We start from the raw sequence: 72089 nt of genomic DNA, 5'->3' as shown, positions 1-72089 counted from the left end.
CTTTTGGGTCAAACGGCCGGCTTAACGCTAGACCACGGAAGAGTTTGACAAATACTAAAACGTACGGCAACTATTACTTGTGCCAATCGCTATTTTATGATGTCCACTGTGCATTTTACAGCTTCCCGAGTTTAACGGTTCCACTGGTACATGCGCTCTTTCTTACTTTCCCGAAAGGCAATAAGGAAGGCGTATCGATTACGAGATGTTACAAAACAGCATATAACGTGTAATCTAATCAATATTACTTTTTACTGAATGCGGTAAGACCATGTCAACTGAAATCTAGTCTCTTCTGCAACTTCATGTAACACTTGCGTGAAAGACATTTGCGCGAAGACACAAACCAAGAAAACAAATATCTTTCGCCCAAGTGTCTTTTCGCACAATAATAATAATAATAAAAACGTTTATTGCTTTTTAAACATAAAAGGAATTACAAGAAACAAAATTACATTATAAGCTTAAAATAACTTATGCTAAAAGAAAAAGCAAATGGAGGTGGCTCAGCATGTGCCGCCAAGGACTACCTGCCCTAGACAGCGCTGGTTTTCAGCCACCACCATTTCTCTTAAGGTGTTGGTCGAGAAAATGGTCACGGGGGCTTCGAAAAAAAAAATGAGTAAAAAAAAATAAATAAACATTTAAACTGACTAAAAAAATAGAAAAAATACACTTTTTCTGCCTGTGTAGTGTAAGTGTGTAGTGTGTGTGTGGTGTGTGTGTGGTGTGTGTGTGTTTTTGTGTTTTGTACTGTATGCTACGTGAAATAATCTCTTAGGGGCAGTAGTTTCCAGTACCCACGGCGAAGATCTTCTGCATCTATCTGTTTCTTAAGTAAGGCAGCTTTATATTTACTTTTGAAACCCTGAATGCTCATTTTTTGTTTCATAGGCGGGGGTAGATCGTTCCATATACTGGCTGCATAGAACTTGAAAGATCCTCTATAACGCGTAGAATTGTGTTTAGGTATTCTAAGTGAGTTTTGCAATACAGATCGCAGGCTCCTCTGTGTGTTGTTTTTAACCCAGGTAAGTTTTTCAAATAGGTACTCCGGTTTTTTATTCCAGATTACTCTGTGTACAGTGCAGGCAAAATGGAGTTCACTGCGAGCCTTCATATTAAGGATACCTTTCTTATTCAAGTAAGGAGTTATATATTCCCTCCATGGCACATTGTAGCAGAAACGAATACAGGCATTTTGTACGCGTTGAATCGCCTTTTCGGTCCGGGTATTAAGTTTGGGTCCGATCACCGCGCTGCAGTAATTAAAAGGAGAAAGGACAAGTACGTCAGCCAAAAGTAATCTCAATTCTTCACGTAAGTACGGTCTAATTTTGTATAATATCTTAAGTTTGAAAAAAGCATTTCTAATTTTACTGTTTACGTGATCTTCGTATTTTTGCTCCCCATCTAGGAGTAAACCCAAATTTCGCGCGGAGTTTACCCTCTGTAAGACGACATTATTGATGGAAATTTCTTCATTGCAATCTACAACTCTTTTTATTTGATTTTTTGTTCCCAAGATCAAGACCTGCGATTTATTAGGATTCAGTACTAAAGAATTTTTATTAGACCAGGTGTAAATATTTTGGAGATCCTCATTAATATTCCTTACAGCATCCCTAGTGTCTTTGCTATCAAAAGAGTAGTACAGCTGTGTGTCGTCCGCATATAAATGGTATTTACACGTTTTTATGCACTGTGGAAGGTCAGCAGTAAAAATTGTGAACAGAACAGGACTCAATATAGAGCCCTGCGGAACTCCTCGTACTATTTTTCCAGGAAACGAGAGTGACTTTTTGCCATCATTTCCGTAAGTAACTACTGTCTGTTCTCTGTTCACTAAAAAAGATTCGAACCACTTACATGCGCCAGTTGAGAAACCGTAATGATTTAGTTTTGCCAATAGAAGCTGTGGATGTAAACAATCAAATGCTCGTGTATAATCCAAGAGAATCAATATGCTACTCAATCCCCCATCTGAAGCCTCCGCGAGATCATCCGTCACTTGGAGTAAGGCTGTTTCAGTTCCGTGCCCTCGACGAAATCCAGACTGGAATTTAGGCACAATATCATTCCTGTCCAAATAGTTTACTACTTGTTTTAACACAACCCTCTCCAGTATTTTTGATAGAACCGGTAAAATTGATATAGGACGCAGGTCTTTCAGTTCATCTGCGGAGTCTTTTTTGGGTATAGGCCTAACTAGTGCTTTTTTCCATTGCGCGGGGAAGGTGTGGGTCTCTATAGATTTATTAATAATTGCTGTTATAACAGAAAGAGTTTTGTGCAGAGTTGACTTAATCATCTTTATGTTCAAACCATCCTGTCCTGACGAGTTTGTTGTAATACTGTTGATAATGTTAAACACTTCTGCTTCTGTTGTTGGCTCTAAGTTAAAGGTATTTTGTTGTTTAGGTTTCCCAATACTAGTCGAGACATCGTTCAAATCGACGTCTTGGCAAGTTGGTAGTGCAAGAAAATAATCACTGATTTTATTCGGATCATTTAAATGGTCAGGTATATTGTCCGCGTGCCTGTTGTTGAGAAGGGTGGTATTCTTTATATTTTTCCATAAAATATTAGGCTTTTTTAGATTATTATTTATGAAAGAATTAAAATATGCTTTTTTTTCATGTTTAATTGCTGTCGTTGTATAGTTCTTTAAACTGCGGTAATAATTTTTAGCCGAGTCCGTTTTGGTTTTGTGAGATTTAACTAAAGCTTCGTCTCTTAAGGTCATCATAAATTTTATTGTATCGGTGATCCATGGTTTATGTTTATCTTTAATAATTATTTTCCGTATAGGTGCATGAAGGTCAAAGAGAGCTAATATATAGTCATTAAAAATAGCGACCATCTCATCGACAGTTTTTCCTTCCATAATAGATTGCCAAGGTATAGAGTCTAGGTCCCTATCAAAAATGGTTGGGATTATATTATGTAAAACTCGTTGATATGTTACTTGTTTAATGAATTTTGGTTTCTTTAGATCGAGATCTACCATAACAGTTGCGTGGTCACTTAGGCAGTTATTGTGTACTACTTTCAGATTTTTGCAGCGTGTCGAATCATCGGTAAGAACTACGTCTAGGGTGGTTTCTGTACTATCGGTTATCCTGGTTGGTTCATTGACTAGTTGGTCAAGGTTATGTTGGTTACAAAAGGAGAGTAATTCTTTGGTTTGTGAGGATTCTGGACGATTAACATTGATATTTAGGTCACTCAATATACAGATGTAGTCACACGGCGACATAATATTTAAAGATTCACTTAGAGAGTCTAAGGCGTCCCCAACACAAATGCTTTCTGGTCTGTAGGCTGTGCCCAGCGCCAGGGTTCCTCCTGGCAGCCGAACCTCAAGCCATAACTGTTCTAACAAGGACTGAGGGTGCTGTCGCACTTTAGTTATTATTCCTTGTCTTACGTAAAAACCAACCCCCCCGCCTGTTCTACCCCTACGAGCTCTATGTATAAACTTGTACCTAGGTATGACAGGCGCAATCGCTTCTTCGCCATCACGGATCCAGGTTTCATTTATAGCTAATATGTCTAACTTGTATTTTAGAATTGTAACTATTAGTTCATCTTGTCCCGTGTTCAGTGATCTTGCATTAAGTAGCCCCACTCTCAAACATTTAACTCTTTTATCATGCATTATAATCGGTAGCTATTTGCATACATTTTATACAAATTAAAGTGTTGACGAATCCGCCAAAAGTGTGTAAATTGTGTAAATGTGTAAGTAGTTTTGTGTGTGAGTATGAAAAAGTGTATATTACTAACTTAAACAGTGCACTATATAGATAATTTTTATAAACAACTAAATGGAAAAAACAAAGATAATTTGAAAAATAAGAATTAAACAAATCAAGAGTCAGCCACAAAACGGAACACAACGCGAACATCAAATTGAAGGAAAAACCCTTTCTAGGTCCTCTTCTGACCGCAGTCTGTGGCGTGGCTTCCCATCTTCTTGGCGAACAAAAACGTTGCCCTCTCGCGTCCAAACATATTTGAATTTGCAGGCACGCGAGCGTTCCCGCGCTTTTTGAAATAGCTGCCGGTTATGTTTGGTAAGTCGCTCGTTGATGTAGCATAGGTGCGCTGAACTTGCCCCCGGCAGGCCCTCGGTTGTGACATTGCGCCGTACCCGTGCAGCACGAAGCAGAGCGTCGCGGGTGGCGCGGCGGGTAAGGCGCACGGCTAGGGGACGAGGGCGGGTCGGGCCGCCGCCCTGTGCTGCGGGGCGCGGAGGGCCAGCCCTTTCCGCGCTTACTACGTCTTTTTCATCGATGTCGACTCCGATCTTCTTTGCGAGCGTAATTACGATGTGGGTGCAGTTCTCATTAGGTGTTTCTGGGCAGCCAGCAATCTCCACGTCGTTCAATAAAAGGGCTTGGTCTCGGTCATGAATTTCCGCTTGAAGCCCAGCTATTGTTTTCTCGAAAGACGTAATGTTTGGGTGCTCATTTGACCGGTTTTCTAATTCATACACTCTGGCTTCCAGCTTCTCGATACGACTGTTTTGCGTTCTAATAGTGTCAGTGAGCTCTGTGATCGCCGCACGCAAGCTGTCCACCTGACTGCAGATCAGGCCATTCATATATTGTTTTAATTCTGTGACCATATCATCCTGCTTCGTATTTTGAGTAGAGGTTTCTGGGCTCGAACAGTCCTGCTCACAGAATGAAGTCTCATGTGTTGGTTTCGAGATTTGCCTACGATGTGTAATATTCATATCTTGTGTGGGTGACGGGGCCGAGTCCTCCATGCTACCACTTGAAGCCGATGTACGAATTGGTGTGTTTATATTACCCGTCTTAGGCTTTTTGCTCATGCATTCCGGGCAACTCCACTGGTCTTTTTTTTTCATTATATTAAACAGCTTGTATGAGACATTTGCACATTCTAAGTCATATGTTGATTTACAAGTCATGCATCGCAAGAATTCCCTTTTGTGCAGCTGTCTTTGGCAGCCCGAGCATTTATTCGGTACACTCATTTTCAATGTTTACCAAAACAGTTCCTTAGTTAGCATGCAGGAGTTAGTTAATGAAGTGACATATAACGCATTCTGTTGACGACTCAAGGTACTAAAATGGCCCTTGTTTTTCCTGACAATCCTCCGTGTAAAGCAGCCTTCTCGTCTTGCAAGAAGCTTCCAATTGTAAACAATAGATGGCGTTGAATGTTCACAGAATGATTTAATTACGGGCACTGAGTCAGTATTGAGGTTATAAATATATTCACTTCCAAAAATAATAAACAGTTCAAGCACTAAATAGATTTCGAATCATCAGTCTGTAGTATATCGTCGGTTTATATGATTATTTCGCATGTCCAGTAAATAACTTGTCGTAATATTTGCACAGATAATCCGGCACAATCAGTCACTAATTTCACTGTTTATACGGCAAAGTCAGACAAAACTCCATGTAATACACAATGTCCGTAGCCCACTGCACTCCAGCACTACTTTAAACTAACGAATAAGTCACTTTATACTAGAAAAATAAATAAATTTTACTCCATCCCATGTTTGTTTACGCGCAGCAGCGCCCCCTGAACGAGATGCAACATTGATTGGGTGGTTAAATTATCACAGGGACATGTGTCGTTGTCAGTAACCTTGAATCTGTGGAGGTATTCTTTATGGTGTCCGTGGTTTGTGAGTAACTGAGTAATAGAGAAGGAGGGTTTGATGTGATATGAACTCGATAAGAGTTTCATACGAAGGGAGCCAGGATTTAGTGTACACGCAATAATCTGGTGTAGAGTAGAGTTTTATCGTTTTGAGTTTGGGTTGACTGCTGTGACTGTAATTAAAATTAATTTAATTGGACCTCTATGATATAATGCTTATCTACCTACTTACTTCGTATGGCAACGTCAAGTTATTTCAGTCCTTGTACAGCAGGTGGAAAAGTTAATCTGCTATCGGGTCGTGACGTAAGTAGGGTAAACTGCCAGTCATTTGACACTTAAGAAAGTTATTAGGCAGTTATTTACTGAATTAAAAATAGCATTTATATTTCAACAACTGAGAGATTCCGACTGATGGAGCTAAAAGGGCGATTTTTTTAAAAGAAATATTCATTGTATTTGAAGGAATATTCATTTTAAGAAAATTCAAGGGTTGTTTTGTCCAATGACTGGCAGCGTCCAATGACTTTCGGTTTACACTACACAACTGAAGATATTGTGGGTACTTTTTACCCAAATATTTACCAATTTGTTTTTTCTCTAAACTCAAAAAGTTTTACCCTCCTTGATATCGTGTGCTAACCACAATCACGTGGCCAATTCCCTCGAGCGAACTTTCCACACAGGAAAAACCCTGCTCTTTACACCCGCAGTTCATTTTCATTTTGGCCGACCGTAAAAACTTCAATTGTTTTACGAATAACAACCAGGCCCCAAAGAGCGGGTCAGTAATAAAACAGATTACAGCGCATACTATTTATATTAGAGTACAAAGATTTGCGGCATTTTTGGTGCTATCTTTGTCTAAGGGTGGCAATTACGTGGCCCCGCTCAGCTTTAACTACGTCTCCGTTGGATGCTGAGGTGTAGAGCGAGAGGGGAGATGCAGCGGATTTGAGAGTCACCGAAGATAGTCATTTTGCTGTATCTTGCGTGCATTAATTACGCCCGTATTCACAAACGATGCTTGCGTAAGTGAAGCAGCAAATCGAACGCACAGGTTGAATGGAGCTCTGTGATTGGTTCGTGTGTCACCCTGTGCGTCAACGCGCACTGTGAGACCTCATAGTAATATTTGTGTATACGGGCATTAGTTCCATCCATTGGCAAGTGACAGGACCTTACGCACTCGCCAGTGGCATCAATTGACCCTATGAGCGAACCAATATTAGCCTTTCTATCTTTGCACTCACCGTTTGACGTTACTGCAGAAGCTTCTAGATTACTTTTGTGAAATCTAACTTATGGTGAAAACCATTACCGTATGGTTCAGTGTTTGATTTAGTCAGTTTTAAACCCCTGTTTCAATACATACATTTAATTTTGTCAATACGTAAAAAGTAGCTTATAAATAACTAGCGGCCGCCCGCGACTTCGTACGCGTCAATCCCGTTTTTCCCGCTAATTCCCGTTCCCGTGGGAATTTCGGGAATTCCTTTCTTAGTGCACCTCTACGGTACCTAAGCTACGTCCCTTCCAAATTTCAAGTGCCTACGTTTAGCCGTTTAGGCTGTGCGTTGATCTGTCAGTCAGTCAGTCAGTTTCTCCTTTTATATATTTAGAAGATGTGATCACTAGACGAATTTTAATAAATGCGCTGTTGTTGCTTATTTCTTATTCTTTGAGCTTGGTTGGCCATGTTGCCGCGACCTATATTCCTTCTGAAGCTCACCGACAATCTTGTCTTATTTAACTTACACCAGCCGGTCAAGAAATTAGTATGCACGCCGTGATAAAATCTTATCGATGATTTTAGACGACAAAATGTTGGTAAAATCGATAAAATGGCGCGATAAAAGCTTATCGCGGCGCGCATCCTAGGCCTAGAATGGTTGTTTACCGCACCTGCTTCTAACTTACACCAAGAACGCCTCGATCGTTATCTTTTCACTAAATTAGACGCAGCCAGAGAAGGGTTGAGTTTATCTCGCCTTTATGTGAACGAATGCGGGTTACATAGGCACATTGTTTATGCGGAAACATCGATATTTGGACCAAAATTTGGCTATTACTAAATTAAACGGGGTTATGAATTTGTCTTCTCTAAGGCAATAAAGTTAGGCTGAAATGGAGGCCGCGTACCGGAAAACGCAGCGTGGGACGTCCACCTACAAGGTGGACCGACGACATCGTAAAGGTAGCGGGGAGGCGCTGGACGCAGGCCGCTACCAATCGATCAACGTGGAAAGCATTGGGGGAGGCCTATGTTCAGCAGTGGACGTCCTGTGGCTAAAATGATGATGATGATGATGATGAAAGTTGGGTTAAGTGCCTTTATCCTGTGATGCGGATTCAGCATGCGTGCGAATCTGGTCCGCATACATGAAAAGAGACTAAGGTGCAGAAAGGTATGAAAACTAGCACATAGGCTTATTTACAGAAATACGGGTCTCTACGTTACACTTATTATATGTTGCACACTAGCGGCCGCCGCCTTTTACCCCCTTAGGGGTGGAGTTTCGTAAATTTCTTTCTTATCGGATGCCTACGTCATAACGTCTACCTGCATGCCAAATTTCAGCCCGATCCGTCCAGTGGTTTGGGCTGTGCGTTGATAGATCACTATGTCAGTCAGTCAGTCCGTTAGTCAGTCAGTCAGTCACCTTTGTTGCAAATTTTACGAGTAGGTACAACAATATAAAGAAAACCATTTCCAATCGATGTCTCATGAAGACTGAAACCATCCGCGTAACACTTTTTTGTCAGAATAAGCGAGGTCGCTCGTTTTAATGGTGTATTTACCCCCGTCAGACTTACCTTCACATATTAATTATGTACTGACTGACTTCGTTTAGATTTCACAGCGGTAATCGGCCACATGACAGCTGACACTCGCATTCCCGTGACGTCACTGTTTATCATCGCATAAGCCAAAATTATTTGACAACGGATTTTAGAGCAAAATGTAACGCAGCAAGGTTGCGATTACATTTGAGGAAACGAAAATTAAGGTTGCTATGTTTTATTTTTAACATTAAGAACAATACCAAATTGATGCAATAAAATATTATGACTATAACTTAATAAGTACCTACATAATGGTTTATTCATATAACGGCAGTTTTACTTAAAATATTAAGTATAGTGGTAAAAGTTAGTGAGAGGAAGTTTGGTACATTTCACACGTAAACTAATAAATAGATTTTGATGAAATTAAAATTTAACATTAAACATTTAATTTATAACGATTTTTACTAACTTAACTTCAGACGGGTGAAGCTGCGAACAAAGGCTAGTAATTTTGGGTTTTATTTCTTCCCACACATTAGGAACTAGGAGTAACAAAAAGCAAAAAGAAACAGCTATATTTATACAGGGACATTCCGTGTAATCTGTATTTATTTTATTTAGCTACTAAACAGAAGTAATGTGGGGTGGGAACGGGGAAAGTGACGGGAATACTTTTACGGGAATACCTCTATTTACAAAAACCTAATGGGTATTAAAGGGAGTGCGGTTTCCCGCTTTATTCCCAATAAAGGAAATGGTATAAAAGTTTCCTTATTTATAAATAACTCGTGGTGTAACAGTCAATACGTCAAACCTTGCGAATTTCCTCACGGATGCGCGACACCCGCAAGTGTCCCTTTTATACAAGTACTCGTAATTTTATTGTAATGTGTTAATGTGTGGACTACGACGCGGGACGTTCGATAAGTGCAAATTTTCAAGGCGAGAGTGAATAGGCACTTCAGGGAAGATATTATTATGTACCTACCACCCTAGACTGCATCTCACTTAACACCAGGTGCGATTGCGGTCAAATACCTGCCTTGTTATGCATTAAAAAAAAACTAGGATACACAAAGGATCACGCATGCGGGGCAATACCGCGTCCGTGATGAAATCCGCACGATTCGTAATTTAACTAGACCAAACACAGAATGTGATGTCTGAGTCACTTTAAACTTAAAACATGAGATTGACTCTAAGACCTACTCAGACTGGGGAGACTTTTTTGTCCTGGGGAGACGTTTATTGCCAACAACACAATACAATTTCAGAATCTTTGCCACATCAGGTTACCAGAAACGATACAAGTAGCTTTAACTGTATGTGACAATACATTATAAATTACAAAACACAAGCATCTCACCTATTTCTATGCACAAACAAGATGGTTTCGTACGAAAATCGCGAAGAAAGTGTAGTGTCCAAACAAAATCTAAAACGCGTTGTCAAAACACATTAAAAATTCAAGCTCCGCGAGACGTGCGGAAATTAAAAACCTTATTTACGAGTTTCCAGTTTAATTCAGTTAAAGCAAACGGAACCGGGATAAATGTTCTTGAATTATTTAACGTCATTTTTGTTGTTTTCGCATAAAATGAAGAAGTTGCGGAATAAATTGTTGAGAACGACCCATTTTTTGTCGAGTTTATGGTGTTAGAGTTGTTTGTAGTTCTGGTGTGTTATTGTGTGATTTGTTTTGCTGACATTCCTTCTCGTTAGGATCTATGAAGCAATTTGTTGTTCTTAATTTTCATTTCCTATTTCGCTTTTCCTAAACTTTGATTTTGCTATATCCTCCTATGAAGAGCATACTTTCCTTTTCACAGTTTGTAATAGTATACCAACCCAATAATTAAAGTTACTTAATGGAAATGGAAAAAAACTATTTTTCCTTGAAAACCTGAGATGAAAATTGACACAACAAAGAAAACAGATAATAATTTTCTCCAATGATCGTTTTCGCTGTAAATTGAAATTGATATTTAACTTTATTATAAAACATGGGCTTGACGTGTTATTTAACAAGCACAAAAGGCTAGTTCTGACAGCTCTATACAGGGTGTCTGGAATTCGACATGCCATAGAAAATTCCCATGTAAGTAGGTACATGAGGTCGTTTGCGAATTATTTGACCTTACTTTACCTAGCTAGACAGATGTAGTTTGGGCACTGACCTCTACACAAGCTAGACAAATGACACCTAATTTTGTGTGCGAATTTGAAGCGCCACTACGAGTGTCCCGAGAACTAATTTTGACGTACTTTATATGGAGTAACCATAGGAGTAAGCAAGAAAGAAAATCATTTAGTTCCATGGACACTCGTACCTCTGCATACAGTAGGTACAGTATGGCCTACAGCGCGGCAGCGCCAAAATGGCGGCAATCAAATAGGCACAAAAATATTAATACAGCAGCCAGTCCAGTGTATATAGAGACCAGTAAGTTTAATACATGAGAATTTCCTATAGCGGGTCCAGTTCCAGTCATCCTGTATACTTAGTCAGCTCGTCAGTTGCCGTGATGAAGTGACGACATTAATGTCGTAACGCCTTCGAATCCCCTGACGTGAAACTGATTGAGGCTCTTACTATGATGACTCGCCCACTGTGCAATAGAGCACACGGAGCAAGGGATTGGCAAAAACTTAGGACAGTGAATTTAGATCGTTATCCCTGTCTTGAAACTTAAGTGATACTAGCTGTGCCAGCGATTTTGTAAGCTTGAAAATAGATTGCATAATATTTACCGCTTTAGCAACATTTTTCTTTACTCTTCCTGCTGTGATGCTAAATAATGTAAAGTAATATTGAAGACTTCCACGATAAATGAGCTATCAAACAAAAAATCATTTTTTTCATATCGGACCAGTAGTTCCTGAGATTAGCGCGCTTAAGCAAACAAACAAACTCTTTAGCTTTATAATACGAGTATTAGCAAGGATGATTTTCATTCTACAGAGCATTAACTATTTAAGATGTAACATCAAGTTAGTGGTAATAGTAAGTTTTATTTTGAAAAGCAAAAAAACGAGCATAAAACTCATAACTTCTAGGTATTGATGAATATTACTTAGCTAAAATTATGTCAGTGATGTTTCAATGGTAATTCCCCTTTACCTTATCAATACAGACCATCATTATATCAGCCTTATGTAGTTCTAATAAGTACGATTTTGCAATAAAACCTAATCAGGGACTTTTTCTCTACAGAGGACACTACTTTTGTACGGGGTTCTTTTTTAGTCCTCTGTGTGCGCTATTCGATAAAGTTTATAACAATAATGTATAAGGATACTTGCTGTGCCCGCGACTTGGTACTTGCGAAAATAGTTTGAATATTTCCCATTATTTGCAACATTTTATTTACTGTTCCGCCCCTATTATGCGTTTTTTCAGTATATTTTTAATAATATAAATTGCCTAATTTAGGAAACCGTACAAGTAAATGCTATCTTTCTAAACATTTGCATAAATTATGTAGGTTAGTCAACACGTTAATAACATTGGCCGAAAAAAAATAGTACGAGGAAAAAAAGCATTTATTTTTTGATGATTTTGGGATTCTCAGTGAGTACTTTTATGTCTATTGAATTTTTGATTTGATTGTACCTTAAAAACATTAGTACAGATCATTGTTTTTTAAAAAAATATATTAATTTACCTAAGACTAGTAAAGTTATTCCATTTTAACTATTATATAAATTAGTCGTAAAGCCTTTAATTATAAAATACGTAACCGTAACTGTCACAACAATATTTTACAAAAATACAGTTACTTAACCTGTAGGCAACTGGCCTCATTAAGGAAGGAAACTATAAATGTTATCTTTCAAACGATTGCATTCATAATTAGTTGGGTTAGGCTACTTATATAAAAACGCAGTTAAAATAAATTAGTGCGTTCTAAACGTTAGTTACAAAAGGCAGACAAAGGAATTAAAATGTTACTTGTAAAATGCATTTGTTTTACGATGATTGTGGGATTGTCAACAGCTTCTTTTGCTGATGATATTAAAAAATGTAAGTAAAAATAAAAAACTTGTTTTTTTTCTTTCTTTAATAAGGTTTTTCTAATTATTTTTTCATGTAGAGCTTAGAGCATAGAGTTTTTGTGCAGCATGTTTTTTTTTTAATTACCTATAATGCTTCGACGTGTATAGACCCAATACACTGAACTGTCCCACCCGTGATATTGACAGGGGGACGCCACCGTCAATACCGGATCGCTGGTACCGATTTTTGCCATTTTGGAAACTATACATATAGTTAAACGATAGTGGCGCCCCCCTGTTAATGAGTTTGGTGGGACACCAAAACCAGTGCGTTGCAAGGATACCTACATCGTCAGCTACTTCTGCATAGAGTCAGCTACTGCTACGTAGAGTCAGCTACTGCTGCATAGAGTCAGCTACAAACGGTACCTTTTCATGATTCATGCTAAAAAAATGGAATATTTTTCAGATTTTAAGGGCACTAACAATGAAATCCCGTGTCTGGTGTACGGTGGCCAATGCCTCGAAGACTGCCCGAGTGGCAGCAGGGAAGTCAGCGGCCGATGTCCGATGCAGGAAGATTTGGGCATAAAATGTTGTATTGGTGGAGAGTCAAAATGTTGTGCTGCTGGAACTGATTCTTAATTTCTTTTTTAAATAAATTTTATATTAATTATATCGGCTTCTGATTTCTCAAAGTAATGTGTAAAGAATAATATAAATATCTTTGACCTACTTTGCATTAACCTTATCCTATCCTATCAAACTCGAAGACCGCGACAACAATTCATCTCTACTGTCTAGGTTCGCGGGTACTTGAAGGGTTAATAAATAAATATTATATTTTGTTGTTATTTGAAATAAAAACCGTCATTTTCTTTATCTCTAAAATACCTCAAGTTACACTTTATATTATGGTAAGTATAGTTAATGGTTGTTGTATTGCTTTGACAAAATTTATTGTTACTAACATGTAGGTATTTAAATTACTTCGTTCTAAGAAAGAGACAAAGATTGATAGGAACGCACGTACAATAGGTACTAAGGATTAGGCTGAAAATAAAACTTAAATACATATAAGAACTGCTATGACATACAAACATACATTGAATGTAAAGGACAGTTAAGTAAGAATGTTTTTTATCGAGACTGACAAATTATTTACCTTTTCTAAAAGGTTAAAAGATAAAAAGTTCAATCAGGTTATCGTTTTGCGACAGTTAACAAGTACCTAATTGGAACTCGTATTAAGGTTTGACTACACTTGTCTTGTTCGGTTAGTAGAGTAGTAAAATTTTTTTTTCACAAATACCGTCACATTTAATACAGAACTGTTTTTATTTCCCTCTCTTGAAATGTACCAAAACTTCCTCAAAATATGCCTACTATTAAGTTTTGATGCCTAATAATCAAAACTTATTTCTAGCTAGGCCAATATTATGCAATTTACACACGAGTACTTAAGTTAAAATCTTTTTGTGTCCATGCTCGTTAGGTACTACCTACTTACCTACATAATTAATAGTCTTTTATTTTGAACTACCTATTCAATTTATTTTAAGGTGGTTTTACCTTAACGACGATCCATTATTTACACCTTGTATCATAAGGTTTATCAAGAAGGTAAACAAGACAGGTCATTCTTTGGTTTAGATAGCGGTCCAGGGATTCCCCTTACAATATTATAAATGTGTCCAGCCTTTAAATAGATAATACTGTATACAAAGTCATCAGTTGGTGAAGGGCCAGTGAGAGTATATTACCTACAATAAATACCTAATAATAAAAATCGTTAATATGTTCGCAAAATTTTTTGCTATATTTCTGGTGCTCGTCGTTGCTGTTACTGTCGAAGCTTGTAAGTATTTATTTCTTCCCTTTGTTTATTAACATTTTTTTAAAGGAATGTTGGATGTTTTTAATTATACATTTTAAACCTAATTTCAAATTTGTAAATTAAAAACATCCAAGATCCAGTGCATGGTAGCAGTCCCGTCAATAAATTTATCACTTTGACTGTTTTTTGCAGTCTAAACTGGTTTTGACCGATTATGAGTTTTGACTGTAACATATCCACCTCAACTATTCTTTAAAGGCCTATTCAAACCAGTGTGCCTACCATGAGTTTACGTTAAGTGTGCTCGCTAGCGACTGCGTAAAAAAATGACATTTAAATGTATGACATATTGTGCAGCGCCCCTAGTGGCTACTTTCAAGAAATAAAATCTTCATAGAATTTTTTGACGTATTCGCTAGCGAGCTCACCTATAGTTCCAAAATACTGGACTGTCCTGTCGATGACATTGACAGTGCGGCGCCACCGTCAATACCGGATCGCTGGTTCAGATTTTTGCCATGTTGGAAACCATATAGTTGAACGATGGTAGCGCCCCCCTGTCATTGAGTTTGGCGGGACAGTTCAGCGTGGGTCATCTATAACGTAAACTCATGGTAGGCACACTGAGCGATACTCGCTGCCGCTGTGGGTAGAGGTACATACCGCGCGGGTTTCGCTCAGGTATTTAGTATCAAGTACCGCGGCAATACCGCTTAGGTCTGAACAGTATTATTACCGCATACCCACTGGGTTTTCTCTGCCGCAGACGGTAGCGAATACCGCTTAGGTCTGAATAAGCCTTTACTCCACCATTTAATTCCACCATAGTGTAAGCTACAGTAAAATTAAATGCAGTTCTTTTTCTTAACCTTCGTTATCTTATGAGTATCTCTACTTCACAAGTTCTTTTGGTAGAATGTTGTAAAGTAGAAAGAGTAAAAAGATCAACAATTCAAATTAATGCATATTTTCAGACAAGATGCACTGCCAAGCACAGGGCTATTGTGTGACAGATAAAAGTGCATGCCCAGGCTTCATCATGGATGACACCACTGGATGCTATGGAAAACTGTGCTGCATTGAAGATTTGTAAATTATCACTTACCTACAGTCAGCGTCAAAATTAAATAGTAGTGACATCTAAGGCCCAGAACAGACGGTGAAACGTAACTGCAACGAAACTGCAACTGCTCGTTACTTTTGAGTTGCATCTAAGTTTCTGCCATAGCGTCCGTTGAGAGACCACACATGACGCGACCAGTTTGAAACTTTCAGTTTCATTCATCAGAATCATCAGAAAGTTTCAGAAAATTGCAGTTGCGTTTCACAGTCTGTTCTGGGCCTAAAGTGGCCAAAAAGACGTGTTGCGAATTTTTTGGCTATCTTGGGTATCACGAACTACATATTTGACGCTGGTCGCTGATTGTACTTCAAATTAATGTAATGTAAGCGATATAATATATCCAATAAAGTCCTTAGAGACAACAACATAATATAATATTGTATAACCAAAATAAATCATTTTTCTATTATCTACCTACGACTACATACGAGTACATGTAGTTGTAGAGATGAATACCTACCTACTTACTGAATTCTATATAAACGAAATTAAATTAAAACATTTGTTTCATTTCTAAGAATACTCCTACTGTTTTGTACAAAGTTATGCAATATAACTAACAGGCACTTATTATTGAAACTCAATTCTACGAAGCATGTATCATCAAGGCAACAATTGACGCGCAACTCGTGACGCTACAGTTAACAGGTTAAATTCTTACTAATATTACAAATGAAAACGTAACTCTGTCAGTCTGTCTATTACTGTTTCACACTTAAATCATAGAGCCAATTTAGATTAGCGTGACGTGACGTGGTGACTAAGATTAGAGAGCGTGGGACGTCCACTCACAAGGTAGACCGATGACATCATAAAGGTAGCAGGTTGGTAGCGGTAAAGGTTGGTAGCGGCCTGCGTCCGTCGACATGCGAATCATTGGGAGAGACTTTTGTTCAGCAGTGGACGTCCTATGCCTGAAATGATGATGGTGATGAATTGAGATTAAATTTTTCTACTTATATACTCCGTGATTATTTAAACCAGGTGTTATACCGGAGCACGCGCGTGATAAATAAAAATAAATAAATCCTTGGACATTTTGCGCCTCTAGTCCCAAACTAAGCAAAGCTTGTACTATGGGCACTAGACAACGAATTAAACATACTTAAAATATTTTTTTGTAAGTAATATTTCTGTGACAGCGACGCCGCGTGCAAAAGCTAGTTTAAAATAAAACATAAAAAACGAGTGAGTAATCTCAAATCGATTCATAAAGGAAATACTTACGATACTTGCAACATAATTGCATAATTATTTGAGACTCTTGGCTTACTTGTGTATAAAAGGGACATGTTTTGTGAATATTCAAGTGTTGCAAACTGCAAGTGAAAGTTGAAGCATACGAAATGACGTCATCGAAGATATTTGGGTTGATTCTGATATTCGCTCTGGCATTTGGTAAGTACATTTTAATGTTAAGTATTTTCCCTATCGATCGAATTTTTTTCTTCAGCAAGGACCACTAAGTACCTATACGTTTTTGACAACAAGACGCATTTAGCTTAGTGCTGTCACTTTTATTCAATTAACAATGCATTACGATATTGTTTACATTTGATGAAATAATCTACATTCATAAACTTTTCTGCTTCATCAGCAATATTACCATTTAACTGGAGAGACTCTTTTGTTAGGAGTGGGTCCATCATTCAGTCACAGGTTCAGGTGGTCAAATGCGACGAAAGCCGAACGATGAAAGGTGTGAGACTGGCCGACTTGATATCCGAGGAACGCTGGTTCAAACCCCGTCACTGTCGCTCAACTATTGTGGTGTACCCATTCGTAACATAAGCATCCGACTACGTCAGAATAAGAGTTATGGGGTTCCTAAATCGTCCGTTCGAATCAGCTGTCACCTGATGTCGTGCCCTGAGTGCCCAGGCAACTGCACTCAGGAGGATTTGATGAGTGCTACTGACAACGCCACTCTTGTGGCGGAGTTTTGGGCTGACACTGTGTAGGTTTGTTGTCGACACGAAAAGAAGAAGAAAAAGACGAAGAAGCTGTCACTTCATTTTGAGATATATCTATTTTTTCAGCCGTCATCAAAGCTGCTGACCCACCCTGCGTAGCCGCGTTGCGCGCGCGTATGGTCGACGGCGAATGTATCGAAGAATGCGGCAAAGGGATCATGGGCATGCGAGGCACCGGGCGATGCCAGTGCTGCCCGCTGCCGGAGGAAGACGGCACTACTACTTATAAATGCTGCTATGTACTCGGATAATAATGGTTTCTAGTTATGAAATTATGACTAAGCCTTATTATAATGCCAAATTCACTAGAAATAGATAAGTAGCGCAATATTTATTAAATTGAAACACTGAAAATTTTAAAAGAATTATGTTTAAGAGCTCAGAGATCAGAGCAGGCGCCCGGTAAGCGAACGTTCGGGGGTTCGATTCGTACCTTACGCGATTCGATAATTAAAAGTTATTAAAAATCTAATATTTCATCATCAGCATCATTTCAGCCACAGGACGTCCACTGCTGAACATAGGCCTCCCCCAATGACTTCCACATCGCACGGCCTACATCCAGCGCCTTCCTGCTACCTTTATCAGGTCGTCGGTCTACCTTGTGGGTGGACGTCCCACGCTGCGTTTTCCGGTACGCGGCCTCCATTCCAGAACCTTGCTGCCCCATCGGCCGTCAGTTCTGCGTACTATGTGCCCTGCCCACCTGTGTATCTAATATTTATTTAAACTGAATTCTTTGCAACTTTATAACTCGTACGTAAATCACAATAAATAAGTATAAACGAGCAGTTTTAATTTATTTTTATTAATTTATAACTTCTCACATACCATATTATCAAGATGGTCATTCATTTCGATTACCTATTACACATAGGCGGAATATTTTTTACACAGCCTTAAATCGCACAAGATCTTCAAAAACTCAAGCAAATACAGGAATAATAGTTACTTTACATGTAGATGTCTCATAAAATGTGTACCAAAATGGTAACCAACATAAAGACTGAATAAATTATTATATTATAATAATTTCCCTATAACAATGTAAAAATACAGGGTAGAAACGATAAGAGATCTCACTCGATTATTTCTAAACCATACAATATATCGAAAAACTGGTTACTGATCCTAAAAGTCCTTCACGAGCTTTTTCAAACGGTATCAATAAATAGGTTACAGAACTGGATCTATCCGAAAATTCAATGTTTCTAGCTTCACCCTGTAGATATCAATTGGGCATACGATATCGGAACTCACAAACAGAATTGTCATTTAACTAGGTACATTACAGTCCCTTTCACACCCATCATTTCCCCCACAGTCCATGGGGTTGTGGGGCTGCATTCATTTGTCAACGCCACATATTAAAACCAAGTTACAAATGTGTGACGTCAAACAGGAGTCGCTTCTCATTCACACACACACACACTATTATGCCAATAAACAGTTATTGGCCATAATAATTATATACAGTCAAACGATTCTGAAACGTCAAGTGGCAAAAATCGGAACTAATAATGTCATGTCATATCTGGGACACTTGAGTGTTGTATAACTATAAAACAACACTATTAGGAGTGGGCACAGTAACACATAATTTTACAGTGTCAATCAATATGACACTTATGACGTCATGTCACAATATTAACAGTGTAACCACACCACTTCACTGCGGTAAATTGGCGATATTCGGTAAAGTTGGCCCTAGCAAATAATTATACACGTAAATAAACCTTTTCTTCACATTCGCCTCATTTTAAGGATTCCGTAGTCCTGACAAGGAACCCTTATTTCTATGAAGTCTTCTGAAGATCCAGCTGGTTCCGATTGTTACTTTAAACCTCACACAGATGTCGCTTCAAAGCATTATACACCTAAACTTGACCATTTTCCTCTAATTCGCCTCATTTTTTCTATGAAGTCGGTGACGCAGCATTTTCTCCTGAAGATGCAGCCAGCATCACGTCGGATGAGTTTTGTAGCGCATGTAGCGTGCTCGTAAATGCAGTGGCCAATCGCTGAGCAATCGATGTTGTGTCCACAATTCTTACATAAACAAGAAAAAGTTTATGTAAGAATGGTATGAGTAACTAGCGGTCGCCCGCGACTTCGTACGCGTGGATCCCGTTCATCTATCTTACGCGGTTTAGAATTTTTCATACAAATGTTTATTCCGGCTAACTCCCGTTCCCGTGGAATTTTGCAATATCCTGTTGTAACTAAGCTTTAAGTTTACTAAGGTACCTGCATGCCAAATTTCAAGCGTCTAACTTAAGCGGCTTAGATTTTTCATACAAAAGGATTTTTCCGCAAATTCCCGTTCTTGTAGGAATTTCAGGAATTCCTTTCTTAGTGCACCTCTACGGTACCTAAACTACGTCCCTTCCAAATTTCAAGTGCCTACGTTTAGCCGTTTAGGCTGTGCGTTGATATGTCAGTGAGTCAGTTTCTTATTTTATATTTAGAAGATCAAAATCAAAAATCAAAATCAAAAGTATTTATTCAGTTTAGACCACAAGTGGCACTTATGAACGTCAAAATTATTATAGAAAATAATAAAAAAGAAAAGTTAGCCCTTATGGGGCACTTTACATGTCTCCTTATCTTTTGGGCCCTACCAGCGCTTCGAGACAAACATATGGCAAGTGCTGAGAAGAAACGCCGGAACAAACTCAGTCACCACTAATTGCCGGGAATTATCTAACGCTAAGAATAACTAAATTCGAGTACATCAAATAATATGTGCAGACTGAACTGACCACGCCAAATACGCGATGGTATGAGTATTATGGCAGAAAAACTCTTAACATACTTTTTCTGATTGGCTGTCCCGAAAATTTAAGGCTGAGACCTTAATTTAACCGTTACATAACCATAACCGGTTTTTGTATGGAGTTAGGTAGTAAAATGGTGTAACCGCACTGCAGCCTAAGGCTGGGTTGCACTACCTAACTTTGACAGTATCTTTAACCGGTTACCGATAACCGGTGTTTTGTATGGAGTTTGACATGAGTTTGACAGACTTCTGACGTTTGTTAAAGTTAAATTATGGTGGTGTGACCCAGCCTTGGGCTTTTGGTTTCTATTATCTGACTAATATCACAGAATACATAATAGTAGCAACAGAAATTGCACTCCTTTGTGTAGGATCAGATGCCGACATTTTAACGGTAATAATAATAATGCAAAATATCCAACGCACATGATGCATTCGAAATCGCACCTTACTACTACGCTCACAAGAGCGCATTTTTTTTGTGTTTAGAATTGATCTACGTCACCGCTCAAGCGTCAGGGTTGTATGAGCAAAGTAAAATAAATAAAAACTTAATTTTAAGAAGCATTTATTGTATTTACGATTNTGCACTCCAGCACTACTTTAAACTAACGAATAAGTCACTTTATACTAGAAAAATAAATAAATTTTACTCCATCCCATGTTTGTTTACGCGCAGCAGCGCCCCCCCTTCTCTCTTTTTTTTATTTTACATAAACAAGCAAAACCTTATTCGTTAGTCATATTTATTTAAATGTTAGCAGCACTGTTTCTTGCACTGTTATGTTGGCAGATTTGACTCTTACAATACCTAGTGCAAGCGAAAACCGACACTAAGGTGACGAACCTTTTCATTCCGCGACTGTACATCTAATTGTCAATTTATATTACTTGTCCTGGTTTAATGAAGGTTGTTTTAAAGATTATTGTATTATACTCCAAGTATTGCATTTATGATTAGATTACGAATGAACCTGTGCCCTTCTGCATACCGAGCCGTCATTACAGCATATAGGCCTGATAGGCTGCGCCTACGCATTTCGAGGACGATCACCTCCATACAGTTAACCTCGTTTAAAACATAAAGGCGGAGTTGTCCTGTTTTTGCTGTATAAGCTTAGGTCATTGGAGAAATGTAAGTTCAAAATTCAGTTTTTTTATTTTACATAAAACTTTTTTGTTTTCGGACCTAACACTATTTTTATAATATTAGGTAATCATAATATTTATAATATTTTCAGGTACGCTCATAATTATTTTACTACCTACCCAAGGAAACAATTGAGTATCGTGTATGTATATCTATCTATCTATTGCGTACAATTTACAAGTAGGCAAAAAAAGTATAAGAACCGTATTTTTAAGCCGACTGTACTCACAAGGTCGTTGCTCTGCACTCTCTACTTCAAGATAGGATAGGAGGATGCAGCATTGCACTGACTCGGCAACTTTTAGAAATTAAATAAGGTAGGTAGCTACTAACAGTGCAAGTGCGAACTAGACTTGAAAACTTTTCTATGGCCGTTACCATATTGTTAAACCAACACTTCTTTTATGAATTTTGCAAATGTTTTACATGCATGACACTTTTATATTATCTTTTAGATTATCTTATTATGTTTTTCATTTATAATTATATTTTCTCCGTTTTCTATATTTTCACCGCCAGAAATAAATACATCCGAATGGACAACAAAATATTTTTCAACTAATTTATGTCCATCGGAAGTTTGTTTCTCATATTTTTAAAACCGAGGCAATAAAATCTGATTAAGATAATTAAACGTTAATATACATCCTACGCGTCGTCGTCGCCATGGATCGAATTGAAATGCGTTTTGTTATGTGCGGATGTGTCATCAACTTTCCCGCCATATTCGCCGCCATGTTTGTCTTATAACGATTTGGGTGAAAGCGATCGGGTTACGTAATTAAGCATAGGTCAATCCTCTTAGTACATAAATCGTCTTAGAATATAAATAAAAGGTGCTTTATGAAACCACTGTGTTGTGAAGAGAATTTGAAACTTTTAATTTGCAGCACTGAAAGCCTAAGCATATTTTTGAATGAACTTTAATCTAAATCTATGTAGGTATAGATGAGGCAACAATAAGCTTACAGATTTTGTTTCAATACTTATTTCAAATGAGTTGACTACTTATATCGTATTCGTGAAAATGCAAAAATGAAAACTAATTTAACGGCACTTGAGATGCTACCTCAATGTAACCTTAGTTAACGTGTTTCTTCCATTACTTACATAAAACTAAAAGGACCCACCCTCCTAGTCTTAAACATTATTATATGACAAATAGCTGCCTAAGTGGTGTCTAAAGCACAAAGTTCCGGCAATAAACCATTTGCCCGCAGTTACGTTTATTCCACTGTAAGTCGTTCTAACACCTAGATAGCGTCTGAAGCCCAATTCTCGGGCAATAAACAATTTGGCCGCAGTTACGTGTGGTGTATCGTAATCGGATGTCCAGCCAAAAGGCGGGTCCTTCACTTTCTTCGCGACTTTCACCGCGGGCGCAGCGTCGCGGCCGCGAGTCCATATGAAGGAATCTATGCGTGAATCGCTCGACTTGTTGTGCGAGAATTTCACGAAAATGACGACAAAGGATGCAGGCAACCAACCAATTGGACTAATCTGGAAATCATAAAACATTCGAGGAGGCATATTTAATTTTATTTATTTTTTATTGATAAAGGTACAGCAAGTACCTACCTGAAATGATGATGGACGATAACATTACGGTTCTAAAGTAGACGATTGAGTCTTTATCGCTAGCTCTTATTACTCCAGAGGCAGATTTAGCGGAATGCTTCGAATTCCTTGCTTAGTGTGTCTTTACCGCAAGCAATAGAATGCAATTATTGTTTGATCAATGTGTATAGAAGACAAGTGAGTAATTAATGATGTTTGCATTCCATACTAATAACACTAATGGAATGTTGAGCTCAATAAACAGTGCATGGGTGTTACACGTAAAATGGTGTAATTTTTTAGATAAAAATTAAAACTTTTTTAGGGTTCCGTAGCCAAAATGGCAAAAACGGAACCCTTATAGTTTCGTCATGTCCGTCTGTCCGTCTGTCCGTCTGTCCGTCTGTCCGTCTGTCCGTCTGTCACAGCCGATTTACNCAGACAAAACTCCATGTAATACACAATGTCCGTAGCCCACTGCACTCCAGCACTACTTTAAACTAACGAATAAGTCACTTTATACTAGAAAAATAAATATAGTAATGTGGTAAGCACACAGTAGTTTAAAAAGGAACAAGAAATACATAATTCGTTGAATATTATTTTGTTGTAAGTCTGGGTGAGACCAGAATACGAGAGACTACTTCCACTCCTTTGCCAACATTTGCCCCACCTGGTAACTAAATTACAAAGGGTCGTGCTTCTGCAGTGGAGACTAAATGACGGTATTTTGAATAATTAAGAGCTAAATTTACAATTCAACTCATAATATTATTTAATGGTAAATTAATCTACATCAAATCAATACATCGACGTTAAACGAATTTTTATTTATGAAGGATTTGAATATGCTGAATAAAACAAATTAAATTTAATGTTTGAGGAAAATGGAAATGAAGAAAAAATATACTCAGTCTTGTTACTATGGTAGGTACGCTAAAGCGACCATAATGTTATGTTTTTTCAAGATTTTAGTCTTTCTTCCGTGTAAAATGTGACTAATGAGTTTGGTGAGAATTAACTAAGTAAATCAGTCGTAGTCGTTTAATACCTACGTTGCTTTACTGAGAGAGAATCATGAAGTTTTCTCTAAAACTGTTACAAATTTATTATTAGCTAAACGACAGGTTATAAGCTAGAGTCCTTTAGCAGATGTATAATGTAGATACGTTGTGGGTACAATTATAATTTAAGTTGCTATGTTGTAATGTTGACACGTCCAACAGTGGATGTCCGACAGTTAATTAATTTGCTATCCACCCTCCTTGTTTCTTAGAAACAATTTCAGAGGTAAGAGTAATACGGCCTCGTTTAATTACTCAACTTTTTTCCAAGCAGTAATTTTACTGCTAAAATACGACATCTTTTTTATAGGATAAACATACTCTTACGTAAATTAATACGAAAGTTACAAAGCTACTGTCAGCAGCCAGAAAATGTACGTACTTACTAGAGCATTTATACGGTACCTATAGTTTTAATCTATTTTTTGGTACTATTTGTTAAGATAGCTAGTACATGCACTGGTTGTTAGCACACTGAATTAACTCAGATGCAGTTGCAGTTTCAAATTCCTCTAAGCAAAAATGACATGAATATGAGCTTTAAGTGTGATTTGTGTTTATTTGTCTTTTAATAGCATAGTTATCGTTATTTATAAAAACATTTTTAGGAGATATATCCAAAGTTTCAAAATCTAAACTTACGCATGGTCCTCCATCCACGTCGGCTGTATCTTCAAGCAGTTGTGGGCTTGGATTTCGTTGTCTCCCGCGGCGATCCAGGGCCACAGGCATTGTGGGCCCTTTTGACCCGGGCCTGTCAACCAGGCCCCGGGCAGCGTGGCCTCGCCTAAGGAGATCTCGGTGACTACGAACCCGTCCGCCGAGTTCACTTGGTGGATTTCTAAGGCATTCGCCCATGATGAGGGCCTACTTTCGAATAGGCCTATCTGTGAATGAAATATTGAAACATTGTTATAAATATGTAACACTTAATCTTTTATTACAAAACTTTAATGAATGATGAATGACGAATAGATGATCGTAATTTAATAATCAACATTAGCCGACTGCTGAAAGAAGTTCTCTTGGAATGTAATTTATTGTTTAAGCCGACAGCTAGATAGTCTGGAATTAACAATGTTACAATTCTAGAGTTTCCACATATTATATGTCGGTATAATAATAATTCTGATTCCATTTTAAAGTTACTCTTCAGACGCCTTCTTAAATCCTTCGTAAATCTTTGGTCATAAGGTGTCTTTGCATGAATACATTAAGTCCCAGAACATTAATTCTGAGGTACTCGTAGCTAGTTGGTCGAATTCAAAGAGTTACCTCCCCTTGATAATTCTTCTGTTGCATAGCTTATTTGGAGACAATTATTCAAGACATTCATGGAATATGATTCACATCCAGCTTTTGTATTTCACCAAACGGTCCTGAATATAGATGTTAGAATCCTCCAAATGTGGTTTGTTGTTCTATATTTGCATTAGTGATTCGAACCAATAACATAAGTAGGTAGGTATTTGATTAAGTTTATTTTCACCACAATAAAATATGTTTTTTTCAGTTTAATTACCAACTACGGGGAAGTTAAATACAGGATGTTACAGCGTTTATATAATTAAGAAAGAATTACGCAAATTACCTACATAAGACGTCAATCTAATGTGCATTCATATATTCAGTGATGATTGAAAATGATTTGATTTTGCAATGTAAAACGTAAAATGAATCTTTCATGCGTTAAGTGGTAACATAGATAATTTTAAATAAGTTGTGAAAATTATAAGAAGAATATTGTAATTAATATAAAGAAAACATGATAGGTATTCGTTTTAAATGAAATGGGAAATTGTTTTTTAAAAGATACGCACGCTAGGACATTCAGGTGTAATTGCTTAAATCGCTATCCAATGTTTCCGATTATATTTATTAAATAAGATTTCCTTGTCGAACAAAGTTGTATGAAATTAATTTGTGCGAGCACTTTTTGTATCGAAGAGTTATATTAGATTTTGATTTATTGGATAATTTTAATAGTATCTATAGTTACTACGAATACTATCGTGTGGTTTGCACTTAAATCTTTCTGTTTTACTTGTCCGTTGGTTAACGCAATACGGAACAGTTTCGTGTTGACTGTACGAACATGATACTACGTACTGATAGCACGTCACGCTAACACTGTTGTGTCTTATGAAGATGTATTAGGTGTTATTTTGCAACTAGGTAGTAAGTGTTATGTTCTGTGGCCTGTACTTTGAATGTTACGTGTCGTAACGCATCGGTCGCAGCACAATGAATGGTGATGCCGCGAATAAAAACTCAATGGACTCTTGTCACGTCCAGCGTTACATAAGCCTGAATAGTGGGCCACACTAAATCTGAATAATTGATGCCAACGAGTAGGTCAGTTAAATGTAACGATGCAGAAAAATTTTTTTCAGAACAAAAAGTAGAGTTTGCCACAAAAAATAGTTTGTCCAAACAGTGGTTCAACTGGCTTGAAGAAAATTGATTTTGGTTATGTAATTTTATGCAGGCACTTAGAATAGAATGCAGTCATGCAGCCTATTTACCTTTTTTATACAAGATTATTTATAGATATGTAGGTTTTGTTTACAAGTACGATTTCAGGTGATAAAAACCTGAAATGATTAAAAGGGTAACTTTGTAAATACCTATTATGCATAATGGTTTAGTTTGTAAAAAACACTTTACAGGTTTCATGTGAATTATTCGTAGTACGTGCATGTGTACCTACTTACTAAATTAAATAAAAACAACTCTACCTATTGACATGACAAAGTACGTCGCAAACTGAACGCTCTGCGTAATCATCAACCGCAAGAAATTGTACCATAATGAGGAAGGCGATATAATTTATTAGATTTGGTCGAGAAATGCGACTTTATCCTGCAATGATGTTGTTAAGAATGGCTCGTGATTGGCTTAACTGCGTGACGTCACGTGGTACAATGACATTATTGTTTTCAATCAGATGATTCGGCGCTGGTGTCAGGGGCGGGAGACCATTGGCATGATCTGTGACCTATAATAAGCCGTGTTGTGCGTCGTTTAGCGAACTGCGTATATGTTTATGATGGATGTAGTGAAAATCATAACGTAATATTTATAGTCTAAAAATGGTGACAATGCAAATAAAAAGGATTAGCTCTGAACGCTCAGTGATATGAATTAGCCTAGTTGCTCCTGTTTTTTTGTTTCAGAGCTTATTTATCATCATCATCATCACCTTAAGTACTTATTTAGTTACCACTGCAGGAGCACGACTCCGGAGCTTATTATAGTCTTACTCTAAAAATATGTATTTAAAGGACTACGAATTAGTTTGAAGCTTTTAAGGTACCCATGACTGTTTCTGATGGAGAGTTTTAGTTCATACAAGTACCTACTTATACTTGTAACTACATAAACAAATAATAAGTAATAAAAAATCAAATAACCTTTGATTCACTTTTTATCGGATTATAAGTTTTCTTTATGCCGACCATTATGCACATACAATGTTGCTATTCTTTTACTGGAACTAATAGGTATAATAATATGATAACGAAGTGTTGATTTTAAAAAGAAACTGTTATCATTATTTTTAATTAGACATAATAATAACGTTATTAAAAAACGCGTCAAGAGATTATCAATTTAATTATAACTTTATAAAGTTAATAGAAAACGCTCAAATTAAAAACATTACATCATCGTGGCATATATCCTGGTCACATTACGAAATTTATGAGCACTAATTAATAAAACTAAAACAAACAGTAAAAAAATAAACAATATTTATTTGAGAAACGTCCTTCCAATGTAAAGGTACCTTCGTTTGCTTAAAATAGCTAAGTATATTATACAAGTACATACCCGGAAAAAACATAAAAAAAATATTGGAATGTCGTTTCTCAAATATTCAATATTAGCTTTTGGAAACCGTTTAAATGTTGTTAATTTACGACAATTACCATAATAAATTACAATGCATTAAGGAATCATTGGGTATTTTTAAACAAACAAACAATATGTTTATAAATAAAATAAAGCTCAAACCATTGCATTGTTAGGATCTACAATCTACATAGAGATTGTATGTAAAACAGCAAGGCCTTATTGTAATGCCCGTGTCCACACAAATGAGCATGTAATACATAGATTAGTTTAATTGCCGTGTCCGAAACGTTGTTTGTAGTAATCTGTTTTGCCGAATCAGGTTGTGGATCCCTGTAATTACGGCGGGCTTTATTAATTAACGTAAAAATCAACAAAATAATAAAAAGGTTTTGATGATGCTTTTGCCCCTTTGAAAAATGTAAATAAAAGCTCTGTGTCAATTAGCTTTTACAAGCTTTGAAAATAAAAACGAAAGTGGGTTCCAAATACCAATACATTCTTTTAAGTATTATAATAATTATTAGAAATTTTTTTTTTCTTTCCTGGAGAGACTTTATAAAAAAGTTGGTCGGCCCAGTACCTACACAACAGTTTTTAATTTTTTTTAACTAAATTCCAAATTGTTATAACATCAATTATTCATTTATTTTGCTATTGTAGATACGAGTAAAATTGCAATGCCCTTGCAGGGCCCATATGTTTACCTTACCTACATACATACATATGATGCAATAAATAAATGAATACCAAATACTAATGATAAATTACTGAGCTGTCGTGGAATAATTAGAAATATATTTAATAGGCCTAGATTAGAAAATTTCTAGAAGGTGACGATGATCACTATAGCACAAAAAGTACCTACTTATAACCTAAGCTTTATTTAAACTTTTCTCTTCATCGTCCACTTCGGACGGAAGATACCTACGCTACAAAGTACCTAGTACAAGATTTGCTTAGTTTGGGACTAGAGGCGCAGTGTAAAATGTCCAAGGATATTAATTTATTAAAGTACGATCTCTAGTTTTTTTTAACCAGTCGCTGATCAGATATCTCCTCGAGGTCGTCGGTTCATTGAGCATGTATGTCCTACACTACTTTTGCCGTGATCTCTATTCAAGAACCCGATTGATCCACCTTTTGTCGGTTTTGCGTCTGATAAGGTCGACTCTCTGCCACTTTAGATTGCTACATTTAAAGTATTTTTTAAAGGTTGCTACTAAGTTAGAGTTGTCGTTAAATTATAAGTTCTTGCAACTCACAAAGGCGAGCGAGCTTTACTTGTGTGTGTACGTGTACATGCACATAACGATAGTGTAATGTCTGTCAAAACTTTTGAAAAACGAACAGTAGCGAGCCACCACACATGTAAAGCTCACTCGCCTTCGTGAATTGCAACAACTTATATCTGCTAACCCCTCCAAAATATATGCTTGTGTTAGGAGATGGTTTGCCAACAAGCGTTCCTCGATTTCAGAATCTGCCAGTCCGCTGCCGTTTCACTTAGTAACCAGTTATCGTCGTTATCTCTATTATTTCTATTATTAACTCCTTTATTTACCTGTCTAGGAACGTTAGAACAGCCATTGAAGTCCCAGTTAAGCTCCAATGCGTCGAGCAGCCTTCGCCCCGCGTTTTGTCGGATCTCGGGGGAGTGCACTGTGAGCCAAACACGACCGCACGTTGAGTTCTCTAGGGCCTGCTTCTCCGCTGTTGGGGAAATTTAAGACAGTTTGAACAGGCGGATTAACTTGGGCTATGTCTACATTTTAAGTTCCATGCTGTAAATCAGAATAGTTAAGTAAGGTAGAAAATCTCTAACCTACCTTTACAGCTAAAGAACATACAGACAATAGAATCCCGTTAACCTCATTTTATTACCAAAATAATTTAATTTATAAGAATTCTAAATAGTAAATTAAAATTATTTAGGACTTTTCCTCTAGGGTTATCCACCACCAGAATCATGATTATCGATGTGTTGATAGGAAATGTACTGAATTAATAACGTTTTAGGCGTCCTATTTTTTCCTTCCTTTTCAATGGTTGTTTAGTACTTGTTACCGTAATCAAATAAAAATTGATACTCGTACTTATGTTTTCATTATAGAATGTTAAGTGCTACCATCCACCAAATTATAGGTGCAATATTGCTAAGTCTAGAGGACACATTTTAAGTGTAACTGGAAGTCATAAAAATAACAATAAATTATAAAAATAAAATTACATCGCTAATGATAATTACGAACCAATTTTATATCTTCCACGTGTTATTGAAATTGTCTACATTAACATAAACAAATATTGAACATTATTACCAATTTTATTGCATTTTTATGACAATGCTTACACTTAAGAATTTCTAGACTTAGCATAACATGGAAATGTATTTACACGTAATGTGCCACCATCGACCGGTTTCGTGCATCTGACACGTGCACGTACGTACATACACGTTTGAGTGTGCGTATGATTCGGCTCGATTTTAGCGTGGTGTCCGATGGGGGCACGCTGTATGGGACCATTGACACTGAAATGTAATGAAATATGAATATTTATGTAGCATGGGATATTTCGTGGGTAGATGACCGTCTTACAGACATCCAACTGTAAATTGATACTGCTTTGTTCCGAGAAATACCTATCATCCAAGTTTAACCGAATGTAAGAAGGAAAAACCTACTATAGTTACAGAGCTTTACCACTTAGTTTGGTCGCAAATATCACCCTTGTGATTCTTCTGACGTAGCGAAACGATAACGATCTTGAATCGAATCAAAATGTTACCTACTAAGAAGAAATACCCCTAGACTAGGAATACAGGGATTAGAAGTAAGAAGGTGATATTATATAATATGTTTTGTAAATTTACTATTTGTTGCAAATACAGTCTTCCTTTTTTTCAGACTAAGATGGTAGTGGCCTGTGGAAATGATGATGGCAATGACACTGAAAATGTAATTAATTTTGAACACCGTTAAAATGAAAATGTGTGCGATGATGCTGAAACGCAACTGGTATGCGTTTTCGTTATTACGCGTAAAACAAATAACACAAGAATGTTTCATTGAAACTAAAATTATATTACTTAGTTTGCGAGCAACTTCTATTAATATCAATTTACTGCTTTGATCTCGCCTGTTTCTACAGATTTGTACAATTAATTACAAATCTTGATTAGTTATTGAAAAGTGAAGCTGGTTACTTTTCAATTAATCGATTCTACTATTTATATAGCATTTGATTAAGTAAAAGTAAACATTGCAATTTAAAGTATTATGAAGATGAATCCTTTACTCGTTGTAATTACTTGATTACTTTATAAAAGTATTTTATAACATAATGCCACTCGTACACTATTTATGCTGAAAATATTTTGTCAAACAAACAAAATATTTTGAGACGATTTAGTTGTTTTTTGTGTCATTACTTCGACGACTTCGGTAATTAAGTATGTGACAATAGTGTATAATATTTGTTTTCTCAAAATATTATTTAAACCAGTTTTTTTATCTAAGTAATAACTTTATTCTTCATGATCCTGTAAAGTTTTAGGTTTATTCAAGGATCATTCTTTGAATATGTAGTACTTATTTATTATTCTGTGGTATTATACGCGTACTTCAAATTGCTTTGTCTAAACGTGCATGTAATTGCTCACTTTTCTTCTCGTGCCCACGACAAGGGCTGATCAGTCCGCCATCACAGTAAATAAGTAATTAGAATTACACACGCAACGTGTTGCACAATCAGTACCTACACCTTCCGCGTTCGCCATGGCCGATGCTGCAACTAATATGTGGATATTATCTGCATGCACTTTCACACTTGACGATATCTTCCTGAACTACAGAAATATTTCCGATTCCGTTGTGATTAAGTGATTTTGATAACTACTTAGTGACGCGATTGAGTTATTAGTTCGACCTGCTTAGTTCTTTGTTTACTTTTTTTCTGCACAATTTCATCAGATACTTTTCAGCAGCATAGGTAAAAAGGTACCTTAAGACAAATTTAAATAATTTTCTCCTTAGAATACAAACATTTATTTATGGCTTGGGATCCAGTCAAAGCTTGACTCTATGATTTAGGTACACTTTCATACTTTCATGAATGCCAAATAACTTAGGTACAAAAACCTGTAAGGCGTAATTTAGGTACCCAGCAATCCAGACATAAATCAGAGCAAGTATTGAGTAATATTTATACGACTACCTTTTGAGAGTTTTGGGGTTCATTCCTATTTATTACCCCTAATTCCTACTATCTAATTACCCCTATTACCTAATTAGTCACCAATTATGACATCTCAGTTAGCTATACCAAAAAGTATCAAAAAGTAGGTTACCGGCGCTATCTTTTAAATTATTGTTATTTCGATACTTTTGGTCACATTTGCCTTGAAACTGCCGTATCTTGATAAAGTTACGAAAGAGTTACTCTTGAATGAAAATATCTTCAATATCGTTAACTACAATGTCAATGATATTGATGTTTAGGCAAACAAAGTAGGTACCTACATTTAAAATATTTTAGCGATACGATGTGATAACGTCAACGTCGTAATTTAAATATTTGGGTTTGCGCGAAAGGTAATAATTATTATCGTAATTTAATTAACTTATTTTTCTTGCAAAGTTATTCTTCTTACAACAGTTGTGTCATAACAAAGTCGCTAGTGAATGGCTTGCATAAAAAATACTTACGACAAGTGAAGACTCTACATACTAATTAAACAATATATTATACATAACATTAAAAGTAGATACGCTGCATCCGCAGGATACAAGAGTTACAAATGACAATTTCAGAGAAAAAGTAGTTTCTTTGTATAAAAATATTTTAAGATCAATATCTTAAGGCTTGTTCTCAGTGGGCCTGAGTATTACATTTGATCTACTCTGTTTACGTTTATTTTCACAATCACATGTTGGTGTCATCATCAGGTACCTACCTAATTAAACACACATGTATTTTTTTTCCGATGTAGAAATCACTGTGAAAATTCACGGGTATTGTTTCTCATGGTCCCTCCATTTGCGTGCTTCCTGGATCGTTTTCGCTGAATAACCTAAGGTAAATACCGGTTGTCACCATCGTCGGTGTTTTTACGAATTTCCTTCTGTTTGTTTTTAAATTCGCAGTTAAATTAAATTGTAACGTTCACTTACAAAATTATCAATGGAAACAAATGCAAATTACACTGAAGATAAATTTTAATGTCATATTTTGTAAACAAAAAAAATCAACTCACGCGCAATGGACGCCCCGAGAACGGTGGCGGCGAGCAACACCACAGCGTACCACGACACGGCCATCTCGCACCGTGGCTCTCGCACCACTAATCCTCGATCATATTCGGCGTTCTTTCGCCACTGCATTGATTGCTGCGCAGGCGACCGCGCACATCGGGCGATCCCTAATCTACATTCGCAACGATCTCTATCACACTTCGGATCAAATTTACTTGCCGATGTATTGACGCGTCAAGGTATACCATTCGCGATTTTGCACCGTGGGTGTACACTGTTAGTAGTAGCATTAATAGTAGTGCGGGCTTCCGCCAGCTCCCACATTTCCGATGGAGAGTCGCGTGCGTCGCCGCGATAATCGCCGCGTTTGGCAGCACGTGCAGACCCCCGGATGTCAGTTATCAGCTCTTAAAACTCCTTTTGAAATCGGCTTTTATTTGTTGAGAGGGAGATCCATTCACGCCCAGACTGACTGATCATCAGCCCGGTGCATTAACATTGGCACATGAACTGACCCTACATACTTACATGCAATACTTTTTGGAATATCTTTTGTTAGCATACAGTATCTGCTCTACCTAAGAACCTACGTAATGATTATTGATTTTCTTTATAAGATTTATTAGAATCGATATCCTACCTTATATTGATAACTTATCAAATAAGCGTATTGTAATTAGTCCCACCTGTAATTCGATGTTTTAATAAGACAGTGAATTTCTGATATTGTGACGTCAGAAGTAATGATAGGCAATTAATTGATTAAAAACAAAATACGCAATGAACGGTGCTTTGAAATTAATCTTTGACGTTAATCTCGTGAATTCCGCCAAAACAAGCATAAAAAGTATAAAGTTTGGATAAACAATTCACACAACATTTTTCTTTGTTATCTTTTGTCACATTTAATATATTTTTGCAATTAATATACCTAATAGAAATCATCAGTTAAGAGAAAGGAGTAAAGTTTAAAAGTTATTGTAAGAACATAATTTATCCACTTCCTGCTGCCTTCTTCTACTTGTTTAGATATGATTATATGAAAATTTCTGATTAGTTTTCTCGATCTTTGACAAAAGGAAAACTGCAGGAAATGTGGTTAGGTAAGTACACATTGTGATCAAGGAGGTGAATGATATTGATAAAACTGTATAACAAAAGAACTATATGTAATAAGTTACTACAATAGGCAACCAACATTAATAAAACATCAGCTCAACCAAAAAGTTTGATCTAAAGTTTCTCTAAAAATGAGGTTAGTAATCCAGCTGTCAAAAATCATTATTGGGTCTCCTTTTCGAACTCCAAAAAGTTTTCAATGAGGGCCGATTGTTTTTCCATCCTGTACTCCGTTTCGGTGGAGGAGGCGATAGAGGGCGCTCGACTCGGATTCCTCAAAACTGGCTTCTGAAGCTGGAAGAAGTTCAGCGACCACTTCAGTTCCTTTATTATGACTTCCTTGTGGCTCACCTGTGACATAAAGTTGGAAGTGCTCTAGAAAATGCGAAGTTTTTGAGACATTTCGGGTACTCGTAGATGCATAGAGCAAATCAGGTTTTGTTAAGAGTTTCGAGTTATAGTTCAAGAAGATTGTTATGGGTGTCTTTTACTTTACGAGTATCGCTGTGTATTTTATGTAGTAAATTCAGAAAGCTACTACTCCATTGTTTTTTTACTAAGCAATGAATTTCTATCCGATTCCCACTGTTATTTAGATTTTAATGGAAGGTTAGAAAGCATTCGTGGTCGAATATGGGACAATATTATTTGATCCTCTAAAAACTAATTGATCTTTTTTGTATGTGCACTTTTAAAAATAAATGATGTATTTTATTATATTTTATCTTTATATTAATTATTGGGTCTATATTAGTTGATCTACGGATAAATTATGAATGATCTTCATTTAAGGTAACATAATATTTATGTTTAACATACTCTTTTAATATTTGGTAAACAAAAATAATATTTGATCCTCTTTTTTAGTTATTGATCTTTAATTTTGTTGATTTGATGATTTTTATATCAAGTTTGCCTTTTAATATTGATCACCTAATAAATACATTTCGATCAATGTATAACTTAACTTTAAAATATATTTGATCTAACTAAAAATATTATTGGTTAATATTTTTAATTAAAAATATTTTTTAATTTCCGCGGTAGGTACTTTGTGGTTGAGTGACAATCGTCCGTCATTGGNCACACACACACACACACACACACACACACACAGTATACCTACTATGATACTTAGTTAAAACAAATCATTTATTTATTTTCAAGCCTTAACTCCTAACGTAAACTTTCATTAATTTCCAGGAGGCGAATGACACTGACGAGGTAGAAGGGTCACTTGGAATGGAGAACCTAATGGGTGCTTTTTTGGTGCTTATCGTAGGAATGGTGTTCTGTCTGTTTGTCACCGCGCTCGAATTCTTGAACGAAGTCCGGAACATCGTTGTTCGTGAACAGGTTCGTTGGGAATGTAGCCTATTTTTTAAAAATGCCAAATTAATGGTTCTATAGAGCCGGACTACTAATTAATTTCTGGTAAGCGTAGGTTCGATCTCCACACAATGCAACTATTTGTGCGTAATGCGGGTACATAATAATATCTATGTAATTAAAAAAAAGATTTGAATATGTTCCTATCTATTTTCCGTGCAAAATGTCCAAGATATTCGACGGCATGTATTTAAATGATCTTTTTAAATTAGCAAAAACGGCAAATAAAAAAATCTAAATGGTCATCTATTTTAATGATTGATCCTCTTTCTTTGAGACATAAAATAAATGAAATCGATCGATATTTTAATCTCTTTTGAACTACGCAAAGGTACAGTACCTCTAGTAGGAAAAACTTTCGAGTTCGTTTCGTTGCGTATTCAAAGTGTCATCGAAAAATTTTGTATGAAAAATTAAACAGCGCCCCCTAGGGCGGCTATAATATAGGGGGCGCTGTTTAATTTTTCATACAAAATTTTTCGATGACACTTTGAATACGCAACGAAACGAACTCGAAAGTTTTTCCTACTAGAGGTACTGTACCTTTGCGTAGTTCAAAAGAGATTAAAATATCGATCGATTTCATTTATTTTATGTCTCAAAGAAAGAGGATCAATCATTAAAATAGATGACCATTTAGATTTTTTTATTTGCCGTTTTTGCTAATTTAAAAAGATCATTTAAATACATGCCGTCGAATATCTTGGACATTTTGCACGGAAAATAGATAGGAACATATTCAAATCTTTTTTTTAATTACATAGATATTATTATGTACCCGCATTACGCACAAATAGTTGCATTGTGTGGAGATCGAACCTACGCTTACCAGAAATTAATTAGTAGTCCGGCTCTATAGAACCATTAATTTGGCATTTTTAAAAAATAGGCTACATTCCCAACGAACCTGTTCACGAACAACGATGTTCCGGACTTCGTTCAAGAATTCGAGCGCGGTGACAAACAGACAGAACACCATTCCTACGATAAGCACCAAAAAAGCACCCATTAGGTTCTCCATTCCAAGTGACCCTTCTACCTCGTCAGTGTCATTCGCCTCCTGGAAATTAATGAAAGTTTACGTTAGGAGTTAAGGCTTGAAAATAAATAAATGATTTGTTTTAACTAAGTATCATAGTAGGTATACTGTGTGTGTGTGTGTGTGTGTGTGTGTGTGTGTGTGTGTGTGTGTGTGTGTGTGTGTGTGTGTGTGTGTGTGTGTGTGTGTGTGTGTGTGTGTGTGTGTGTGTGTGTGTGTGTGTGTGTGTGTGTGTGTGTGTGTGTGTGTGTGTGTGTGTGTGTGTGTGTGTGTGTGTGTGTGTGTGTGTGTGTGTGTGTGTGTGTGTGTGTGTGTGTGTGTGTGTGTGTGTGTGTGTGTGTGTGTGTGTGTGTGTGTGTGTGTGTGTGTGTGTGTGTGTGTGTGTGTGTGTGTGTGTGTGTGTGTGTGTGTGTGTGTGTGTGTGTGTGTGTGTGTGTGTGTGTGTGTGTGTGTGTGTGTGTGTGTGTGTGTGTGTGTGTGTGTGTGTGTGTGTGTGTGTGTGTGTGTGTGTGTGTGTGTGTGTGTGTGTGTGTGTGTGTGTGTGTGTGTGTGTGTGTGTGTGTGTGTGTGTGTGTGTGTGTGTGTGTGTGTGTGTGTGTGTGTGTGTGTGTGTGTGTGTGTGTGTGTGTGTGTGTGTGTGTGTGTGTGTGTGTGTGTGTGTGTGTGTGTGTGTGCTACTGGCAATAGGAGGACTTTATAGGAGGGCTATAAGTATTTACAAGATTTTATCAAACTTGCAATAAAAATGTTCGGATTAAATCTTGCATTGTAGAGGCAACAGAATTTCAAAGCAGATGCTCAACTTATTGAGCTGAAATTTTCGATACACTCTTGTTTAAAAAGACTGTTTTAGTTTTGTCAACTACATATCAAACCACACACTCACGGGACATTTCATAGCTCCATCCCTTTCGTTCCACCATTTTGTTTTTATTTCATCTATAAGTGTTAGCTCTTTTAGTCTTAAAATAGCTCTGTTGATGTGACTTCGAAAAGGAGAATCTGAAATAAAAGAAGGGAAAAGTAACTGAATATGAAAAGAAAAGCGAGTTATTTATATTTGCAGTAAGTACCTACTGTTTTATGTAACTACAGTAGCCACAGGTCTGTCTAGCACAAATCCAGCATTAAGTATTTATTTGTAGTTATGCCGACATTTAACCACTACCCTAGCAACACATGCTGAGTGGGTGCCATTTTTGGTTCAGTTACCAAAATTTTTCTCTCTTTCTTTCTTTGTTTTGGTATCATTGGTCTATCTGAATTTCCCGTAAGCAGTTACATAGCTGAGTATGGATCTATTTTTGTTTCTCACAGTTCTGTATAATTATTTCTGTACTTACCTACTTGTATCTGTGTAAATAATCATAAAAATAAATAAAAAATCTTAAAACTTACTTGCCGGCATTGCTATGCCGTAATCTTTTGAATCCAATTCACCGCCCACTTTTGTGAGGTCGCAGTTCCTTTTCAACTTGTACTCGATACTGGTGGACTCCATGAAGAAGGCGTACCGATTCTTCCCTTTGACCACTCTCTTCACTCCTTCGTCGTTACTTGCAACCAACACGGGATTCGTCATCATTTTCTCGTACATTTTTTTGAACATTTTATCTTTTGACGTCTAAAAAGATATAACGTGCATTAGAGACAAAGATTTATCGCCGCATAAGCAAATTCAAAGTCTTGTTTGTTGTCATTCAGCGCTCGTGTGAGTTCGTATGCAAAAACGTAAAAAAAGGCTATTTTGAAAGGTTTGGGTCCATCCCAGGCACGAATCTTATTTATCCTAGTCCAATAAAACCCCGAACCCGCAACATTTAGACCAGGCATACGGCTAGGCAACGTAGTCGTGCAGGAGGATACAAGGAAGAGGGGCAGCCACAGTAGGTAACACAGAGTCGTTCAGGTGAGTGCCAGGAAGAGGTGCAGCAACCGCAGTTAAGGCACGGCTGGGACGAACAAGGATAGGCGCATCCAGCTCGTAAGCCTTGATAGGGTTACACTGGTTGAGGCGGTCCTTTTCAAGACTTGGAAGCCTGCGGGTAACGAGCCATTGGACGTGGAGAGGGTCATTAATTATACACATATTTTCTACTTTGCCGAACATTTGCACGAGAACGGTTTGTTCAAAACATATGAATTTGGTCTTATTTAATGCAGGATTAAATGCCCTTCAACCGTCAGGAAGACCACTTTTCGATAGGGTAAGTCCTTTACGCGGTATAACCGGAAAACCGAAAAAGCGCCCCTTTCGGGGGCCCCCACCATTTAAGCACAACTCAGTCGAAGTCGAAAACCCAGGAGAGTCTTTATGGGCAACTAATGAAGCCATTAAAACACTAAAATCTTTAGTACGAATTATTTCCGATTTAATTCATTTTTGTGTTTAATTTTACTTGTATAATTCCAGTTTGAATTGAAATAGCTTTTTTGTAAAAAAAAGTGCTTACTGCGTACTTTTAGAAATAGGATAGTAAATATTCGAGTTCTAATCATATTTTTTACTGCAAACTACTTTCATATAAACAGATGAGACAGGTAGGTTTTATGCGTTGCTCTGATGTGAAATATAATAGTAACTCAGATCGTAAATAACTATACATAATTATTAATACCTTGAAAAATTCGAGCGTAGATCCACCTTGCATAGCACCATATAAGATTTTGTTTTGCTTGAACAGATCTTCGACGCTGTTGATAGGCTCGTCTTCCAGAGCTGACGTCATGGAAGCCGACAGCTGGGCAATGTACGTCTGGCAGACGATCATGGCGAAAAACCACCACATACTACAAACCCAGCGCGATCCAAAAGCTCTGAAAATTATACAGTGTGAGTCACGTTAAAGTGTACATATGAAAATAGATGAAACTAGACCTATTTTTATCGACAAAAAAGAGGTCAAAATTTTTTTGAGATTTTTTTTTAATTTTTTATAGAATATTTTTTCTTCCAATTACTTATTGTAAAGAAAACGTAATAACTTTTAAACTAAGAGGTATATCCTGATAAAATAAAAACAGTAATAATGCTAAATAACAAGCGATACTAAAAAAATACATAAAATACACAAAAAAGGGCAACAAATAATAAAAAATGGTACTTTTTAAAAAAAAACTGCTTTTGAATTCGTGTTTTTTTGGTTATTTGATCAATATCTCCAAAAAATGCCCCTATAACCGGTGGTTTTTATTACTTTTTATTATTCTCTATCGTATTACCTTCGTAAAACCTAAAATCGCATGTCTCTATCCCTATCACAACGTTTGCAATGATCGTTTGAACTAAGCCTCTCCGGGCGCGCCATTCAACGCTTCGTTAACAACGAAACTGAAAATGGCTCTAGATTTGTAATTTTGATAAAGACAAGTTAGATTGCAAATAAAAACAAAAGATTTCGAAGTAAAATAAGCATTTAAGTTAAAATTAAAATTTTCCTTACCTGTAGCGGAGAATAATGTTGTTGCAGGCCTTTGTTCAAACGATCATAGCAAATGTTGTGATAGGGATAGAGACATGGTATTTTTGGTTTTACAAAGATAATATGATAGAGAATAATAAAAAGTAATAAAAACCACCTGTTATAGGGGCATTTTTTGGAGAAATTTATCAAATAACCAAAAAAACACGAATTTCAAAGCAGATTTTTTTCAAAAAGTATCAATTTTTATTATTTGTTGGCCTTTTTTGTGTATTTTATGTATTTTTTTAGTATCGCCTGTTATTTAGCATTATTACTGTTTTTATTTTATCAGGATATACCGCTTAGTTTAAAAGTTATTACGTTTTCTTTACAATAAGTAATTGGAAGAAAAAATATTCTATAAAAAATTAAAAAAAAATCTCAAAAATTTTTTGACCTCTTTTTTGTCGATAAAAATAGGTCTAGTTTCATCTATTTTCATATGTACACTTTAACGTGACTCACACTGTATTACTTTTTTTATTTACTTTGTTATTGTCTATTAGCTATTAGTAACACTATATTTTTCGCTCGCTAGCGTTAAATTCGGGGTAACGGGTTTTCGGGTAAAGTTTGGACCGCTGTTTCATCGCCATAAGAATTTTGGAAGATCCATTTTCGCGGTTCGGGCTGTGTGTTAATAAATAGATCAGCCAGGGTTAGAATAGAATATTATATTAATAAGATTGGGTTTCAGTTAATAAGAAACACCGAGCGTGACAGGTGACTTGCATTCGGGATTTGGGTGTTCTATAAAACTGCTTTATTAGACTACAAGCCCATGAAAGAATGGTGCCGGCAATATACTCGTTGCTTTATGACGCGACGCAACGTGAAGATGAATTTGCCTCGAGCACTCTACAAGGCACTATAATCTAAAAGATTAGATTGCATACCTATAGTAGCAAGTAATTTCTGTTATAACCTATATTCCATCATCATCATTGTCATCATCATCATCATCAGGTTTATTTGGTCTTCACTACAGGAGCACCAGATATAAATGGAAGATACTTAAACTTACTTCGGTAAAATATCACAACCTTGAGTCATGATAGATCCCATTGTCAACCACGCACAGTTTTTAAAGTTCCAAATGTTTTCCAGCTCCTCTGGGTCTTTATCGCACGGCTGAGGGTTTTCCCAATCAGCTGGAGATATTCTGATAAGAAAAATAATTAATAAAGTAATAAACAATCTTAATTAAAGATATTAAAGGCATTATTATCTTATCTAACAGTCAAGTCACCTGGCAGAAATAAATAATATCACAGAAACAACGCAGTAAGCTGTAGCCGTGTAGATCCACACTTCGAAGGTGTATGGATTGAGGAATGAGAACAATTCTAGTTCTGCTTCTTTTTTCTGCGTGAAAAGTATACTGATACCAAGGGACATGAATGGCACTGAAAAGTCTACCACTTTCTTCCGCTCCTCAGTTATTGTTATGTCGCACACTGCGAGGTCTGCCACCTACAGACAAACAACATTTTGTTTATTGAATTTCGTGGCTGAAAACAACGAACAAAAGACACAATCCAAAGTTTGTGACCAAAAAGTTGTTCAACATTATCAAATTAATGAAAAATAGACTTATTTAACTATAGGTCAATTTACTTACATTGTCCAACAAGTCTCCAATCATACCAGTCCATTTCTTAGATATTTCGTCAATTGTTCCCGCTTTTTTGTCCCCTCCATCCATAAACTCGAAAGTGTAGTTAAACTTTTCTTCTCGGAGCAGTCGGAAGATCTCCTTGATCAGATCTACTGAGAATCCTTGGTACTGTAGGCCATCGTCATCATCGCAGGCTTCCCCTTCACACGGATCTTTGTCCCAGAACCATGGTTTGGCTTTTGTGGATATTACCTAATTAATAAAAACTCCGTTCGATTAGGTACTCTACAGGATGTCCCACAAATGGTACGCTAGATTGACACTTCCAAATACCTTCAGTTAAAGTTGTATATTTAACAGTATTTCTAATGTCAGGTTGGTGGGCTATTTTTTGGCACAGTCTGTATTATTATGTCATGAACTGCTTAAAATAATTTATAAATTAATCAGTGCTCAATATCTAACTTACAATAAAATGCTTGCTGCTCTGCTGCCTGCCAAGGCCTTCCACATCCGGCCTATCTTCTTGAATCTCGGTGACGTTGGTAGAAGACCATGTGCCGATGGTTTCCATTTTAGAAACGTGTATTTCATTGACATACAACGTGTAATTGAACCTTCTGCCTTTTTCGTCGAATGCTATGTTGCCTGTGACGCCGTATGAAGGTGTCTGCAACGGGTTGAAAAAAAATATGATAAGGACTTTTCATAAAAAAGAAACACATTCATTAATTGCTTCTAAACTTAAACTTGGTCTCTGAATCCGAAAGTCACGTGTGAAAAATGTTGTCAGCCGATTTTGGTGTTATGCAGCGACAATTAAAATGCAGCGACATTTAAAATGTTGCCTTTTAAATTCTATTACCGTAAGTATAGCATTTTGGAAGAGTGCACCGTATCGCCAGGGCTGAGCGTCGGCGTCACAAATGTGAGCCCTCGGCCTGAAGTATGTGATCTCATCTTTTATTGTTTTCAGCGACTTTAGCAGGTGATTTGCTATGTCGCTCATTATCAAGGCCTCGGTCTGCAAACATAAAGTAAAACATAATTTGCTTTCTACCATCCATTAAGAGCTCATGCATTTCTCTGGTGACTCTCACCATAATGTAGCTTAACATCACACAGAATTTGTAATCAATGGTATATTAGCATTGTCCTAGGTAGGCTGTGATTAGTAGCTTTTTATCATCGAATAATTGTTTTTCCATCTTCATAATATCGTAATATTAGCTCATTTAATTGATTAATGTAATCAAGATTGATACGTAGTTCTGTGACAAGCGCTGATATCAATAAAAATATTATTTCTGTTTCAAAATATATTTTGTGAATAATAATGATGAAGCAAGTAATTACAAGACAAACCAAATATTCTAAGCAGCTATTCAAGTATTTAAAAGTTTTCGGCAGCAAATGGTCTAATTAATAAGCACTAGTTTATTGAAAATTTCTACACATTAAAAAAATGCTTTGAAGCTTACGACTTATCAGAGTCATAAAAATAGTTCTATGACTACGCCGGACCGTACCGTTTCACAGGTTCGGAATAGCTCTAGCGTTTGACGCGTTGTTCTCGCCTACATGACTCTTAAGGGTCTCAGTTTTGGTTGTATCTTGTTTGTTAAGTTTACTAACAGTGAAGTCGGTGACCGGCGGCGGCGGCGTCATCTGCTTGGTGATCCACTTGCCGACCATGGGCGCCAGCGCGTGTTGAGCGTCCTTCAGCTTGTCGTACTCCGTGATGCTGATCCACGTGATGTTGGAGTGGAAGTGGGTCAGCTGTTCAGCCACGATGTAGGCCTCCATTGTCACTAGGATGTAGTGCTGTAATAAGATTATTTTGGCCATTAGCAAACACCACAAGTCCAAAAACTCTTAACTACAGTCTCTTTCAAGGACATCTCTAAAAAAACTGTTCAAGTATAAATCTTATAAGGAACTGTAAGGATACTAATAGTATTTATTTTGAAACGTAATTTATGTACATAGTAAATACCTAGATGGAAACAATTAATGAAGGTTTAGTTGAATAATATTTACCTGGTAATAGTTGACCATTTTTAAATCACGAGCTTGATTCATGTAGTCTAAAATACGGCTTGCATCGCAATCTATCATAATGCGATTTAGCTGATATTTAGATAATTCTTTGAAAACCTGAAAAGAAAATCACAGGTAGGTAGAAAATCTTTAGGCGTATTTAAATTAAGTATTTTGGTGAAATATATTTCTTACATCACGATTATGAGTCTCAACGTTCAGTTTTCGTATGACTACAGGAAAATGTGTCGTATGTTCAGCAAGAATCTTTTGTATTCTTGTCAGTCCTAAAAAAATGTGATTGAATTCAGTTAATGTGAGCTATAAAATATTTTGTACAAAAAATACTAAAGGAGAACTTTGCACCTCTTGATCACTTAACCATTCTATTTCAATGAAATTGAAATATTATTAAAAGATCAAGAACATAAGTCTTATGCGCCTAATGATTAGAATTGAAGTAAAACAAAGCAACTACTCGTATTTCTAATGTAAAACAATAGGGACGCACCATTTTCATCTTCATAAAGAACTGCAAAGCTTTGCCAGTTGTAATATTTCAACAAGGCTGCGTACGCCAACGAAATCTCATCCGAATCAGGATAGAAGTTAATAGTCAGCTTCTTATAGCTGATTTCTTCTTCGCTTTCACTATCTTCTTCCCCTTCTTCTTCTTCATTGAGTTCCAGGTCAGGGTCCAACGGTTGCCAAGTGGCTTGGATATGAGGGATGTTGGCGAGGGCGCATTGGTCGCGAACAATCCCGTCCCATTTGGGGTCCTGGGGACCGACGACTGCTATCGGTCGCAGGTTTCTGTTGGAGCACACTGAATCACACGATGAGGACAGTGAATGAGAAGGTTGATTTTGTAATAATTTGTGAATCCTTGTTTAAAGAATTTGACAAGCAGATAATAATGGGCGGCAAATAGGTATGTATTAATTTATAGGATAGGTTAATTTAATGTTTTAAGAATTGTTAATTGTTTAGCTGTTAATTTAAATGATTAGAATTGGTTATATTGATATTTGTAGAACAAAATAAAAAAATGTACACATACCTACCAGATAAGTATGTAGTAGACAGGGATTAAAAATACATAGTACTAAATACTTAGGGTTTTTCTTATTTTATAGTAGGTACCTATAGTAGTCACAGTCGCAATAAATGTGACTGAAATACAGTCTATCTAGACTAGATTTTTGCTCTAGATTCTACAGCAAAAAAATTGGAATGTGTGACTGTCATTTTGGTTATTCGTAGAGTTCAATTTTAATACTTACGCTCATTCCAAACGGAGAGACTGTCTTTGCTAGAAGGCAGGACTAAGGCCGGGCTGAGGTGGAGCGTGTCAAGACCGCTGCCCTGCATAGACTCGTTGAAGGCTAGCATCTGTGTTTGCGCATCCGACGTGAAAATGCCCGCTGTATTGAAATAAAATCGATTTTAGGAAGTTCGATTTGTTTATTTTTAAACGACTTCAAAAATGGAGGAGGTTCTATGTTAAGACGTATGTATTTTTTTTCTATGTATGTTCACCGATTACTCCGTCAATTGTGGACCGATTTTCATTGAAAGAATGATTATTTACTGGTCAATCGTCATAAGTATTTGCTTGTTGTTTAAAATGCATAAATCGACAGGGTGGGGAAAATGTGGAGTTAATTATGAGTTCAAATCAAGCATTGGAATTTAAGCAAGCGGAATTTCTTCCCGAAAAATATACAGCTTTTCCATCCTTCAATTTATATTGAATTGCAGGTAAGTAAGTAAATGTTCATTAGAAATTAGACAGAAAAAATAGAACCAGTAAGAAAAGGATTTTTAATAAGATTGGATGTCTATCCAAACGAACGAACAAAACGAGAAAAACAAAAGAACGTCTGTTCTTTTCCAAGAAAATACTTAAATCTATCATGTTCAGATCACTGGTCTGAGTATTTTCTTTTCCCCACCACACCCCTACAGCCTTTATACCTAACCTTTTTCTAAATAATCTGTAATTCAAATACGTATAAAAATATGAATTTTTGAAGAAGAATGTAAGAATTCTCTCTCTACATTTTAGGCACTCTGAATAACATACCTATTTGGTACGATATATCCTTGTGCTCCGTACGAATGATCTGAGGTGTGCATAGTGGGATAGCGAAGACTAAAAGGAGCCACAGTAACCACATAATTTCACTTATAATATTCACTGAGCATTTTAAATCACGTGTTATTTCACTAAACTCGTTGTTGCCGTTCGTAAGCGCACTAAAGTCTGGTTAGCCAGTCGCCCAAACAAAATTAAACGTTTACGGAATTAGAAATCAGTGGAGTTGGCATTTCGTTTTTTTCAGTGAATTAAAGTGAATGAATTTTCAGTCGAAGGTCTTTAACTGTTTGGTGCGCTTTTTTGGCAGCTTTATGAGTACCTATTGAAGCCAATTAATGAATTAATGTGTGTAGAAACAATCATCGTTAAAATTAAAGAGTTTGTTTAGGTGACAATGTAATAATGAGCATTCTTCAGATGCTTTCTATAAATACAAATCAAAACAAAGAGTGAAGTATGTTCAGACTTCCTGCCGTCCTTGTTACAGTGATTTTTTCTATTTTCTTAATGACTTGATAACGAATCAGCTGCGATCACTGCGCGACATTCTAATGTGCTCAAATGTTCTTACATCTTTAATATTATTTTACATATTGTGCAAACTAACTGAATTTTTTCGCACATTACCGTTATTTCTGATTCACGCCCATTCATATCCAAACTATTTCCGAGTTAAATAAAACCACCCAATGTTGAAATACCGTCTGAAAGCCATCGCGTCGCTCCAAACGACGAGACGTGACCTAAAACTGTTTTCCAAAAATACACCAGACTGTGTGGAGGCGGCCTCCGAGCCGCATGTCCACATGCAAATGGTTCAAAATGACAATAAACTCGTTACTCGCCATCACAATATTGTCCTTGAACCTGTTAAGGGTAGACGCTGTCTCCATTGCTAGTTTTCCAATAGGTATGTCTTTTTTGTTAATATAACTGATTTTCTCATCTTTATCGAGTCCTTCAGTTAAAAACTATGAATATGTGTCATTTATTTACTTTGTGAGTTTCAGTTTTAACCCCTCAACTCAAACATTTTCTGAAGATCATTATTTTTGTTTGTTTGTAGGTGGATTGTTTAACAGCCAAACTGCGTCAAGCTCGCATGTAGCTTTTGGGAACATCGCAGCCATAGGCGGGCGGAAGTCCTACCATGGGCGGGCGTTGGTTTCTGATGCTGATGACAGCTACTCAACCGCCCTGAACTGTAAGTTACTTTATCCAGTCTTATTAAGTCCCTCTCTGTTAGTATGGCGACTTGTCAACTCTGCTGGTGCTATGCAAAAAAAAAAACTTGTTTACTAAAGTATTAAATAATGCTTTTTTGTTTTTTTTTATCCACAACGAGGAAGCTCTTGGCTTGTATCTCACCTGATGGTAAGTCATGATTTTTTCTATTGCGCTGGCTGTAACAAACCTGTGGTCATACTGCAGACATTATGACCCGCTCTCCGAACATACGTACAGTAGAATCTCGATTATCCGGACTTCGATTATCCGGAAATCCGATTATCCGAATTCATTCTTCACGGTTTCTAATTACCGATTCAGCATCTAGAGTCTAGACCCATAAAAACCGAAGGCGCCGCCACCGTAACATGATACGGACGTCTTTTTATTTCATTGTTAAAAGAAATGGATGACCAATGGTCTAAAACTTAGATTTTTAGACTCTAAAACGATGAATTGAAAACCCTTTCTATTGTAAAAAGTTAATTATTGTTTGATTTTACTTTGAAATCGATTATCCGGAACACCCCTGGTTTTAATTGATCCGGATAATCGGAATTCTACTGTATCATAAAATATCTTCTTAATCCTTGGAAAATAATTTAATAGACTTCAAGGCAAGGGTGCATCTTAGTTTACGTTACTTTGATATACTGCAGCAGCAGATACTAAGGCGTTGTTGAAAGTAATAAATTGAGCTTTTTGTTTTAATTCCAGTATGCTCGTTTACCTCGGACAGCAAAGGAATAGTAGCACTGATCGATGCGAGACCAACCTACGGAATATGTGATATTACTTGTCTCCTGTGCAATCGACTCAACGTAAGTTCTAACGGTTATTAAATAATCTACTGTGCCCGCGAAAACTCATTTTGACAATATTTTTCATTGTTGCTCTGCTCCTATTACTCGTAGCGTGATGGTATATAGCCTATAGCCTTCCTCGATAAATTGGCTATCTAATACTGAAAGAATTTTTCAAATCGGACTAGTAGTTCCTGAGATTAGCGCGTTCAAGTAAACAAACAAACAAACTCTTCAGCTTTATAATAGTAGTATAGATTCGAGAGAGTCTTATTACTGAAATTATATTAAAACAGTTTAACTATAATAAACAATCCCTCTTCAACTGCTTGACGACTTAACACATTAGTTAGATCATTCATAATAACGCACTGTTCTTACATTTCAGATAACCCATCTGGCCTTAGGGTGGCAACCTACTACGTCGCTCCTTGAAGACCCTTTCACGTTATTATACCATCCTCCCCCGGAATTGGTTTCCAAAGCTTACGCCACCCTTATCAAGCATTTACAATGGGATAAATTCACAATACTGTACGAGGAAGAAAGCAGTAAGTGCTTATTGCTATGCTATTCCGTTTAATAATTCATTATCCGTTTGCTCATTTGCCTTTTATCTCATAAATAAAAAATATGGAAAACCGGTTTTAATTTTGACAGATTATAATTTGGCCTGATAGGACTTTTTAATGCGGATGGCAAACCCTCCGTGCGAAAATATACAGGGTGTTTGGTAAATGGGTATATGAGCCGACACTAGCTCATGTTAACATGGGCATATAAATGGTATGGTGAAGTCAGAAAATTGATATCTTCATTTTAATTATTTTAATTTTCATACAAATCGGATTTTATAAAATTTATTTTGTATGAAAATTTAAAAAAATAAAATGATGATATCAAATTTCTGACTCTCGGCTGCTCAGGACTTCAGATTTAGATTGGATAAGGGTTATTCCGGAAGTACAAATTCGACACGGACCATGTTTTTCTAAATTATTACAAGAAAATAGGTGCTTTCCTTTTTTACCCTATTAAAATTAAGCTTATTGAGATACTTTTTAAAGGTTTTATTATTTCACTGATATGATTTTTTAATATAAAATAATACCAAAATAAATACTTTCAGGTTTCATTCGATTACAAGAGATAATAGACACATGGCCTCAAGATCGGGAGCCCATTTTATTTAGAAAATTGGATCCTGACGGCGATAATAAAGAAATGTTCAAACATATCTTCAAGGTGGCACATATGAGTTACCACGTAATAGACTGCGACGTGAAAAACGTCATTAAATATATGAATGAGATCGTACAAGTTGAGAACTCTACTCAGTTCATGGTAAGCGTTTTTATTTGGTTTGATATTAGGTAAATGTATTAATATATACTAGTATATACTAGTCTATACTAATATTATAAATGCGAAAGTAACTCTGTCTGTCTGTCCGTTTGTCTGTCTGTCTGTCTTGCTTTCACACCTAAACCACTGAACCGATTTTGATGAAAATTGGCATAGTGATAGTTTAAAGCGACACAGACAGACAGAGTTACTTTCAAATTTATAATATTAGTAGGGAGTTAGACTAGTCTTGTAAATTCGTAGTAGGTATGTACAGTCAAAGAAAATTCTGTGGTTATAGATTTATTTCTCACTAGGGGCGAATATTAGTATGATGAGCATGGATATTTACCTATTTTCATAGTTTATGACGTTTAAAGTATACTAGCGGCCGTCCGTCGTACGGGTGGACAGCGTTTTACTCCCATAGGGGTGGAGTTTCGTAAAATCCGTTCTAAGCGGATATTTACAGCTTTTACGGAACCTGCCAAATTTCAAGTTTGTAGGTTTCTGAGATTTCGTGATTAATCAGTGAGTGGTATTTCGCTTCTTGTTATAATACTTACTATAGATTTCGTATCGATTTATAAACGTGTCATGACATCTGTTTTGATTGAGGCGAAGTTTGTGTTAACTATTTATACATATTCTGTTGAAGTCTGTTGAACATAAAATATCATTATGATAACTTTATCATAATGATATTAATAGCAACTTTGCTAATGGCTGGATGCAGGCCGCCACCAAACAGCCATTGTGGAAATCATCGGTGGTGGGGAGGCCTATGCTCAGCAGTGGACGCCCTATGGCTGAAATGATGATGATGAAAGTTGTTAATGATCGTTTCAGAGCTTTATAATGACGAACCTAGACACCTACTCGATGAATTTAAAAGATATTCCGGAGCTGTTGGCCAACGTTTCCACTATGCACTTGACTACGGCCAATCCTGACAAATGGACAGATTTGGGACTGAACATAGGAAACGTAAGTTGCTTTAGTAGAAAATACGACATCTTGGCGCAAAATCCCTTCGAAATTGTGTTTGGTTTGCATCTCTAGTAGATAAAGCAAACTTAAAAAATTAAAATGAAATATTATACCTAGGTACATATTTTATGCTTGATCAGCAAAATATTTGTTGCATATTTGGATGTGGTTACCTACGAGTTTAGTTTTTCTTTGCAATTATCCAAAAATCTTACTTTATTTATATAAATGTATTCAATTTCAAAATCGTATTAGGTAACTGGTTGTTGTGGGTTCCTTTTCAGGAAAAAAAACATACATATTCCAAGTTTTTATATAAGCAAGTAAGATGAAGACTTTTTGAATGATTTTTTTATGAAGATGTCTTTTTTTCAGTTAGAAACAGCATTGGTGGTCGATGCGTTATCCCATATCGAGAAGACTATTAAAAGTATGCAAGAGGAGCAAGTAGGATTCAGCAAAATGGAATTAGACGAACCACCTGATCTTTGCTTTAGGGAATCCAAATCAAAATATGAAGAAGAGGTGTGGCCTTCAGGCGCTAATCTCATAGAAGCCTTGAAAAAGGTAATAAATAATATTAATAACTTACAAACATCTGGGATAGCTTGTTATAACTTCTGAAAAAAAAAAACAATCTAAGGTTAAGTTGAAGACTGATGATGATGATGATCTAGGTAAGATAGAGTCAAAGTGCTCTGTATCTTCTGTTTAAAGTTGGGTTTAAGTGATATTTCTTGGAACCCTGTATGTATTGTTTTTCTTTTTTTTTTTGTTTGTTTCATTGGCAGTTGCTCAATAACATACTGGCAACGAATAATTTGGCAAAAATAATAAAATACAAATCATTTTTCAGACTAAAATTGACGGGTTCACGGGAAATGTGGAGTTCGACGAAGACGGTAAAAGGATAAACTTCAAGTTGTACTATTCCAAACTGAATCTAGACAGCGAGTTCTTTTACGTCGGAGACTGGGAGTCCAACACCGATGTCATTACTGAACTGAACACTTTCTCGGATCGCTCGCAGTCAAGAAAGTCGAATAAAATAAGGGTGAGTAGTAAGTATTGTGGTGAGTATTGACTACGATATTTTCATCAATCAACTGTACAACCCAGCCGAGTAAACTCGCACTCACTCGCACACCTTTCCGCGTTCACCACGTTCGTACCAGAGCATCGATGTGCGTCACGGCTGCCAAGTGCGCGGTTAAGGCTTGGTATTTCTGCTAAAGTAGGTATTTCGCGCTGTCAAAATCTGCGCGCGCAATACTTCGCCGAAGACAGCGCGCCAAAGAGCTCTCGCGGCTACACAGTATAGAAATACGCAGTTTAGAAATACGTAGTTGGTTAGGTTAGGTTGACTTCCTTCCGTTCAAGCGTCACACTCACAGCACTTTATAATACAAATCATATCCAAGTGATACAAATTAAAACAACTTTCAAAATTTTTGGGAATATATTTTAGAATCGAATAAATATAGAATATAACTGCCAAAGTAAACACGGTTCAAAGAGGCGTGGCGTCACCCGAACTTCCGGAAGTTCCGCGCCGGCTAAAAGAATTTCAAGATTATGTCACCCGACCTATCGGTAGATCCTCGGGAGCTTGAGCGATTGGAAAAACATTTTATGATCAGTTACTCGTAGTAGCGATTATTTAGAGCTTGGATAATAAATTATAGTTGTTGCAATTCACAAAGCTTTGCATGTGGTTAATTACATTAATCAGTACACGCATCAATTTTGTTCAGTCTTTTTGTTTATTAATAAATAAAAATATCATACTAAAATTGCATACATATTTGTTTGTATTGGTCTGGGTGTTTTCTTTCCATAATTTATGTATAACGTATGTACGGGGCTCTGTATCGAAAATCACTATGAGCAATAAGCATCACACACGGTTACCTGGAGTGCATTACCGCAGCAAAAAGCTTGCCATCTTAAATGAACGGTATAATATCGAGGTTTCGTCAGTACAGTTGCGAACAAAGGTGTTTGTGTAGTGTAGTTGAGTTGAGAGGTCAGATTATTGAAATAATAAAACGAACATTTTATTTTTTAAATACATTTTAAAAATAATTTACATTACAGATAACAATGAGAGGATGACATTGCAAGGTGGTGCCAGTCCAGTCTTAAATCCGTTGATATATGCTGCATCTGCCATGTTTTTGGCTAAAAGATTCTTCTATCTTGCAGTTTAGACTTTTATTACAGACCTCAGACAGTATTTTTGGAAAACTTTTACGCATGGTGGAGGAAGGGACGCTCTAGAGACTCAAGTCTAGAAGGAGTCACATGAACTCCAAGTTTTAAATCCGTTGACATCTGCTGCATCTGCCATCTTTTTGGCTAGAAGATTCTTCTATCTTACAGCTTAGACCTTTAGCTACAGACCTTAGACAGTATTTTTTATTATTTATTTGTGTCAGTGTGCTCTTCTAAAGAGTGTAAGACGATTGTATGTAGGTACTATTAAAATGTAAGGACAATGACCAAAAGTGGTCCAAATGTCCACCACTAATGAGACCTATATTGGCTTATAGTCCATTAAATAGAGATTAACTTTTAGTATGGGACGAAAAAAAAATTAGCTGTCAGTAAAAAGTTATGACTGTTTGAAAAATTGTAGTAGTTTACGCGCTAATCTCAGGAACTACTGGTCCGATTTGAAAAATTCTTTTTGTTATGGATAGCCCATTTATCAAGGATGGTTTTAGGATAAATAACATCACCCCACAACCAATAGGAGCGGAGCAGTAAAGACAAATGTTGTAAAAATGGGAAATATTATTCAAACTATTTTCACGCGTACAAAGTCGTAGGCATAGCTGGTATAATATTTAATAAAATTCATCTATAACCCCGCGTCGCATGCGACTTGACATAACATGCGTAGATTAGTCCAAAATGTGCAATGGATAGAATGATATCAAGAACATTTTTCGGATGAAAAGGTAAAAAACAGACTTTTCATTCAGTCATAACTTTTTACTGACAGCATATTTTTGATTGCGTTTTGGTTATAATTAATCAGTATTTAGTAGACTATTTAACTACATAGGTCTCGTTAGTGGTGGACATTTGGACCACACTCCATACATTTTTGGTCATTGTCCTTTTAACTCATTGGTTTTGTCTCGTATTTGAGGAATGTACTATGTATCATGAGTAGAGTCTTCGTTTAAAAGGATGCGAACGATTTAAATTTCAATAGGTAGACAAAATTGATAATTTTTAATTATCAAAAATTTAAGCTTTCTCCAGTAACACTGATATTATTATACTGTGACTCATCAAAGTCATCATTGTCAAAAATATTGACAAATCGCGAACTGTCACGGCCAAAAAACTGACACGCGTCCGTCCTCCGTAAGCGCCACCGCGCGACTGATTGAGATTGTCCAAGCCGTCATGGACGATTTTTTCCACATTTTTTAACATAGTAACTAAATAAGACGCAATATAAAAATTTCATCCGTTAAAAGCCCTCAAGATATTTCTGAACTTTAGTTTAGTAAAAGATTTAGAATCTCAAATCGCTTATTTTAAAAATAAAACCATAAATAGAAAACAAATAGAGGTAACTTTGGGAATTTATTCTATCGAGTCAACTTCATCAAATCGTGTTTCCATCCGTTAATAGCCCTAGTAAATATCCTCAACTATGCCCAATAAAAATCTTAGAATTTAATTTTACTGTTTAGTACCTCAAAAATGAAAAATGAAAACCTCATTTTCGCCATTTTCTCTGCTACCCGGCCTTCGGGTTGTAATAAACGGCAAGCAATATTGCAAAGGGGATATTTAAATACACACCTGAATTTCAGATAGCTACGAAAGTGACAAGGCCTTACTTTGAATTTGCGAAAACCAACGATAGCTCAGAAGTCACATATCGTGGGTATGCTGTTGATTTGATTAAAGCTGTATTCGAGATCATTAATAGGGAGAACAACCTCAACTGGGAGTATGAGTTCTATGCTGTCGAGAAAACTGGTAACCCTATACCGGGATCTAAGAAATGGGACGGATTACTCGGAGACATAATGGAACATGTAAGTACGTTTAAAAACAATATTAAATTGATGAGTATTTATTTCATTTAGGATATAAATACGGCGGATTATCCCAGAGGTCACGAGAACACCATGTTTTGCATATTTTGTATTAGCTCGAGTGTTTTCTATCAGTCTAAAGTTTTATAAAAAATGATTATTTATTTCAGAAAGCAGAACTCGCGATTTCCGATTTGAGTATAACGTCTGATAGGAACGAAGTGGTGGATTTTTCAATACCATTTATGAGTTTGGGCATAAGCATGCTGTTCAGAGAACCGGAGGCCATAGAACCGGATATGTTCTCCTTTCTGCAGCCTTTGGCTTTAGACGTATGGCTGTATCTAGCTACTACGTACATTATAGTTTCTTTTATACTTCTAATTTGTGCTCGGTAAGTATGCTTTTTATTTGAGGCCTTTGGGAACAAATAGTACAGACATATTTGGGTGGGTCTATTTTTATTTGCTTTGGGGAATATTGCTTTTAAATGTCTATAGCACTTCGAGGTATTTATAAAGTTTTTCGATTGTACCTAGCTGTTATTTTAATGTTTCCAGAATGAGTCAAGACGACTGGGTTAATCCTCACCCATGCAACCAGAACCCGGACAACCTACAAAACATTTGGAGTTTGTATAATTGCATGTGGCTTACTATGGGTTCCATTATGACTCAAGGTTGTGATATTTTGCCGAGGTAAGTCGGAGTTTTATTGAAATTTTAACACATTTCGCAAGGATTATGTGGATTATATTGTCTTACGATCTCGAGGTCTCGAGTCACCATTGTCATCTTCTGGAAAAGTTTCGTGATACTCGATGCACACTCGAATTAAATTTTATATATATATATTTTATATCTTTATTACTTCATAACAGACTAAAGAGTGTCCAATTCTAATTATGTAAAAACTTAAAAGCTTAGCTATATTATTTAATTTAACATGGAAAGTCCACGGAATTTATGAAAATGTTCGTTCAATGCTCCGATTGTTGTTGTGCTAACGGCGTTCAAAAATGTGCTTGTTTAAGATTCATTTCACAGTGTGTACAAAAGTAAATGCAATAAGTTATGGAATATTAATAAAGCAAGCAATGTTCCAGGGCGTTCGGTTCGCGATGGGTGACAGGCGTGTGGTGGTTCTTCGCCATGATCATAACTGCGTCGTACACGGCCAACATGTCCACCTTCCTCAGTAACAGCCGTCGCAGCAACGACATTGCTGACGTCAAGGCCCTCGCCGACCAGAAGGACATCGCCTATGGTGCAATGTATGGTGGAGCTACATATGAATTCTTTAGGGTAAGCAATGTGATATTAGTGGGAAAGAGGTGGAAGTAGCGGGATAATCCATCCCGTTCCCATCTTAGCTAGAATGTAAAGTTTTAATCAGATATAAATACGAGGAGTTTAAAGATAGACTAACGCTAGCTAAGCTCATGAAATTGTCTGTGTAGAAAAATGAATACCTACCTTATTACGTCATAGCTTTTCATAATAAATATCTTCCAGGTCTTCTAATTCCATATCGTTTAGTTGATTGAAAAATTGTATGCTCGTAGCTTTACAAAAATCGTGCCTTGTCGTGCGTTGATGATAATGTACCGAACCCTTTGCGCGCAGATATGAAATTAAAATAAATAAACTATAAAGACTAGAAGTACTAGAATTGACGTAATGTTGGGATACTATGGTCCCTAAACTAAGTAAGGACCCCAAATACCAATTGCACTTGTCCGATTTCTTTTCTAGACATCCAACGATACAGTATTCCATAAGATCTGGACTGTGATGAGCTCGGCAAAACCCACTGTGTTCATGGATAACAACGATGAGGGCAAGGACCGCGTGCTGAGAAGCAAGGGCAAGTACGTGTTCTTCATGGAGTCCACCGCCCTGGAGTACTTCACCGCCAGGATCTGCGAGCTGAAGATGGTCGGCAATAATCTCGACTCTAAAGAGTATGGCATCGCTATGCCTAAAAGTAAGTACGATCTAACACTGGTAAGAGTCTTACATCCGTATTCGGACGCCCAGCGTTGAATAGAGCTCTGTGATTAGTTTGTGTGTGTCATTCCGCCACTCAAGTATTGTCTATGAATAGGTTTTTGGGATCATGTGCGACCACGCGCACAATGAGTAATGTTTGTGAATACGGATGTTATGCATGCATGTTAGCATTCTTTGAAAAAATAATCCATTTATATTAGCAAATAAAAGTTTAAATTTTGACTAATAAAAACTCTTCATTCCAGATTACCCATTCAAATCTTGGATAGATCACGCTATTTTGTCGTTGCAAGAATCTGGGAAACTTACTGAATTTAAAAAAAAATGGTGGGAGGTTGAGGATAATACTGCCCATTGCGAGGTAATAATACAAAATACAGTGTCTTTGTATCATCTTGTAAATAGTTCAATTAACACACATGAGGTTGACAGCCGATATGTCATGGTAAAGTGCCAGGGGGGTGAACTATCATCATCATCAAATCTCCATTACAGGATGTTGACCCTCTCTAACTAACAGAGGCAAATGAAGGATTTGGGCAAGCTAATATTCGTACTTAGCTATAAATAAATAATAAGTGTGAGGTAAATTAGCTGCGGATTTGTAAGGCAACTTGCGACTGTTGCCATACTTGCCTAGATGTTTTCGATGATAAAAATCGCCTAGAATGTTCACGTTTGTTATCGTAATTTCAGCTGCAAAAAGAAAATGAAGAAGATGACAGTGGTTCCCTGCAGATGAAAAATACGAGTGGTATTTTCTTGGTGTTGGGCTTTGGAGGAATATTGGGACTGCTGGTGGCCATTGTTGACTTCCTTCTGCATGCTAAAGAAATCTGTGTAAAAGAAAAGGTAAGTTAAGACTTCATTAAGTATTACACCACCGGACATAGTTCGTGAGTTGGATAACAAAGTTAGCGGACTTTGGATCGATTTAGGGATTCGTGATTTATTTGTACAGATTTCGCTAACTGTAGGTATACAACTTATTTTTATTTTTGAATTATAGCGATTAACAATGCGTTATAAGCTACAGCATTTTAATACTATAATACCTACTTGTAATATCTACGATTTCTTTTAAATACAAGTAACCTGAAATGAATTCCCCGCAACTGATATAGGCAGTAATCCCTCCTTGAACATTATTTCCATTCAACAGCATATCAGTAGCTATCGGTTAGTTTAAAAAAAAACTTACAAATTATGTTGCTGTAAATAAAACATTTCATCGTAACATACGTTAAAAATCTGCGTATTTTTATCTTTTTTGTTTTGATAAGGGCAGCAAAAATAGAGCGTATCAACGCGAGCGAGGGCGAGCCCTCGGGCTACGTGAAATTGTGCATATTCTGAAATTGTTCTGGCTCTGATGCTCTGAATAATATTTTTTATATTTACTGAAATGTCAATAAAACTGCTGAGTATCAAGAATATGTCTTATTTAGCGCACTATATTATGTTAACATACTTCCTATATCACATCAAGTACAAGTGCCTATACAGGGTGACTTTGAAATCGTTGGCATCTACTCATGATACATAGTGCATTCCCCAAATATGAGACAAATCCAATGAGATTTTTTTCATTATTTTTACCATGTATTTGAATTAGTGTGCTCTTAAAATGAGTTTAAAACTATCGTTCATTCAACAGCACATCAGCCTATACCTACATTTTGTTGCAAAATAACGTCATGTATCGAAATAAGATGCCACAGTATAAATAAGTACTGTCTGTACAAGATTTTAAATATTGAAATTTTAGCTCCTTGGATTTGTCTCATATTTGGGGAATGTGCTATGTAGAGTCTTATTTTAAAAGGATGCCAACGATTTGAAAGTCATCCTGTAGATACAGCCTTTGACGTCATAGATACAGCATACAGATCCGTTCTAAGCTAATCCTATCCAGCGTGCAGCGTTCCTATTTCACGGGTATTGCGAGCACAGAGCGCCGGGAAATGTTTTCACGATTGCTAAGAGAGCAATATCCTAGTTCAGTACACTCTGTTTACGGGACTAATTCCACCTCTTGTTCCCATCACTACTTCTGTTTTTATAGCCAGGATCTACAGTTCTATGAAATCCTGCCAGTGAACTTTGAGTAGGTACTAGGTAGGTAGTCATAAGTAAGGAATTATCATTTACTAGCTTTCCGCCCGCGGCTTCGCCCGCGTGGAATTTTGTCTGTCACAGAAAAACTTTATCGCGCGCGTCCCTGTTTCAAAAACCGGGATAAAAACTATCCTATGTTCTTTTCCGGGACTCAAACTATCTCTATGCCAAATTTCATCAAAATCGGTTGCGAGGTTTAAGCGGGAAAGCGTAACAGACAGACAGACAGACAGACAGACAGACAGACAGACAGACAGACAGACAGACAGAGTTACTTTCGCATTTATAATATTAGTTGGGATGTGCTAGTAAATTAACACATTTTATGCGCTTTCAAAACGCGACTCTCCCATAGGTTTTTCATGGCAATGAGGATTATGATATCACCAGTTCGCGAATTCAAATGACTTCTTTTCATTTATTTCAAAAGGAAACCTATTCGGGTTTGAAAATTATAAATAACTTGAAAAAATCTAACTGCCTAAGGCGGGAATCGAACCCACAACCTTTAGCTGGCGACTGCTCTTCAGGATTTGCGGACAAGGATTATGCGTTATTTATAAGAATTTGTGCTTAGGATCATTGTTTAATGGTGTCATCTACCCAAATGCTCATATCAATTTGCAGGTGACGTTCAAGGAAGCGGTGATGAGCGAGTGGCGGGCATCGTTGGACCCGCGCGCGTTGCACAAGCTGGCCGCACCGCCGCGCTCCGCACCCCCCTCCACCGCCAGCCCCTCGCCGCAACGCGAACGCTCGCAGTCGAGAGCAGTCTCCGTGCTTAGAGCCGCCTCGTCCTTCATCAACTTCGACGAGATATACTAGTTAGCATTTAGTTTGAAAGATCTCCAACAGATGGCGCTATACTGTTGTAACATTTAGTTCTAACGTCAAACAACAGGTGGCGCTGTCCCGTTTTATATCGCGGTGTCTTAAGAATGGTCGGTATACATCAGATGGAAAATTTAGTTTATTTCTAAGCTTGAGAGAATCTGATAAATTGGATTTATTTTATATGGTTTAATAGCGGCCATATTGACAATGTAAATACTAAATATAAATATTAACACTTTATACTGTTAGTTTCATTCTTACCTATTCTTTACAAAAATTAGGTAGGTACAATCACAATGATTGTAGGTAATTGAACTACAAAAGATATCATGGTGTTAAAATTGTTGTGCCAACTGTACCTAAATGTACCTTCAACAATTTGAAATTTGGAAAATTTAAGTAGGTACCATATAAATGTAATTAAATATTAATTACATTACAATATTCTGTACATGTACAAATAAAAAGAAATTGTGTGTAGCGCAACTCGAGGATGGCCGAACCAATGCAGCAAATTATTTTTTCAAATAGGTATTCGTCGAAGCCCTAGGAAGGTTCTGATGACAAAAATTAAGAAAGGACAATGTTCGTTCTCCATACATTGTTCGCCTAAGAACCAACAATTTTGACATATTACTACCCGAAAGCGAAATAATACGATTCTGTGTGTAAGAACAATGATTCCTGATGGACACTTGCCATAAAATTAATGATTAAGAATATTAAATCACAGCGATTTTATAATATGTCGTTTATGACAACATGGCGTCTAATGTATTGTGTGAATGTATGAACACCGATTCGCAAAAAATGTTTTGTATTTTCGACACGCCGAGTCGCAGCCAAATAGTATAAAATAATAGNCTACTCAGCTCGCCGTTTCCCTAGCAAATTGTTTTGAGGCCCTATTTTCCATATTTAGTAAGTTTAAAAAACTGAATCAACAAGTTTGAACTATAAATCCACAGATTAGAGAGTATGTATAAATCGGTTTTCTGCTTTTTTGTTCAATGATGACATTGACTGACAGTAGTGACATTAACCATTTCACACGTTTCATTACATTCAATACACATATTGAAAGATTTAAAGTTGAACCTTTAAAACTTTATATTTTGTGATACTACATTTTACTTATACAATAATACGTGTTAAATTATAAAAATAAACGGATTTTGTATTTTAATTTCACTAAATAAAGGCAATTATCATAAGGAAGTTAGAGCGTTTTTAAAAACGCCGAAACGGAACGTAACATATTGTCTATGCTACATTCGATTGGATAGTTCGAATGATAATAATTCTATTGGTGCTGAGAATACGAGTTTGTGGAAACAATCGAACTTTTCAGTAGAACGGACAAGTTCGTATACGAATTATCACACGGAAAAATATCTATTGCATGAGAATCGTGTCCCTGAACCATGTCTACAAGCTGTTTTCGAGTATTTATGAATCGTCTAACTCGCCGACTCGACGCCTTCCAGCCTCCTGATCAAGCTGGTTACCAGGCTGGCTAGCAGGCTTTAGTGTCTTAGATCACATACATACGCTGCGGCAGATTATACAGAAGATCGAGGAGTATAATCAGCCACTTTGCCTGGCGTTTGTGGATTATGAGACAGCCTTCGATTCGATTGAAACCTGGGCAGTTGTTTACGCCGTTTATGTCCTGCTTCTTGTAATTGTGCACATAAAAATTCATCATATGAACTCGGAATACTTTAAGAATCAATTCCTTCTCCATCAATAGTGTATTTCACTTGTATAGCTTCCTAAAAGTATTAAAATACAGTTTGAAACACCGCCTAAGTTTGAAAAAAAAAATTGTAAACACCGCTTAAGTAAATGGAGATATTTTCTATTATCATTTCCTTATATATTAATACGCGTAAATAATTAAAAAATACATTATTATATAGCTTACCTCTTAATCTTCTATTAAAACTTCTTTCATAGACCTTTTCGCGATAAAACTCACTTAAAAATATAAAAATTTCGGAGCGCGAAGGAACTTTACGAGAAATGTATGGCAGACTAACGACTTGAGCGGTGTTGCGAGGCAAACCGACTTGCGCGGTGTCACTAAAATTCAAATTACGGCTTCTTATTGGCTGAAATCTATAACATGTGACCAATGGTTAGACGCGCGATGAGCAGATCTATCCAATGGCATTAAAATGTCAAAACCGCCAAAAATCGACTTAGGCGGTGTTGTTAGCTAAGGGACGATATGCTTTGTTCGACTATAATTATGTCATTGACAAATTAACTCATCATATTCCAAGCGGTCACATAAGACCTCGTAACAATTTGATTTACATTGTGTCTTAGCGGGGCTGGAAGGGCTATTCCATTCCATCAAATATCCATTATCATTCTACCCTCAGTTCGCTGCCGCCGGTGTATTTTTTTAACTTTATTTCTAAGAGTAAGGTGGCTTGAATATAGCACCTTTACAGATTACAACTGCCGGTACATTTTCTTAGCATTTTAACTCTACCTGGGTCGAAACACTAATGTGGGGCCACAAGGCTAAGAAGGAATAACATTATACAAATTTTCTATAACGTATAGTAGGTAATTTACGTAATCTTTGTTGACACAGCTAAAAGTACTTTGTATTTGATGTAATGCAAAACTTTTAGTTTAGGAAATGTCTCTACAACGTATTCAATGCATTTTGCATTATATGCGACACCGTACGGCGCGTTACGCGACTGAAAGTTTGGAACTTCCTCTTTTATAGGACATCTGAGCAGTGCACAATGTTCTAGTCTAAAATTTTAAACTTTCGCGTTCTATTATAGTTAAAATAGAGAAACTGGGGTCTCAATGCGACATTTTATATGAGTTACATTAGTACTCACAGCTTGAAGTTTCGGCGGTGTTGCTACAGCCGTAGCGTAGTCACAAGTATACTAGAGATGCTGTAGATCCTGGCTACACAGGAGTTGCGGTGGGAAAGAGAGGTGGGAATAGTCCCGTAAGCACTCACGGGTTGAGTGACCCATCCCTACTAATATTATAAATGCGAAAGTAACTCTAAATGTGTCTGTGTAGCTTTCACGCCTAAACCACTGAAACGATTTTGATGTAGGGTGATTGCTATAGTAATTAGCCTATACATAGTTATTGGCATAAATTGGATTGTTAATAAGTAAGGGACAAAAATATTTACTACATTGGACTGCGTATTGCTCAGAGAAAATATTTGTCTCTTTTCCTCTTAATAACTTCCATTAGGCTTGTTTCTTTTCATTTTAGGCAAGTTGGCCAATAACTATGTATTGGCTAATTATAGCGATCACTCTACCTGGAATTACGCAAATAAAGAAATTTGATTTGATTTGATGAAATTTGGCATGGAGATAGTTTGAGTCGCGGTAACGGACATAGGATAGTTTTTATTATTTTAAATGTTCTAGTCTGCTAACACTAGCTTCTTTTCTCCATTTCACCAAATACTTATCAGTATGCATTCGTTACAGTGCACGGGCATTTTATGGCGAATCGTAAACGTTATCGCAGATGGCGGCCAATAATGGAATGGTATTATCGTAAATGCTTCTGATGTATTGGTGTCTTATGAATACATAATGGATAAAAGTATTTAAATACTATTTACGATTCGACTACAACAACATCTTCGAACAAAACTGAACTTTTCTTCTTTTTACTTTATTTAACCTTTTCAGCGCCACGTCAAATACAAAAGCCATCACTCTGATGACGCCACGCTTGATAAATTATGACATCAATACAGTGTGAGTCACGTTAAAGTGTACATATGAAAATAGATGAAACTAGACCTATTTTTATCGACAAAAAAGAGGTCAAAAAATTTTTGAGATTTTTTTTTAATTTTTTATAGAATTTTTTTTCTTCCAAGTACTTATTGTAAAGAAAACATAATAACTTTTAAACTAAGCGGTATATCTTGATACAATAAAAACAGTAACAATGCTAAATAACAGGCAATACTAAAAAAATACATAAAATACACAAAAAAGGCCAACAAATAATAAAAAAATATACTTTTTGAAAAAAATCCGCTTAAAAATTCGTGTTTTTTTGGTTATTTGATAAATTTCTCCAAAAAATGCCCCTATAACCGGTAGTTTTTATTACTTTGTATTATTCTCTATCATATTACCTTCGTAAAACGATAAATCGCATGTCTCTATCCCTATCACAACGTTTGCAATGATCGTTTGAACTAAGCCTCTCCGGGCGCGCCATTCAACGCTTCGTTAACAACAAAACTGAAAATGGCTCTAGATTTGTAATTTTGATAAAGACAACTTAGATTTCAAATAAAAACAAAAGATTTCGAAGTAAAATAAGCATTTTAGTTAAAATTAAAATTGTCTCTACCTGTAGCGGAGAATAATGTTGTGGCAGACCTTTGTTCAAACGATCATAGCAAATGTTGTGATAGGGACAGAGACATGCGATTTTTGGTTTTACAAAGATAATACGATAGAAAATAATACAAAGTAATAAAAACCACCGGTTATAGGGGCATTTTTTGGAGAAATTTATAAAATAACCAAAAAAACACGAATTTTTAAGCAGATTTTTTTCAAAAAGTATCATTTTTTATTATTTGTTGGCATTTTTTGTGTATTTTATGTATGTTTTTAGTATCGCCTGTTATTTAGCATTATTACTGTTTTTATTTTATCAGGATATACCGCTTAGTTTAAAAGTTATTACGTTTTCTTTACAATAAGTAATTTGAAGAAAAAAAAATCTATAAAAAATTAAAAAAAAATCTCAAAAATTTTTTGACCTCTTTTTTGTCGATAAAATTAGGTCTAGTTTCATCTATTTTCATATGTACACTTTAACGTGACTCACACTGTATAATCATTGTATTCAATATTATTCAGTTTACATAATACTCAATTAGCTTATTACTGATATCATTTTTAAGGCGGATAATCCGTCGTTGGCGGTCAACCTGACGTACGCTACGCATGTATCCGTCATTGGCGTTGTAAAGGTTAAAACTGCACTCTCCCATTTGTCTTAAGATGTCAATATCTCACGCAATAAGTAGGCACATTAAATTTTATCGTTTCAGCTTCAGTATTATTACGAATTGCCGGTTTTGAATAATTTAAGACAATAAAATGTATCCAAATCTTCAGAGGTTGCTGTTTGGATCCTATTCGCTTAACAGGGTAAAGGTACGTGTTTACGGCATCTTTTACATAAAATCAAAATATTCACACAACTTTAGCAGCAGGACTGGATCTTAATAGTGTGATTCTCAATCCCATTTTTCTGTATTGGCAACAAATATGATTTCCGATTGCAGCCAACGTTGCTCAGATCAGAAATACTTTTTACTACAGCATACTATAAATAATCACAGATAATTCTAAGCACAATAATGTCTTCGACAGCTTTTTGCTAGCCGTTGAAGCAAACAATTTATGCAAGCCATCGGCCCGTAGGAATGTAATTTGTATTCGCGGTGCGCAGCGCGCATTACAATCATGGTGGATTCCACGGTTAGCAACGATAATCATCTCGGATGTAATTGTGTTGTCACTTCCTTTCTCCTCTAATGTGCGACGCAATCAGGTTAATTCTGTGTGCAATGTTCTTAATATACCGGGAAGAAATAAATAAAGTAATTGTCTACTGTCCTAGCTTTTGCCTGCAGTTATTTTGTTACATTACAGGGTGTTTACAGGAGGTTAGACAAACTTCGTGGGTGTATAGGTAAGGTCATTTTAAGAATACATGTTCGCCCATTTGACCCTAAGTGGGCTACTTTTTTTTTAATTGATTTTTTTTTCCGAAAGACCTAATCCGAGGTTTTTCAAGGCGAGAGTGAATAAGCGCTTACAGGGCATATGTATCATCCCAGATAGCATTTCACTTAATATCTGGTGCGATTACGGTCAAATACCTGCCTTGTTCTGCATAAAAAAGCCGCCCAAGTGTATTTTTCATTCGTTTATCTATACTTATAATAAATCTGTATAGAGGTCAATTCTGTACATGAAATATATTTTCAAAATAACTATCAGGGGATGATTAGTGATCGATACTGATGCCAAAAATGCAATCAGTAAAATTTTTGTCTGTCTGTCTGTCTGTCTGTATGTTCCTTATAGAAACAAAAACTACTTGACGGATTTAAACGAAACTTGGTAAAATTATTCTTCATACTCCTGGGCAGGTTATAGTATACTTATGAATTCCCACGGGAACGGGAATTACTTAGCGGGAAAATCCTTTTGTATGAAAAATCTAAACCGCTTAAGTTAGACGCTTGAAATTTGGCATGCAGGTATCTTAGTAAACTTAAAGATTAGTTACAACAGGATATTGCAAAATTCCTACGGGAACGGGAGTTAGCGGGAAAAAACATTTGTATGAAAAAATCTAAACCGCGTAAGATAGATGAAGGGGGTAAAACGGGATCCACGCGTACGAAGTCGCGGGCGGCCGCTAGTTTAAACATAAGAGTCCGTGACTCTAACTCGGTTGAAAACTTAGCGTCATGAACTTTGACTACGTGGGTCACTCACAACATATTTTATGCTAAGCGAGGTCCCATTGCAATGGGAATCTCTCTATTGCGACAAGGCACTTACATCTTGCACTGCTCAGTCACTTTTTCTTTTTGTTGGTCTTTTTTATGTAGGTAACTTTTTGTCTTTATGCAATGTGCATTGTAATAAATATTTTTTTCTTTCTATTTTTCAATGTTTTTAGAGAGTAATCCATCTTTTCGACGCCAACTAGCATCATGGCTACTAAGTTTTGATGGTTTTGATGGATGATTTTGAGAATCAGAAAACAATCTCTACTAGCGTTCACATTTTATCGTCTGTCAGTATTATTATAGCATGAGTGAAGGTTTGAAGTCGTAAAAAGTATATTAAACATTTTGCAATGTTGCACAACGTGCGGCTGTAGACGTCCGTTGATGAAACTTTTAACGACGTGGCCGCCTCTTGTAAGAGAATGGTTTGATGTAATAAAACGAATACCCGACTGCCTAGAACATTGCTATGTTTTCAAGCGTTTATATGGAAGGGAAATAATTTTTAATTTTCATTGCCAGTCTGTGTAATTGTTCCCGTTTTAGAAAAGCTTCATTCGAAAAGGAAATGAGTATGTAATCATGAAGTCCGAAATCTTCGGTGAGCACTCTCCGGATCAAAAAAAGATATAAATGGTAGTATAATTATGTAAATACAATGTCTTTACAAACAGAGCCTTGCATAAACATCATCATAACTTTCTATCGATGTATGTGACGTGTATCGACATAGCAATGCTATAGTGTGGAAAACCTTAAATAAATAATTTCATTTCAAATCAACGTTATTGCCATACTATGGGTGTGAAACGTGGAAGGTCACCAAGGTTATCTCGCACCAGCTGCAGGTCTTTATCAACCGCTGCCTTCGCCGAATTCTCGGCATATACTGGCCCAGAAAAAATCTCCAACGTCGAGCTATTGGAACGCTGCCACGAAATTCCGATCGACCAGCAGATCAAGCACCGCAGGTGGAACTGGATTGGCCACACTCTCCGAACTGACCCTGATCACATCCCTAAGCAGGCTCTGGATTGGAATCCCCAAGGAAAACGCAAATGTGGTCGACCCAGGCAAACTTGGCGGCGCACTGTAGCAGACGAGGCGAAGAAGATCGGCAAGACCTGGAGCGAAATCAAGCGAGGAGCTCAAGACCGAACGAGATGGAGGACTGTTGTGGACGCCCTCTGCCCCATCTAGGGGACATAGGACCATAAGTCAAGTAAGTCATGTGACGTGTATCGACATAGCAATGCTATAGTGTGGAAAACCTTAAATAAATAATTTCATTTCAAATCAACGTTATTGCCATTACATACTTATAGACTGGCAGAGAATGCCACCCGGCATTAAGTCCGCCACTGTAATACACAATTAAGTCCAAAAGTTTCAATAAAAATAACTCTCATAAATTCAACTCCTAGTTTTTTTAGCACACATACTTGCTTATGTACAGTACATAGGCTTTTTGCACACAAAGCAATCCATAATCCATATTTCTGGATGATCCGATATTTGACGTCGAGATTGAGTGTCGTATTAACAGTTTAACCTGCTAGCGTGTAAGAGGGCTTAGTTTCGGCCAGACCTTGGGATTGAAGGGCTTCCCGTCCTTTGCCGGGCATCGCTAACTAACATTGTAATCAAACGGTCTGGTGTCAGTCACGCTGTAGACTTCATTGCTATTAAATTACAGATCTACGAGTATATCTATAAAAGCGAAAGATCACTGACTCACTCACCACGAAATCTCAGAAACTACAAGAGTTAGGAGTCTCAAATTTTGCATGGGCTTTTAGAACGTAGGTGCTCACTGAGACTAGATTTTGCAAAATTCAACTCTTATGGGGCTAAAACGGAGGCGAAGTATCAGGCGGTTGCTAGTATCTAAAATGGGTTAGCAGTCGCTGTTTATGCATCATTTCCACTGCTGCATTTAATTTAATTTTCATGAATGTATATGGTACATGGGACCAGCGACTTGAAAATAAATTTCACGATACTAAATTGTATAGGGCAGAACAGATCAGTTCAGCATCACATCAGCTTAAAGACGGCCCCTAAGGTCAACTAGATACACTCGTAGAATTTTAGTAGGTAGCATAAATAAAATATTTTTGAGAGTGAATTGGGATTAAGAGCGATGTTTTGTCTGTAGGATTTAATTTGTTTTGTCATGATGTCGTATTATTTTCTTATCTCGTACATTATTTAAATAAATAAGCATAATTTGGTGCCTATTGTCAGCCAAACGTCAAACTCATTAAATCACTAAAACAGCACTAAACCAAATACGGCCGCAAGCAGACGTCAGTATGCGCGTGCGCACTTTAACCAAAATATTGCACTATTCTTTATCTCCCATATTATTTAAATAAATAAGCATAAATTGCTACCTATTGTTGGTTAGTCAAACGTAAAACTCATTAAGGCCGAGTTACATGCACCATCTTACTTCAACAGTAACTACATATAGAAATATTATTGACATTTGTTAAAGTACGATAGAGCAACCCAGCCTAAGTGACACAGACGATGCTTGCTTAATTGAAGCAGCAAATCGAGCGCACAGCGTTGAATAGAGCTCTGTGATTGGTTCATGTGTCGCACGTCGAGGCGCACTGTGAGACCTCATAGTAATATTTGTGAATACGGGCGTTAAACAGCACTTAACCAAATACAGGCGTAAGCAGACGTCAAAGGCGCGTGCGCACACCGCATTGTCTCGGCCTTTGTGAGACGAAACATGTTGTTATGTCAATACACGCGTTTAGACCAGTTTCGGTGTAATAACAGGTTTGTGTGGAATTGTACAACTAGAGGTCGATTTAAAAAGGTTTATTTGTAAAAATAAAAGTACCTACGTATTTGATTTGGTCTTGTTTATGCATGAGGATTAGCCGCTTAACGTTATAATAAGACCAAATAGAATGCCAGGGATTATTAAGATATATTATGTCTTACGTAACTCCAGTACCTACAGCAAAGCTTTATTGTTAATCGGTGTTATTTTATTTTATGAACTAAACATTTTTTTCTTTCTTTAAGCTTAATTTTTCTATCAAACCTGGACTTCGTATGTCCCAAATAAATCCACATTTTTTTAAAATAACTATCCTTGGACATTTTTACACTACGCTTCTAGTCCTAAACTAAGCAAAGCTTGTACTATGGGCTCTAGACAACGGAAATAAACATACTTCAATACTTTTTTTTGTAAATACATACATATTATTATTATACTACATAGCAACACCCATATACCTATTTATTTACTGCATTTTCTTTTATTTTAGCTGTCACGTGCCGTCACGGTTTTTACGGCGATTCCACTCCTACGGCATAATATACCGTACTTATACGCCATCTGGTAGTCAACGTACTCCCACTATTATCCATAATTTTTTATTGTTACTACAAGTAGTTCAAGTTAATTTTGTCCCGCAGTGAGTAGATTAGAAGATTATACGCGGTTAACGGTTATTGCAATGTTTCTTCTCCCTTCGTAATTCACGTAATATTTAGTTTTAGTTTTTTTATGGGACCAGATGTTAACGAACAAACGGATCATGTGATGGTAAATTATTAAAGCCGCCCATAGACACCCGCAGTCCCGGCGAGTTACAGGTGCGTTGCCGGTCTTCGAGAACACTGTAATCCGGGCTTTTTCAAGGAATATGCACTAACAGATCAGATGTACCATCCTAGACTGCATCCCACTTAACACCATGTGCGATTGCAGTCAAATACCAGTGCATAAAAAGTATGAGACGCTCTCTTCTTGGAAGTTTGTAGGTCGTATCGTTATTGTTTCTACAGTCAGTAGGTTAAAATGTATATTTTTGTTTCAAAATAGCATCTATCAAAACCACTTAAGGACGCCACACAGCATTAAGTATGCGGTGTGTGTCTTAGGGCCCTCGCCCACGGCGACTTTTTGTAGCGATGCAGTCGCGCTGCTGTAGCGCGTTAGTAGCGCGTTGGCATCATTTCTATAGTGCGTTGCAAATGCGACTAACGCGCGTTAGTAGCGATGCTGTCGCCGTGGGTGAGGGTCCTAAGACACACACCGTTTAGCGCTATGTGGCGTCGTTCGTACTCTAGGTCAATATGGCCAAAAAGCTCTAAACTTAAAAGACAAATATAGTCCTCAAATACAAGCGTGCCATAATCAGTACACCCCGTCCGGCGTAATGCGGGCCGCAGATTAGGACCCTCATTAGGGTCCTCACTTTAACAAGGGTTCTGTACCTCCGTGACACTTTAACACTTTTTACCGAAATATTTTCGGCCTGCGCTATCCTTTTATCAGCGGACCCTTATTTACCGATGTCTGTACGCGTGGTCAAAGTAGTGGTCAGATACATTTCTTTGGCAGATTGGCTGTATTTCTGTTATTTACAAAGTCATGTTCTTGACACGTTTGTTATCGCAGGCTAGATAGTCCGTCACAAGCCATCCCAGCTTTTACATTGTCGGTAGGGCGCTACTATCAACATTGGGTAGTTAGTTTTTATTTTTTTCCACTTGACGTTTCAGAATCGTAGGACTATTATCCTACTTATAATATTATAAATGCGAAAGTTTGGATGTCTGGATGTTTGTTACTCTTTCACGCAAAAACTACTGAACGGATTTTGATGAAACTTTACAGTATTATTGTTTATAACCCAGAACATATAGGCTATAATTTTTGACGATCTGTGACAAACTAAATTTCACGCGAGTGAAACCGCGGGCAAAAGCTAGTAGACTATAACAGTCAATACGATAATCTGGCAAAGCACACTTCAGTGTTGTCCAACTATACTTTGAATACATACATAGTCTAAACTTTCAACTTTGTATTTCTGACTTATGTTTGATAGTTGACTGTTCTGTGTAATTGACATTTCGAGAGGACACGTCAGGATAGCGACACGTGCGCGCGCTCACATAAAATGGTCAATAAAATTAATATTAAAATTCGAAATACCACACCTGACCTATTACCATACTATTTGGTTGGAAGCTCTACAACAGGCATTTTATCTACCTGCTTAAACTTCTTATGAATAACAAATGCCCAAGCATTTGCCCAGTACTTCGCTTGAGTTTAATAATTATGTAGAGAGATGAATAATTTGTCCATTGATTCACTATGTTTTTTTTGGCACTGATCCGTTTATTTTCCCGAAGCTGTGGCAGGGTTAACGTAATATTGGTATGTAAAAAAGTGCTTTAAACCTACTTGCAATATAAATGACTTTTATGAATTTGTGAGAAAAGTAGACCTTTTCTCATAAATTCGATATAGTTTTTCCAGGTCCAATGTAAATATTTCTAATACCAAAATAAATTATAATGAAAAAGCGATCAACAAACATTTTAGACAGCGTAATTTTATCGTAGTTAATATTACTATGGAATTTAATTGTATTTTATTTGCTTCAATAAATTGGAAATGTCGTACGAATAGCAAATTAATGTTAAAATTGTTTGATGAATATTTTGTAGGGCTCCGAAATTAATTTAAGGTAGTCTGGACATTTGCATTTATGTCTTACCACAGATTACAAAGCTTTGCATAATAAAATTAATAAGTTTTCGGGATTCTTGCTAATTTAGGGTAATTCCAGGATACATGCCCCAGTGGGATAGGTGCCGCGATTTTAAGTACACTATGTTACAAGCAACTTAGCCTAAAGTTATAGTACGTATAATAGAAAGGGACCTCCCAGTACCACTTTTCGCCTCGCAAACCATCAAAGAGTGCGTTCGTTTAGACAGTGAGAGCAAAAATCTTCCGCGGCCAGACCTTTGCGAGCGTCGAAATAATATTGGTAAGTATTTTTTAAGGGATAATTTTTTTGTCAGCTGTAAAATGAAGCAGATTTTTATATGATTTGATAGACTATCTTATAAATTATACGGGATAGATATGTTTAATTCGATTTTAATTGTTATTATATTTTTTATTAAAAACGGCACCTATCCTATGGTAAAAGGATAGTTGCCTAATTTTTTTTGGGTATAGATGCCCTTAGGGCCATGTCCCATGCACCTAGGGGCATCTATCCTAACCTGCTCTTTTTGTCACAGGTAGCAAGTAAGAAGAAAAAAAGAATGTAGTACGGCTAACCTTAGGAAAGTAATAAATAGGGTGCCCTTCTGATCGAATTACCTTTTTACCCGACTGCGCTAGAAGGAGTAGTATTATTTTTAATAAACAATATTAAATTTCATTTTTAATTCATTTAATAACAAACAATCTTAAATAATAATACTTGGCTTATTTGATTTCAAAATGAATTTGATCCTTAGAATTAAAAAACTGTATTAACGAGTCATCTAT

At 36.7% G+C, this 72089-nt stretch overlaps 4 protein-coding genes across 4 annotated transcripts; 1 reads left to right on the top strand and 3 right to left on the bottom strand.

The window, feature by feature from the left end:
- Positions 1-2788: 2788 nt before the first annotated feature.
- On the bottom strand, positions 2789-5560 carry LOC114357452 (uncharacterized). The gene has a single exon (XM_028311064.1). The coding sequence runs from the start codon at positions 5006-5008 to the stop codon at positions 3911-3913; it is 1098 nt and encodes a 365-aa protein (XP_028166865.1). The 5' UTR covers positions 5009-5560; the 3' UTR covers positions 2789-3910.
- An 18977-nt stretch (positions 5561-24537) lies between these two features.
- On the bottom strand, positions 24538-33194 carry LOC114357470 (uncharacterized). The gene is made up of 3 exons (XM_028311084.1): positions 33028-33194; positions 29335-29483; positions 24538-24805 (listed from the first exon to the last, which is right to left on the bottom strand). Exons 1-3 carry the CDS (start codon positions 33152-33154, stop codon positions 24557-24559), a joined length of 525 nt encoding a protein of 174 aa, XP_028166885.1. The 5' UTR covers positions 33155-33194; the 3' UTR covers positions 24538-24556.
- Positions 33195-34185: 991 nt separating this feature from the next.
- LOC114357472 (glutamate receptor ionotropic, kainate 2) lies at positions 34186-46011 on the bottom strand. The gene is made up of 16 exons (XM_028311086.1): positions 45781-46011; positions 44978-45118; positions 44206-44520; positions 43890-43981; positions 43695-43811; positions 43290-43478; positions 42520-42678; positions 42124-42324; positions 41658-41906; positions 41286-41509; positions 41061-41198; positions 39191-39389; positions 37971-38196; positions 37459-37574; positions 36441-36593; positions 34186-34495 (listed from the first exon to the last, which is right to left on the bottom strand). The coding sequence occupies exons 1-16, from the start codon at positions 45872-45874 to the stop codon at positions 34307-34309; spliced, it is 2802 nt and encodes a 933-aa protein (XP_028166887.1). The 5' UTR covers positions 45875-46011; the 3' UTR covers positions 34186-34306.
- Positions 46012-46510: 499 nt separating this feature from the next.
- Positions 46511-59760, top strand: LOC114357462 (glutamate receptor ionotropic, kainate 2-like). The gene is made up of 16 exons (XM_028311076.1): positions 46511-46705; positions 46862-46999; positions 47740-47843; positions 48214-48376; positions 48955-49169; positions 50019-50156; positions 50535-50726; positions 51016-51213; positions 53996-54223; positions 54394-54617; positions 54784-54921; positions 55329-55527; positions 55978-56209; positions 56481-56596; positions 56932-57087; positions 58981-59760. Exons 1-16 carry the CDS (start codon positions 46594-46596, stop codon positions 59176-59178), a joined length of 2751 nt encoding a protein of 916 aa, XP_028166877.1. The 5' UTR covers positions 46511-46593; the 3' UTR covers positions 59179-59760.
- Positions 59761-72089: the final 12329 nt, after the last annotated feature.

The sequence above is a fragment of the Ostrinia furnacalis genome, unplaced genomic scaffold, assembly GCF_004193835.3.
Source record: "Ostrinia furnacalis isolate ACB-3 unplaced genomic scaffold, ASM419383v2 OfSCF3159, whole genome shotgun sequence".
Classification (NCBI taxonomy): Eukaryota; Metazoa; Arthropoda; class Insecta; order Lepidoptera; family Crambidae; genus Ostrinia; species Ostrinia furnacalis.
This window is presented reverse-complemented; position numbering and strand designations above follow the sequence as displayed.

Bases quoted from the DNA above. Each gene is read 5' to 3' on its own strand.
- LOC114357470 (XM_028311084.1), bottom strand. From the start codon at position 33,154: ATGCAGTGGCGAAAGAACGCCGAATATGATCGAGGATTAGTGGTGCGA. The intron at 29,484-33,027 runs GTGAGTTGATTT...TTTCCCCAACAG, and splicing joins TCTCGGGGCGTCCATTGCGC to CGGAGAAGCAGGCCCTAGAG. The intron at 24,806-29,334 runs GTAAATAAAGGA...TTTCATTCACAG, and splicing joins GTTCTAACGTTCCTAGACAG to ATAGGCCTATTCGAAAGTAG.
- LOC114357472 (XM_028311086.1), bottom strand. From the start codon at position 45,874: ATGTGGTTACTGTGGCTCCTTTTAGTCTTCGCTATCCCACTATGCACA. The intron at 42,679-43,289 runs GTTAGTAAACTT...TTATGTTTGCAG, and splicing joins CGCCGGTCACCGACTTCACT to ACCGAGGCCTTGATAATGAG. The intron at 41,907-42,123 runs GTAAGTTAGATA...TTTATTAATTAG, and splicing joins AGAGCAGCAAGCATTTTATT to GTAATATCCACAAAAGCCAA.
- LOC114357452 (XM_028311064.1), bottom strand. From the start codon at position 5,008: ATGAGTGTACCGAATAAATGCTCGGGCTGCCAAAGACAGCTGCACAAA.
- LOC114357462 (XM_028311076.1), top strand. From the start codon at position 46,594: ATGTCCACATGCAAATGGTTCAAAATGACAATAAACTCGTTACTCGCC. The intron at 48,377-48,954 runs GTAAGTGCTTAT...AAATACTTTCAG, and splicing joins ACTGTACGAGGAAGAAAGCA to GTTTCATTCGATTACAAGAG. The intron at 54,922-55,328 runs GTAAGTCGGAGT...GCAATGTTCCAG, and splicing joins GGTTGTGATATTTTGCCGAG to GGCGTTCGGTTCGCGATGGG.